At 42.0% G+C, this 62,500-nt stretch overlaps 2 protein-coding genes and 1 long non-coding RNA gene across 3 annotated transcripts in view; 2 read left to right on the top strand and 1 right to left on the bottom strand.

Moving 5' to 3' along the window:
- The window catches only part of akt1s1 (AKT1 substrate 1 (proline-rich)), a 20,323-nt gene extending 8,319 nt beyond the window's left edge, over positions 1 to 12,004 (bottom strand). Inside the window, 3 exon segments of the mRNA XM_020926049.2 lie at positions 320 to 446; positions 4,940 to 5,337; positions 11,896 to 12,004. Coding sequence (XP_020781708.1) covers positions 320 to 446; positions 4,940 to 5,184 — 372 coding nt within the window. The 5' untranslated portion in view covers positions 5,185 to 5,337; positions 11,896 to 12,004.
- Positions 12,005 to 14,722: 2,718 nt separating this feature from the next.
- On the top strand, positions 14,723 to 39,199 carry tbc1d17 (TBC1 domain family, member 17). The gene is made up of 14 exons (XM_055152468.1): positions 14,723 to 14,840; positions 19,176 to 19,271; positions 19,592 to 19,669; positions 22,307 to 22,418; positions 23,986 to 24,169; positions 25,767 to 25,875; positions 30,591 to 30,758; positions 31,389 to 31,514; positions 32,288 to 32,391; positions 32,852 to 32,946; positions 35,745 to 35,861; positions 37,653 to 37,753; positions 37,838 to 37,937; positions 39,046 to 39,199. Exons 1-14 carry the CDS (start codon positions 14,814 to 14,816, stop codon positions 39,177 to 39,179), a joined length of 1,551 nt encoding a protein of 516 aa, XP_055008443.1. The 5' UTR covers positions 14,723 to 14,813; the 3' UTR covers positions 39,180 to 39,199.
- A 283-nt stretch (positions 39,200 to 39,482) lies between these two features.
- On the top strand, positions 39,483 to 46,493 carry LOC129408597 (uncharacterized). Its single transcript, XR_008632026.1, has 3 exons — positions 39,483 to 39,540; positions 40,929 to 41,015; positions 45,979 to 46,493. It is a non-coding gene; the product is annotated as an uncharacterized LOC129408597 (long non-coding RNA).
- Positions 46,494 to 62,500: the final 16,007 nt, after the last annotated feature.

Raw genomic sequence — 62,500 nt, 5'->3', positions numbered from 1 at the left:
TTTATTTTATTGTAATTCATTCCTTGATTGTCAAAGAATCTAACGTTCAGGTAAAAACTAAACTTTAACATCAGTTTTGGTGAATAATTCTCAACATGAAACTTAAATACAACTTTTTCTCAAACAGAATTTGTATGAACAAACTGAACTGACGCCTACAGTCCAACAGGGGGCATCACACCTCCAGAAAAAGTTACACACTGAACCTTTAAATGTCAAAAAAAAAAAAAAAAAAAAAAAAAAAGTGCCTGATTCTAAGATGAAGTGATGAAAAACGCGTCGAGTCCTGAACAGCGACAGTTCGGACGCGGAGACTCACCGCCCTGTGCGCCGCCGCGGGGTCAGAGGTCAGCTCGATCTTGGCTCCGCCCCCTGCGCTGTGTCGCGTGTGTCTCTGCGCCGTCAGCATCGTGGTGGAGTGAAGAACGCCGATGTCCTCCATGTACCTGACACACACACACACACACGTTTACACACACAATTACACACATTTACAAACATTTACACACATTTTTACACACGTTTACACACATGTTTACACACATGTTTACACACGTTTACACACATGTTTACAGACACACTTGTAATTCGATATATTGCGATGTCCCATGATATTTCTGCGAGACCTTTGACGAAACAATGTCACGATATTTCTGTTATTGTCACATCCATCGTAATAACCGCTGAACATTCCACCACAGACAAACATGCAGAACTCCTCCAGAGCGATGTCACTGTAAACTATCAGTGACTCCAAAAACGTGATAAAATCTGATTCAGTTTGGGGATGTCGTTTCTCGAGATTAAAATGATTTTGCAATAATCGTTGGGACATTTTATAATCGTGAGAACAAAAAAACAAAGAATATTACCATTTTATCACCAGAAGTTGTTGGAAAAAAACAAAAAACTACTTATTCTTGAGGTTTTCTTCTAGTCCAGGGGTGTCAAATATACGGCCCGGGGGCCAGATCCGGCCCTCCAAGACCTTTAGTCTGGCCCTCGGCTGATTTTCTACTAAAATATTGTAATTATATTTTCTATTAAAATGTTGTTAATTTTCTGTGGTGTTTATCACAGCAGCGTCTCCAGCGTCTCTGTACGTGGCCCCTCCCACCAGAGCAGCACAAATGAAGACTTGTCTCTTTCCAAACGCTCTTAAAGGACGATCGTTTTGACTGTTGACCGTGACACCCTCATCAGAAAAATGTCCAACATGAGAAAAGTGGAGCCGAGTGCAGGATTTTACAACAAAAATTTACTTATTCCTGTTTACAGACAAGTTCATGTTCAAACTTTGTGTTGAAATTGTATTTTTCTTAAAGTTTCAGGTTGTTCATAATATTATAATATTTTGTAAAAGAAAAAGTTCATCAATTAAAAAAGATTTGTGTAATAGATTTGTGTTTCTCTGCACAAATATTTGAACTTATTGTTATTTTTGGGGTTTATATGACATGAGTTTTCTGATCCGGACACTTTGGGATCAGAGTCGGTTGGACACGACGCCCGGAACAAAATGAGTTTGACTCTCCTGATGTAGATGTTGTTTTCACTTATAACAAAGTACAATTCTTTTAAAGTTGTTTAAATATGGATCTTATTCATAATATTAAAAGTGTAATTAATCACATGTGTAACATTTAATCACCAGAATGTGCTGAAAAAAACAACAAAAAACTACTTATTGTTGATGTTTTCTTCTAGATGATTGTTGTTTTCACTTGAACAACTTTAATAGAATTGTACTTTGTTATAAATATGGATCTTGTTCATATTATTATCATATTATTAAAAGTGTAATTAATCACATGTACGACATTTTATCACCAGAATGTGCTGAAAAAAAAAAAAAAAAAAAAAAAAAAAACGACTTATAATTAGAATGTGCTGGAAAAAACAACAACAAAATAACTAATCGTTGATGTTTTCTTCTAGATCATGTTGTTTTTACTTATAACAAAGTACAATTCTATAACAGTTGTTTAAATATGGATCTTATGCATGTGATTCCACTTTTAACGTTATGAATAACATTTTATCATTAGAATGTGCTGAAAAAACTAAACAAAACTACTTATTATTGATGTTTTCTTGTAGATCACTGTTGTTTTCACTTAGAACAAAGTACAATTCTTATTCATAATATTAAAATGTTAAACATGTGATTAATCTGACTTTTATCACCAGAATGTGCTGGGAAAAAACAACTTATTCTTGATGTTTTCTTCTAGATCGTGTTGTTTTTACTTATAACAAAGTACAATTCTATAACATTTCTTTAAATATGGATCTTATTCATAACATTAAAAGTGTAATTAATCACATGTACGACATTTTATCACAGGAATGTGCAGGAGAGAAAAAAACAAAAAACAAATTATTATCATTAGAATGTGCTGGAAAGTTTACTTAATCACATGCATTACATTTTATCACCAGAATGTGCTAGAAAAAATGACTTATTCTTGATGTTTTCTTCTAGAGCAGCGATATAACCATATATATTAGAGCTGCCGCCGCACACAGATCGACTATAGAGACATGATTTATTTAACATGTTGTTATTATTTTATATTCTGTTTGTTCTGGATTCAGTGTTTAAGCAAAACTATTATTAAACATTTATTTAATAAGATAAAGTTTAACATTACAGATCTGGAAAGAAGAGAAAACATGCAGATGTTGAAATTTACCATTAAATATTTAAATATCCACGACTTTGTCCCAGTTTTTTATTTTTGCCTCTGTGAATTTGAGTTTGACTCTCCTGTTCTAGATCATGTTTTTACTTATAACAAAGTACAATTCTATAAAAGCTGTTGAAATATAGATCTTATTCATGACATTAAAAGTTTAGATGATGTGGTATTTGCATTTACATTTGTCTTGACTCTTTTCGGGCTCTTTTGGTCGTGTGGCGCCCTCTTGTGGTGATCTGCAGTGAAGTGACCCTGGTGCTGTGAGTCTGGTGAGTTCATGGGAGTTGGACATGAGGTGAGTCACTGATTTTAACTGTCATTATAAATCGTGTATTTCTGTTTATTATTCATTATATAATTACTGTCTAAATGTACACTTTGTTTATTTTCATTTGGGACATTTATGAGCTCGTATTTGTACAATGTTTGAGTTATTACAGAGTAAGAAGAGTCGTAACAGAAGTGAACTTTTAGATGCTAAAGTGACTTCATCTCCTTGTAGATCTGCTCTCCGTGTTGAGTCGAGGTTTCCCAACCAGAACATTTTTGTTTCATGAAGATTAAAACCGCAAAAGGCACAACGCTGAAAAACTACGACAATCAAGACAAACACAGACACCAAGATGGGTTTGTGTCCAAGTCCAGCTCAGTTACACACGTGTAACATTTTATCACCAGAATGTTCTGAAAAAAAATCTACTTTCTTCTAGATTATTGTCGTTTTCACTTAAAACAAAGTACAATGTTCTGTAATTTAAATGTTATCAAATGTGAAACTGGCTCAAAACCGCAGAAAATTAAACCAAATGTTTGTATTTGGTTTGTGCTCTGACTGTTTTCATTTGTGTGAGTTTATTTCTAAAATGATTAATTATTATTTTTGTGTAAATTATATTTTGGTCATTTCTGCTCAGCTGACGACAGCGACTTTAACAAAACTCCACAAAGAGAGTGAAGAGAAACAACATGTTTGATAAAATAACACAGACTTTTCCACAGCCTCAGGTCGTTTCTCGTCACTTGTTTTATGGAGTTTTGTTAAAGCCGCTGTCGTCATCTGAACAGAAATGACCTCATATCATTTATGCAAAAATAATAATTGATATTTTAGAAATAAACTCGCACAAATGAAAACAGTCACACACAAAACAGCACAAACCAAATACAAACGTTTGGTTAAATTTTCTGCTGTTTTGAGCCAGTTTCTCATTTTGAGGAGCTGGACGACGTCATCGACCCAAAACAAAACAAATGATTGACATTTTGTGTTGTTTTATTTCATTATGAAGTTTCCTGGAGGCCGCTGACCCCAATTTGACCTTTAAAAGAATCATTAACATCTCCAAAACTGTGTGGACGCCTGAAAACACTGATACTCCTGAAGAACCCGTATGTCGTTCGTTCATTCATTTTTCTAAATAAAACCAAAAATAACAACAAAAAAAAAAACAATTTTCTTCATTATTTGTCTCCAAAACCAAAATGAAAAAACAGATAGTAATACATTTTTTTCAGTTTTTGATTTTGAGTTTAAATGAAAAATGGAAAAAATGGATAACGGACTGAACCAGGACTAAACCAGATCTGGAACCAGACCGGGACTGAGTCTGGGACTGAGACCACGACTTAGAACGGGACCGAGGCTTGGGACTGAGGCCGGGAACCAGGACCGGGGCCAGGACTGAGACCGGGACTGAGACTCAGTCCCGGTCTGGTCCCGGACCTGGAGTTTAAGTCACAGAAACGGGGAAAAGGCCGTTCGCTGTTTTTTTGTTTTTTTTTTTTTCAATTTTTCTTTTAAACACAAAATCGAAAACTGAAAAAAAACAAATCTTAATCCTTTTTTTTTTTTTTTCATTTTGGTTTTAGAGACAAATAATGAAGATAATAGTTGTTTTTTTCCGTTTTATTATTTTTGGTTTTATTTTGAAAAACAAATGATCCACGAATTCACAGGGAGCTGTTTTTTGAGCGCTCAGTTTATGCAAATGAGTCATGCGGTTTTAAGTTTTGTTTCTGTAAAATGTAAACAAATGTGCTCAAAGCTGTGAGGAGAATGAAACCTCACAGACACAGAAACGACGTGTCTGGACGCAGATCGTTTCCTATACGGTGATTTGTTTCAGTGTAAACATAACCACAGTTTTCGTGCAGGTTTGTGTTTCGTGGGGCGACTTCGCGCAGGTGAGTTTTGCTCCGTTGTGGTTTCGGTGGCGTGATCTCGGCGCTGGACTCACCTGCGCGCCGACTCGGCCAGGAACCCCGGGCCCCACACGCCGTAGGAGAAGTCGCACTCTCGGGGGTAGGGGGCGCCCTCTCGCTTCTTCTCCGTCTGCTCGCCCGACCGGAACTTCTTGCAGGCCGTGAGGATGGCCACGTCGCAGCCGGACTTCTGACTGTACGCCTCCGCCGCGGAAAGCAGAGCCAGCCAGCTTTCCCTGTGGTTGTCGGGGATGTCCATGTCGGTCTGCTGGGAGGCCATGTCGGTGCGATGTGACGACGAAGAGTTCTGCTGGTGAACGGGACGAGGCGCTCAGACCAAAAGGAGAAATAATAAATATGAAATAGGCACGATGGGTTTTGTGAAATGTGGAGACGTGGAGCCGGGGAGAGACGCCGCTGATGCTGGTGAAACCTGCGAGAAACAAAAAACACACAACAGATTTAACTTTACTCCTCTGACTTTGGCTCGATTTAGTTTTCCTCATAAAAAAAAAAAAAACACAAATATTTATTACGAAATCATAGTTCACACGAGTCCACGCTCATAACTCTGCTCCAAACCTCATACTTCTGGATTTTGGCTTTTACAGAAGTGAAGTTTTGTTCTGTTTGAATCTTCACTCTAAAATCTGCACAATTAATCTGGTTAATTAAATTTATTTGTGTTTTTATTGTCATTATTGTCATTATTATTATTATTGTCATTATTATTATTATTGTCATTATTATTATTATTATTGTCATTATTATTATTATTATTAGTCATTATTGTCATTATTATTATTATTATTATTATTGTCATATTATTATTATTATTTGTCATTATTATTATTATTATTATTATTGTCATTATTATTATTATTGTCATTATTATTATTTTTTTTCATTATTATTTTATTTTTATTATTATTAGTGTTATTATTTTTTTTTTTTTTATATATAATATATATATATATGTATTTGTGTTTTTAATTTATTTGTGGATATCATTAAGAAGTCGCCGATACGATACACAGGCCACGATACGATGCATATCTCTACACAGTGTATTTTTGATTTGATACGATACATTTCAAAACGATTCGATACGGTTCACTTGAAAATTAAGCCTCAATCATGTTTGTGACACTGAAAGTCTTTGTTAAAACACTTCTTCTTGTGCAAAGTTCAAATGAAACACAAACAGTTTAATCCTCAAACAGTGAAAATGTACCGTATTTTCCGGGCTATTAGACGCGCTCTTAAGCCTCTAACCGCATCAAAAAGCGACCACGTGCCACAATCCAGAGCGCCCCATACACGAATCCACTCGGGTGTCCCAGCACGACTTCAGTAAACTACAACGCCGCAAACACACACGGAGCAGACAGCGACCGCACAGCGAAACACACCCACAGACACACTCATCACTCCACGCTGACAAAGAACGCAACGGAGGAACGAAGAGAAAAAAGCGACGAGCGCAACGTGCCGCTTCTAGACACGACTGAACAACTGAGTCACTGCGAACACGCCGACAATCCAGCGACAGCACCCTCCCTACACGCCACAACTGAACGAAGCCCAGAGTCACCGTGAACGAACAAACAAACAAAACCACTCACCCATCACACTGTTGTGTTTCCTTTAAAGTCCCACGCGGTTTATTTGTGAAAACAGTTCGAAAATAGACCATTTAATCACAGAGCGTCTTATAATCCAGAGCGACTAATAGCCTGGAAAATACGGTAATTTGGTTCCAGTTCCAGTTTTGTTGTTTGTTCAGAGGAAGGAAACTCATTTATGCGACACATTTGACATTTTCAGTGGACCGATTCATCAGACGGTTTCACTTCGTAGAAACCGTGTGACCTCACAGTGTTAGGATTCGTTCGCTCGACGGTCGGCGGGGACTTTTTATCATTTAACCAATCGCTGTCATTTGGTCGTGACGTTTGTAATGCGCCGCTAACGGGGATAACTGGTACATTAAGCTTTTCCCAAATCCCGTAGGAAGAAGGACAATAACATCTTTCCTCTTGATAAAATTCACCAAATATTCTCTTTTTTCCAGTGTGTGACCCCGGGGTGAACATTCCACTATAGTAAAGTGACCCCCCTGTAGGATTTTGACTCCTCTTACTTTTTCCCAGACAGCACCCTCCCTGCACGCCACAACTGAACGAAGCCCAGAGTCACCGTGAACGAACAAACAAAAACCACTCACCCATCACACGGTTGGGTTTCCTTTAAAGTCCCACGCGGTTTATTTGTGAAAAAAGTTCGAAAATAGACCATTTACTGACAGTGCGCCTTATAATCCAGAGCGACTAATAGTGCGGAAAATACGGTAGTCAGTCTGGCGCCACCTAGTGTCTCCGCTCAGTTTCATTTCTCTCCAGAGACTAGGTCAGGAATCAGAAAACACTTGACATTTCACAAAAACACCGAAGTGCGAGTTTGACCAGCCAGTCAGAGAAGAGACAGACATTCTGTGTTGTCGACGATTCCCGAGATCCCGAGGATTTAAAGCCGGTGTGGTGAAGCATTTTGACCCCGGGGTCAAAATCCTATTCTGGTATGTTGACCCCCCTATAAAAATCTATATTTTATTAATAAACAACTTGAATTCTATAGAAAAACTTTGAATACTAAAACTATATCTGCAAATTAAAACATATTGACATATTTAAAAGTGTTTTTGGAAGAACTCAGATGCATTTTTTATGTGGATTGTAACTTTAGAATGTTAAAAATGACTTAGTTGTTTAAACACATATTTTAGTAAGTCGTTAGTTAATCAAAGTGATGTAGAATGATTTGGAATCTTGTTCAAATAAACAGAGCTGATCAGTTTAGTTGTTAAACAGATGACAGGAGAAGATTTAATAACACAACATGACTAAATTCAAGGTGGTTATTCTTACAAATCGTCGCCTAAACTGACATTCTGATGAAGGATTATCTGAACATAACAAACTAAAAACCATATCAATGTAAAATACAAAGTAAAAAGTGACAAGATTGTTATGTATATGCAATTTTAACAACACGTTACATTTACACAAAGTCGTTCTCCAACAAAACATTCTTTAAAATACCTTAAAAGTTCGTGAATATGTAGAAATATATAATAAAAGTAAATGACATGAAAAATAATGATTAGATAAGTAACGACTAAAGAAAAAAGTAAGAGGAGTCAAAATCCTACAGGGGGGGGTCACTTTACTACAGCGGAATGTTCACCCCGGGAACAAAATACTATCACACACTGGAAAAAAAGAGAATGTTTGGTGAATGTTTGGTCTTCCTACGGGATTTGGTGCATTACATACGTCATGACCAAACAGCAGCGATTGGTTAAATTTTAAAAAGTACCGTATTTTCTGCACTATGGGACGCGCTCTTAATCCTCCAACCCCATCAAAAAACGACTGCGCGCCACAATCCAAAGCGCCTTAGAGTGCGGAAAATACGGTACCCGCCTACGGTCGAGCGAACGAATCCTAACACTGTGAGGTCAGACGGTTTCTACGAAGTGAAACCGGCTGATGAATCAGGCTAGAAAATGTCAAATGTGTCGCATAAACGAGTTTCCTTCCTCTGAACAAACAACAAAACTGGAGCTGGAACTAAATCATTTAGTAAAATAAACCTCCTTCCATCCTCTTGGTGATATATCGATACAGCAGCCCACGATATCGATACTGAATCATCACATTCAACGATACAATTACATTGATATTTTTGCACAGCCCTAGTTTTTAAATCATTGAGGTCCTGTTTATACGCGAACGCTTATGGGTAAAAACTAGAGCCCGACCGATATATCGGATGGCCGACATGAGCACCTGGAAGCATATCGGCTATCGGCCGATATACTTGCTGATAGGGGCCGATATTTCATGTGGGCATGTTATACATCCTTATAAAGCTTAGACTCTCTACATTATGTTCATTTAATCCAATTTACAAATATATAAATGTCCAAATATGTGGCTCCGCGAGTCATTTGTCTGCGTGTGTTCGTACTGCCCCTGAACACACCCCCAGAGTCACGTGCGTTTGTTTACATCCGCAGATATTGATCCAAACACTGAGATTATTTTCTTTTTACGGACAATCGGTTTGAGTCTGGATTAAAAGGACATTTATTAGTTCAGATTTGTGATGTGAGGAGGAGCCTGTGTGAGCGGTGAGTTTTGGAAATGCATCGACTTTGAAGATAGGTTTGGTTTTGTTAGCGATTAGCTGCTGTAGCTCCCGCACATAAACAGGCTGTTTTCTATTGGTCTATTGTAAAGTGTTTACATTGGCCGTATATTTGTTACTGGACCAGCATTGATATGTAAATGAGCTGTGAATAGACGTGTAAATGATGAAATTTGCGCATATAATTAATTACCGCGGCGCGCAGCATTTACGGCTAAAGGCTAATAGCTGTAGTTTCTTTACTAGCTAGTAGTTATGGGTCGGTCGCGAACGAAGCGGCTCTTAGATCCGGCTCTTTGAAGCGAACGACAGGAGCCTGCTTCCTCATTGGGAGCCGTGTTTTCTCTTTCTCTCACTTTTTTCTCTTCACGCCGTGTGCAGACTCTTGGTAGTTTGACAGCGGCAGCGGCTAAAAACGAAACTTTCAGAAATCTGCGTGTGCATAGGATAAAAAAAAAACATGCATAAGTATATTCAGCATAAAATAAATAAACCAGGACTAATCTTGGGGTCGAGAGAGGGAGAGACCGAGTCCCGACACTCAGTCCTGGTTAAGTTCTGGTTTAGTCCTGTTTTACACATAGTTTAGATCTGTTTTAGTCCTGATTAAGACCTGCCTTAGACCTGCTTTAGTCCTATGACATGTCATGTAAAGAGTCAGAATAACAATAAATGTTGCCTAAATAAACCCAGTTTAAAATCCACAAGAGCCAAACCTAAGTTTTTTTTTTTAATAATTCAAGATTTACAGTGAATTTTTACATCACTAAATATATCGGCGATTATATCGGCTATCGGCAGCTCCAACTCCCATTATATCGGTATCATATCGGCAAAAACAAAATCCATATCGGTCGGGCTCTAGTAAAAACGACAAAATATGTGATGGGAAGTGTCTTTTGTTTAGACGGTGACGGTGTTTTTGGGACTGAAAAACGCAAAAATCTGAACCCAGCCTCCAGAGTGTAAAAGTTGAATAGGCTCCACCATAATGTTTCCGTCTACACTGCCCAAGACGCAAAACTCTGGTCACATGTGCTCAGGTCGTGTACACGTTTACGTGACAAACATCACCACCGAGTCGACTGGCATCACACAGTCCAATTCCACACACTTTTGCCTCACCGACTGCAACAGATTTACTCCCGAAAAAACTTGTCTAAACGCGGAATAAAAAATGAAGACACGACGCCACTTTTACGTTTTCTGTTCTGTACAACTGTACAACAACTCACCCTTATGGAACAGATAATACTCCCTACAACTGTACAACAACTCACCCTTATGGAACAGATAATACTCCCTACAACTGTACAACAACTCACCTTTATGTAACAATAATACTCCCTACAACTGTACAACAACTCACCCTTATGGAACAGATAATACTCCCTACAACTGTACAACAACTCACCCTTATGGAACAGATAATACTCCCTACAACTGTACAACAACTCACCCTTATGGAACAGATAATACTCCCTACAACTGTACAACAACTCACCCTTATGGAACAGATAATACTCCCTACAACTGTAGAACAACTCACATTTATGGAACAGATAATACTCCCTACAACTGTACAACAACTCACCCTTATGAAACAGATAATACTCCCTACAACTGTACAACAACTCACCCTTATGGAACAGATAATACTCCCTACAACTGTACAACAACTCGTGATATCGTATCGTCAAAAGTCTCACAATAATATCGTGGACCATCACAATATATCGAATCACAAGTTTCTTTATTTAAATTCAGGTTTTACAGTAGTAACAGTTTATAACCACCGGAAACTACATTTCCCATGATTCATTTCAGCGCAGACAACATGAAGAAATATGTTTTTTACTTGAATTCTTGGAATTATGATGGAAATGATTCACACCAAAATCTTGTCAGGGTGTTTTAAAAGCAAAAAAAGTGTCCTGTCTGCAATTATATCAGCCTCTGCAAAATATCGCAATAAATATCGTAACATGCGATGCATATCGTGATAATATCGTACAGAGAGATTTGGATATCATTGCATCCGTAGTCGTTCTCTATGTTTATAAGCTGTTGCTACTATAAAACCTACATTTAAATAAAGAAACTTGTGATTCGATATGTTGCGACAGTCCACGATATTATTGTGAGACTTTCGACGATACAATATCACGATATTTCGGTTGTTGTTACATCCGTACATTTCTGTATAATGCACACATGGTTATTAATGTGCATTTTAACTAAACAATAACAGTAAGAGCCCCTCGAAGCGTCTGCACTGTCACATTTGAGAAACAAAAGATTCTCGTGTGCGTACAGTAGATTTACGTATGCGTCATGATATTACGGTCATTTACGCGTCATGAAACTCTCCAAAAACATTTCAAGCACGTTCTCAAATCTCGTTTCGTGCACGCTCGGTCCTTTTCGAACCCGTGCGTTGCTTTTCTTTGCAGGATGCACGTAAACACCGCAGCCTCTGACACCACCGTGAGCCTCGTTAGCTTCGGCCGCGTTAGCCGCGCCGCTGCGGGTCCATCCGCGGAGTGTCATGTCACCGGCGCTTTGTGACACGTTACCGAACGATCCACCGGCGCAAACCCGCGTGCCCCCGCTCCCCGCACCGTTAACGATCGTGTTTATTTCGAGCTCGCATGTGTCGCAACTGCCATCTGCACGCAGCTTCTCGCCTCGTCTCCGAGTTTTCGCCCGTTTGCAGACACTTAAACAAATCTTAAAACGCAAACATGGCGTGAGCGGCTTTGGCAGCGCGTGCACTCACCCTTGAACCTTCCGTGGCGACCGTAGCGCGGTGGTGTTCGCTCTAAAACGTGACTTTTTTCGGACCAAACGCAGTCTCTTTGCCCTCGTTTCTCTCCCCGAGGCTCGTCTGCAGCAGCGCGTCCGGTCCGACCCTTCACAATAAAAGCACGCAGCGTAAACAACACCATTTTCTGGACTTTATTTCACCCGTAAAACCATTAAACATAAATCATAATCTGCGTTTCAGATTAGGTGTTTGCTTTGCACTTTCGATTTTATATTAAAATCTTCAAAGTTTTATCTATTTAAATAATAATTTCCAAATAAAATCCAAATAAGTTCCCTTGTGGTACAATAAAGTTTGTCTGAGTCTAAGTTAAATGTCCCGTATGTCACATGCGAAGTGCTGATTTTAAAGTGAACCGCTCTTTTTAACTTCAGTTCAGCAGAGATTTGTAATTCAGGGCTGAAAAGATCCAAATGAATCTAGTGCAGGTGTGTGAAGTTTAAAACACAGTGGAGCACTTCCTGTATAGCACATGACATCACAAGGTGGAATAGAGTGTTTTGTGTTTGAGAGAAGAACTCAGAAACTCTCTCTTCAGGTTAAACACAATGACAAAATAAAAACTCACAAACAGATTTTATAATATTTTATTTTTTAAACACATTTCCGGCGGGTGTGCTCTGACGTCACATGTTTACACTCCAATCGAACGCGCGCTGTGCACGTGACCGGGGTTTGGGGTGGGCTCGTGCTCGCCTGTCCACGCACGCCGTGCACGTGCACAGCAACAGATGTGCAGAGAATCATACTGTAATACATTTATACTGTAGTACATTTATACTGCATACTGTAGTACATTTATACTGTGGTACATTTATACTGCATACTGTAGTACATTTATACTGTAGTACATTTATACTGTAGTACATTTATACTGCATACTGTAGTACATTTATACTGTAGTACATTTATACTGTATACTGTAGTACATTTATACTGTAGTACATTTATACTGCATACTGTAGTACATTTATACTGTATACATTTATACTGTAGTACATTTATACTGTATACTGTAGTACATTTATACTGTATACGTAGTACATTTATACTGTAGTACATTTATACTGCATACATTTATACTGTAGTACATTTATACTGTATACTGTAGTACATTTATACTGTAGTACATTTATACTGTATACTGTAGTACATTTATACTGTAGTACATTTATACTGCATACTCTAGTACTGTTATACTGCATACTGTAGTACATTTATACTGTAGTACATTTATAATGAATATTGTAGTACTGTAGTACATTTATACTGTAGTACATTTATAATGAATATTGTAGTACTATTTATACTGTAGTATTGTAGTACAGAGGGTCAGAGGAGCAGAGTATTTTTTCTCTGTGGTTGTTTCTTGACTCGTCATGTTACAAACTCTGACTCTGACTCTCGGTTTAAAAAGTTGAGGTGATGAGTCGTACTCAGTTACTTTTACTTGAGTAACTCTTTGATAGAAGAGTACTTATCTGAGTACTTTTCAGACTCTGTACTTTTACTCCTACTGGAAGCAGTATATAGTACAGTGTAATTATAAACCAGGGGGGTTATGTGTCTTGCTCAAGGACACAATGACCGCGTTCATGTTGAGATTGGGATTCCACCTGTCACCCTGAGCACCTGCCAGCAGAGCACCTGCCAACAGAGCACCTGTCGGCCCAGCAGCTCCAGACAGGTGCAAAACTATAAATTATATTAATAATATACTATATTATATTTATCTGAATAGAATCACATAAAAACACAATTTAAAGCTTTTTGGGTCCGTCACCTGCTTGTTTCTATGGATACGCCATTGCTCAGCCTGGAATATTCCACAGTGTGACTTTAAACACCTCTACTTTACATTTATTCAATTACAGGTGGTTTTATAGCTCAAAAAATCGAGACAAAAACAAACATTCTGACTGGGAGCGGATTCGCCTTCCACAGATCTGACCTGGAACTTGGTCCAGTTTGGTCTCTGCGAAGATCAAAAGGTTTAATGCCATACTGTGAAACATTCCAGACAAAGAAATAACATTTAACTAATACTTGTAGATATAATTTCTACACGTAGTTAGTTTGTGTTTTTTGTATTTCGCAGTTAGATAATTGTAGAGATAATTTTTATACGTAGTTTTTTTTTTCTCAGTCAGATATTTGTATATATAATTTCTAAATGTAGTTAGTTTTTTAAATTTATTTCTCAATTAGATATTTGTTTATATAATTTCCACACATAGTTAGTTTGTTTTTATTTATTTATTTTTTCTCAGTTAGATATTTCTATATATAATTTCTACACGTAATTAGTTCATGTTTTTTTTTTTTTTTTTTTTTTTTTTGTTAATTTCTCAATTAGATATTTGTTTATATTTTTTCTACACGTAGTTTGTGTGTGTGTTTTTTTATTTCTCAGTTAGATATTTGTATATAATTTATATAGTTAGTTGTTTATTTATTTATTATTTATTTTTCTCAGTTAGATATTTGTATATATAATTTCTATACGTAGTTAGTACATGTTTTTTTTTTTTTTTTTTTTTTGTTAATTTCTCAATTAGATATTTGTTTATATTTTTTCTACACGTAGTTTGTGCGTGTGTTTTTTTTATTTCTCAGTTAGATATTTGTATATAATTTCTATAGTTAGTTGTTTATTTATTTATTTTATTTTATTTATTTATTTTTTTTCTTTTTTGTTCTCAGTTAAATAATTGTCGTATTTGTTTTGAAATATAATAAAATAACGCTACTTTCTCGGCGGGCTCTGATTGGCTGCGGGGCGGCGCGTGACGTGGAGGGGGGCGTTCCTCGGAGTAGGAAGTATGACGTAACATTTGTTTTGGGAAAAAGCGGAGCCAGAAGCGACGAGAATGGCCGAAAAAACGCCGGATTTCAAGGTAAACGCGATGGTTTCCGCCGCGAACGAACCGCGGGCGGACGGTTCAACGCGTCCGCGACATTTGGACGCGAAAGTGAAGTTTGTGAGGAGAGAAAACGCGCGGGGAACGGGAGGATGTTAACGGGAGAAGCTAACGTCTGGAAACAGCTGGGGGGTTTAAAGCCATGGACGCAAATGACGTTTTATTTGACATTTATCATTAAAATAGAGAGTTATACCGTTCTGGCATTTTATTATCGCGTGTTTTGTGCTGGAAAAATGATTCACTTTCATTGTTTGTCCCTGATTTGCCTCGGGACAGTTCCGATCATGTGACTGGACACAGTAGATCTGATGATTAAAAACCGGCGTCCTGTCGATTTGAGCTCCCGAGGCAGAAGTGGAGTAACAAGTCGTGTTGTAAAAGTGTTTTTTTAAGTGTTTTATTGTCTGTTTGGACCAGTTAAACATCGACATGTGCGTGTTAGACTTGCGACAGAAAACCTACGTTGGATCATTGAACAGTTTGGATTTAATATCTGATTTGATCGTTGTCATTTTTATTACGTCATTTCCACGTGTAGAAAACGTTGTGATTTTGTTCAGAAAGACGTTGTTTAAATAAAAATATATCACTATATTATAAAAGGAAATTCACACTGTAGTAGGTCTGGGAATCAAAAAGAAGTTGCCGATACGATACGAGAAAATACGATGACGTCACATCAGGTATTTTGGTAGGCAAAAACCGTCCGTATCAATAAGCTAACGTCAACAGTTATCAGTGTATTACAACAACAGTCATCACACAACAACAACAATCGTCACACAACAGTACAACATCAACAATCGTCACACAGCATCAACAATCGTCACACAGCATCAACAATCGTCATACAACAGTACAACAACAACAGTTACACAACAGTACAACAACTATCGTCACAAAACAGTACAACAACAATCGTCACACAACAGTACAACAACAGTTACACAACAGTACAACAACAGTTACACAACAGTGCAACAACTATCGTCACAAAACAGTACAACAACAGTCGTCACACAACAGCACAACAACAACAATCGTCACACAACAACAACAATCGTCACACAACAGTACAACAACAACAATCATCACATACAACAGTACAACAACAACAATCATCATACAACAGTACAACAACAACAGTTACACAACAGTACAACAACACAACATCATCATACAACAGTACAACAAACAACATCATACAACAGTACAACAACAACAGTTACACAACAGTACAAAAACAACAACAGTTACACAACAGTACAACAACAACAATCGTCACAAAACATCTACAATCATCACACAACATCTACAATCGTCACACAACAGTACAACAATCGTCATACAACAGTACAACATCAACAATCGTCACACAACAGTACAACAACAATCGTCACGCAACATCCACAATCATCACACAACGACAATCGTCACACAACAGTACAACAACGACAATCGTCACACAACAGTACAACAACAACAATCGTCACACAACAGTATTGGCCGGTGCCCGAACTCGCACTTCTTGAGTTTTTGCAAATCATCTAGTGTTTTCTGATCCCTGAACTAGTCGCTGGAGAGAAATGAAATTGAGTCCATTTTGACGCCGGAAAGAATTTACTGAAAACATGGAAAATGTGAAAATGTAATCACAAAAACAAGCAAAATAACAATATATTAAACAACAAGTGCGTTTATTTTAATAAATGTAAAGTCACGTGGAGCGGAGACAGTGGATCTGATGATTAAAACCGGAAAGAATTCACTTAAAGAACATGGAATTTGTAAAGATTTAATCACAAAAACAAGCAAAACGACTAAACAAAAATGACTAAACAACAGCTACGTTTCTTTTAATAGGTGTGCCAAAAACTGTACTTAAGAGTAACGTTATTATCAATATAAATACTATAAAGTAGAAGTAAAAATAATAATATAATAAATAATAAATCGCTTTTAAAAACAAGGCTGTACAAGCTGCAAAGAACAATAAAAACAGCGTCCAGAAAGAACAAAAAAATCAGACAATGACGCGAACAATTCAATTAATTATAAGAAATAAGTTAATAAAATAGAATAAAAATGAAAAATAAGGAATAAAATCAAGCCAAAACCGGTAAAAAAAAAAGAGTTTTAAGATGTGATTTAAAATGATACTGATGGTGATACTTAAAATCTTAAAATCCAAAAAGTAGTGGACCAAGAAATGTGAAAAGTAAAAGCAAAATGGACCGAAAATACACATTCAGCGCAGTACTTTCTCATTTGTTATACAGAGGAGTGACTTTTCAAAATAAAAATATGTCAGGCTGTACTTTAATAATGTACGCAGGTTATTAAACATGAGATTAGTGAGGGTGTGTTTCCTTTTGTGACGGGATAAAAGTAAAAACACGTCAGCAGAAATTATTTTAAAATGATCTAACCTAGTTTATAACGCAGCTTTGTGTTAAAGTATTCGAAGTATTCACACGCAGTACTCTGATTGGTACATTTAATCCTTGTTTAGTTCTGGTTTGGTTCTGGCTTGGCTCATGTTTAGTGCAGGTTTTGGTCCTGATTTGGTCCTGGTTTAGTCCTGGTTTGGGTCATGTTTAGTCCAGGTTTTGGTCCAGGTTTAGTCCTGGTTTAGTCCTGATTTAGTCCTGATTTGGGTTATGTTTGTTCAGGTTTTGGTCTAGGTTTAGTCCTGGTTTAGTCCTGGTTTGAGTCCTGCTTAAGTCCTGGTTTGAGTCCTGCTTAAGTCCTGGTTTGAGTCATGTTTAGTCCTGGTTTATTCTTAGTTTGGTCCTGATTTGGGTCATATTTAGTCCTGGTTTAGTCCTGGTTTGAGTCATGTTTAGTTCTGGTTTAGTCCTGGTTTGGATCATGTTTAGTCCAGGTTTTGGTCTTGGTTTAATCCTGGTTTAGTTCAGAATTTGACCTAATTCAGTCCTGGATTAGTCCTGGTTTGGTCCTGGTTGGGTCATGTTTAGTCCTGATTTGGTCCTGGTTAAATCCAGGTATTGACCTGGTTTGGTCCTGATTCAGTCCAGTTTTGATCCTGGTTTAGTCTTGGTTTGGGTCATGTTTAGTCCAGGTTTTGGTCCTGGTTTAGTCCTGGTCCTGGTTTCAGTCTGGTCTGTCTGACAGAAGTGAAACCTTCTTATTTAACCTTTTTCAATCTAAACAGAACAGGAACAAAAGAAAAAATCCCCACCATAATTAGTTGGGGATTTTGTGTAAAAATATTTAAATATCGATATATTATTATTGTTTAATTTGCTGATACAGTATCGATATCGTGATCTGGTGTATCGATATATCACCAAAAGTATTTTTAGGTATATTTAATTTTGTGTAAGTGCTACAGTTGTGTCGATATTTTCACTGTTTTAAGTAAAATGAGTGATTTTCATTTGAACTTTGCACAAGTGTCACAGCCATGATTTTGTCTTTCGGTTCAGTTTTTCATTGAACGGTATCGAATCGATTTGAAATATAACACATTGAATCACACTGAATCGAAAGTGCACTGTATCGAAAAATGTATCGTATTGCCGCCTGTGTATCGAGGTATGTATCGTATCGGCAACTTCTGAATGATCCCAACTCTAATAAATACTCACGATAAATGGTTCTGGTTTGGGCCAGGTTCAGTCGTGGTTTAGTCCAGGTTTACTCCAGGTTTTGACCTGACTCAGTCCGGGTTTAGTCCTGGTTTGGTCCTGATTTAGGTCAAGTTTAGTCCAGGTTTTTGTCCTGGTTTAGTCCTGATTTGTTCCTGGTTTAGTCCTGGTTTGAGTCATGTTTAGTCCAGGTTTTGGTCTTGGTTTTGTCCTGGTTTTGACCAGATTCAGTCCTGGTTTAGTCCTGGTTTGGTCCTGATTTAGGTCATGTTTAGTCCAGGTTTTAGTTCTGGTTTAGTCCTGATTTGGTCCTGGTTTAGTCCTGGTTTAGTCCTGAATTGGGTCATGTTTAGTCCAGGTTTTGGTCCTGATTTATTCCTGGTTTGGTCCTGGTTTATTCCTGGTTTAGTCCTGGTTTAGTCTTGGTTTGGTCCTGATTTGGGTCCTGGTTTAGTCCAGGTTTTGGTCTTGGTTTAGTCCTGGTTTTGACCTGATTCAGTCCTAGTTTAGTCCTGGTTTAGTCCTGGTTTAGTCCTGGTTTAGTCCTGGTTTAGTCCTGGCTTAGTGCTGGTTTAGTTCCCGGTCTGGTCCCAGTTTAGTCCCAGTTCTGATGCTACACACAGGCTCCGTTTACATTTATACATTTAAACATTGACATGCTTTTTAAAAATGTTCCGTACTGTTGTTTTTTCCTCAGCTCGTATTCGAGAAGGAGGGAGTTTATCTTCACACAAACGCCAAGAAGAGCAACCTGGACACGAGCATCCCGGGCTTCATCAGGATCGTCGAGCGCGTGAGTCTCAAACACCTCTGGAGGCTGAAATATTTACAATTTAATTCAAAATATGACACTTTATTTACAGCTGAAAGTCTTTGTGAAAGTTTTTTGCATTAACATAAATCGGAAAATTAAGTTACTAAAATTTATCCCATTGAAAACTTTGGAAATCAGTGAGTAATTTTAGCTGAATATTGTGATTTAAAGATAGAGTAAAATGACTTTGACTTCCTTTGTTAGTAAAAGTTTAGAGACGTGAGTAAACCAGATTAAATACAATAAACCTGATGGTGATCTTAAAGTCGTCGTCGTTGTTGTTGTTGTTGTGTGTTCAGGCCGGGATCCCTGCGTTGGAGTGGAGTCCGGTGGAAGACGAAGGACGCAACGCTCCAACTGTTCTCTTCAGCAAGAAGGTCAGACACGTCACGGCTCAGGCTGCGTTTACACCGAAACAAATCACCGGAGCGGAAACGATTTGTGTCCAGACACGTCGTTTATGTGTCCGAAATCAAAGCGTTCCTTATCCACACAGCTTTGAGTTTGTTTGTTTACGTTTTACAGAAACAAAACTTAAAACCACATGACTCATTTACATAAACTAAGATTTAAAAAAAAAACTGCTCTTTCCTTGTGCGCTGATGCGGTTCAGCTTCTGTCGGACTAAAGGACACGACTCAGTGGAATATGGCGACGTTCAGACTGCAGCCTGAAGTGACCCAAATCAGATTTTTTGTCAGAAGAATTAACGATCGATTATCGATTAATCATTAACGTTTTTGTATTAAAATGATCATCATTATTATTACTATCTGCACTAATCTGCATAAATAAATTCAACTTTACGACATATAAACCGTAAACACTCTAGAGCAGGGGTTGGCAACCCGCGGCTCCAGAGCCACATGTGGCTCTTTAGCTCTCCCCTAGTGGCTCCCTGGAGCTTTTTCAAAAATGAGTGAAAATGGAAAAGGAATGATTTTTGTGGTTGTTGTTTTAATCTGGTTTGTTTAGGGGTAAAACCCTCGTTCATCTGCTCATGGATCTGATCCTTCAGCTGTGTGCAAATGAAACACATGAAAAGTGTTTCAGCAGAACAAATAGATGAGCTGAAGCTGAAGCAGGGGGTGGTGTCCACCTCCACCTGAGAAGAACTTTCCCCGAAAAAAACAACAACAAAAAAACACGTGCGCAGACGGACGCTCAGAACAACATATAACGAACCAAACGGGATTCACGCTTCTGTCCGGACGCTGCTCCACCTCAGAACCAGACCAGAGCACCCGGACCTGTGGTCCACAGAACATTCTCACTTTTCCCACACAGAACCAGCGCACAGACGACGGCACTGAAGCACTCGGACCCAGTTCTTTGTGCTGGTCTTACTCGTCCCCGTCTGGAACCAGGACATGGAGGACGAAGCCTCCGGACCATCTGACCAACACTGGACCCCCAGCCCCGTCTTGAGGAGCTGCACTGACTCCTCCAGTGTGTTTGGTGCTGCTGCTGAGCTCAGAGCTTCTGTTCCGGGTTTGTTTTCTGAGTGCTCCTCTGCACGATCAGAAGAAATGCGACTGCTGCTCTGAATACTTCCATCATCGTCGTCATAGCAACAGGTAAACGTCGGTCGCACTTTCAGCGCGTCAGCTCCTAAAACTCAGTTTATCTCAGTTTACACACAAACGTTTCCAAAATCTCCACTCTAACCAGAGTTTTTAAAAAGATTTGTTTTCAGAGGCGAATTATCCAATTGTGTGTAAACGATGTGAACAAACGAAGGGAAATGTCTCCGTTTTTAAAAATACCCGTGTACGTGTAAACGGGGCCTAAATGACAAAGGAATAAACACGAACCACCTGATTTCAGTGGCTACAGACGGAGCAGCGAGTGTGAGAGGGTCACAGAGGGTTTGTGTATCATGATGATCATTTTGTATTTGTACTTAGTCATTTTTATAGTCGGTTTATACAGTTAATACTGACAGTCTGTGTTGTCTTCATATTACACTTATATAAGACTTTTCATTTTGTGCGGCTCCAGGCAGGTTTGGTTTTTGTTTTTTTGGGCCAATATGGCTCTTTGAACGTTCTGGGTTGCCGACCCCTGAGCTAGAGCCACATCAGCTGTTTGACATTATAATGTGTTTAATTCAGTTTTGTTCAAATCTCACAGAAACAAAACTTAAATCCACATCACTAATTTACATAAACTAAGTGAAGATAAAACTCCAGCTCTTGTGTCGCTGATGTGGTTCAACTTGTGTTGGATTAAAAGACATGACTCAGGTGAATACAGGTCAGTGTGACCAGATTTGTGTTTGTCAAAACCAGGACAGCGTACGGGGGGAGGGGGGCGGGGCCTCGTCATCCACATTGAGCGACTCTCACCTGGAAAAACTTTTTCCCACTGGACACAGAAACATATGTGCTGCTTTATCCACTGTGCACATGGACTCACACTTGTCCCAACGCAACGGAAAGTGTGGAATTTCTTCTACAAATCCTGGTTAAATCCACATTTGTGCTTCGGTTCGTTACAGACTGACCCACTGTTTGTGTCTCGCTCCTTCTGATGCAGAGACACATGTACACGATACACACAGCAACCTACATTCGGTTTGTCGATTAAAATGAACGTAATCGATGAAATTCTTAATGATCAATTATCGATTAATCGACTAATCATGCCCATCCCTATTCTAAAGTATTTAAAAGTGAATCTTTTTGTAGTTCTCTTTAGGTCTGTGAACGTCAAATACAAAGTGAGTAAAGATCAACCCTCCTCTGTTAGAATATTTCATCTGTGAGTCTCTGTGGAGCTGATTTCTGTTTCTGCGACAAGAAAACTGAACAAACTTTGGCCAAAACAAACGACACACAGAGACCTGGAGCGACACGACTGGATCGAACAAACCGAATCGAATCGTGACACCAGTATCGAACGATTCAATATTATATCGAATATCGTTGCACCCCAAGGTCTAGTGTGAGGAAATGTCCCGCAGTGGGGCTTTAACTGTTGTAACGTGATGAAATGTCGGGTGTGTTTTTCAGGAGGGGGAGGGGGACGGGGAGGACACGCAGTTCGAGCCCGGGTACGAGCCGGACTGGGCCGTGATCAGCACCGTGAAGAGGAGCAGAGCGCCGACGCCCGCCAAGGCCTCAGGTCAGTTTACCAACAATGTGAACGAGTCTCTCGCCCGGACGCGGTCTCAGGATCAGACCCAACGATCTGACCTGTGGTTTAGTAAAATGACCTGGTTTAGTCCTGTTTTAGTCCTGGTTTAGACCTGGTTTGAGTCATGTTTAGTCCTGGTTTAGTCCTGGTTAGTCCTGGTTTAGTCCTAGTTTAGTTCTGGTTTAGTCTGGTTTAGACCTGGTTTAGACCTGGTTTAGTCCTAGTTCAGACCTGGTTCAGTCCTGGTTTAGTCCTGGTTTAGTTCTGGTTTAGTTCTGGTTTAGACCTGATTTGAGTCATGTTTAGTCCTGGTTTAGTCCTGGTTAATCCTGGTTTAGTCCTAGTTTAGTTCTGGTTTAGACCTGGTTTAGACCTGGTTTAGTCCTAGTTCAGACCTGGTTCAGTCCTGGTTTAGTCCTGGTTTAGTCCTGGTTTAGTTCTGGTTTAGACCTGATTTGAGTCATGTTTAGTCCTGGTTTAGTCCTGGTTAATCCTGGTTTAGTCCTAGTTTAGACCTAGTTTAGACCTGGTTTAGTCCTAGTTTAGACCTGGTTTAGACCTGGTTTAGTCCTGGTTTAGTCCTGGTTTAGTTCAGGTTTAGACCTGATTTAGACCTTATTTAGTCCTGGATTAGTCCTAGTTTAGACCTGGTTTAGTCCTAGTTTAGACCTGGTTTAGACCTGGTTTAGTCCTGGTTTAGACCTGGTTTAGACCTGGTTTAGACCTGGTTTAGTCCTGGTTTAGTCCTGGTTTAGTTCAGGTTTAGACCTGATTTAGACCTGATTTAGTCCTAGTTTAGTCCTGGTTTAGACCTGGTTTAGACCTGGTTTAGTCCTGGATTAGTCCTGGTTTAGACCTGGTTTAGACCTGGTTTAGACCTGATTTAGACCTGATTTAGTCCTAGTTTAGTCCTGGTTTAGACCTGGTTTAGACCTGGTTTAGACCTGGTTTATTCCTAGTTTAGACCTGGTTTAGTCCTGGTTTAGTCCTGGTTTAGTCCTGGTTTAGTTCAGGTTTAGACCTGATTTAGACCTTATTTAGTCCTGGATTAGTCCTAGTTTAGTCCTGGATTAGTCCTAGTTTAGACCTGGTTTAGACCTGGTTTAGTCCTGGTTTAGACCTGGTTTAGACCTGGTTTAGTCCTGGATTAGTCCTAGTTTAGTCCTGGTTTAGACCTGGTTTAGACCTGGTTTAGTCCTGGATTAGTCCTGGTTTAGACCTGGTTTAGACCTGATTTAGACCTTATTTAGTCCTGGATTAGTCCTAGTTTAGTCCTGGTTTAGACCTGGTTTAGACCTGGTTTAGACCTGGTTTAGACCTGGTTTAGACCTGATTTAGACCTTATTTAGTCCTGGATTAGTCCCTAGTTTAGTCCATGGTTTAGACCTGGTTTAGACCTGGTTTAGTCCTGGTTTAGACCTGGTTTAGACCTGGTTTAGTCCTGGTTTAGTTTTAGTAAAATGTGAGGTCATTCGTGTCATAAACACTTTTTAAGAGTTTCTGTTTGTGTCTCTTCCTCCTGAGCTCGGTTAAACGTGGTCTCTGTGTGTTTCAGGAGAGTGGGCTTTCTCTCTCCCTCTGTCGGAGCTTTACTCCCTGCGTCGCGCTCGCTTCTCTTTGGGCAGAAACTTCTTGGTCCTGACCAGCAGGGGGGGCCATCCTCTGCCCCCGCTGCACTTCCACAGAGGAGGCACCAGAGAGCTGCTGAGAGCCATGCACCGCTACGTCATCCTCGACCCGTGAGTCCCGCCCCGCCTCACGCTTCATGTTTAGTCCTGGTTTAGTCTTGGTTTGAGATTTGGGTCATGTTTAGTCCTGGTTTGGGTCATGTTTAGTCCTGGTTTGGGTCATATTTAGTCCTGGTTTGGGTCATGTTTAGTCCTGGTTTGGGTCATGTTTAGTCCTGGTTTGGGTTTGTTTAGTCCTGGTTTGGGTCATATTTAGTCCTGGTTTGGTTCTTGTTTGGGTCATATTTAGTCCTGGTTTGGGTCATGTTTGGGTCATATTTAGTCCTGGTTTGGTTATTTGTTGGGTCATGTTTTAGTCCTGGTTTGGGTCATATTTTTGGGTCATGTTTAGTCCTGGTTTGGGTCATGTTTAGTCCTGGTTTGGTTCTTGTTTGGGTCATGTTTAGTCCTGGTTTGGGTCATTTTAGTTTGGGTCATATTTAGTCCTGGTTTGGGTCATGTTTGGGTCATATTTAGTCCTGGTTTGGGTCATATTTAGTCCTGGTTTGGGTCATATTTAGTCCTGGTTTGGGTCATGTTTAGTCCTGGTTTGGGTCATATTTAGTCCTGGTTTGGGTCATGTTTAGTCCTGGTTTGGGTCATAGTTTAGTCCTGGTTTGGGTCATATTTAGTCCTGGTTTGGTTCTTGTTTGGTCATATTTAGGGTTTGGGTCATATTTAGTCCTGGTTTGGGTCATGTTTAGTCCTGGTTTGGGTATTTAGTCCTGGTTTGGGTCATGTTTAGTCCCGGTTTGGGTCATGTTTAGTCCTGGTTTGGTTCTTGTTTGGGTCATGTTTAGTCCTGGTTTGGGTCATGTTTGGGTCATATTTAGTCCTGGTTTGGTTCTTGTTTGGGTCATGTTTAGTCCTGGTTTGGGTCATGTTTGGGTCATATTTAGTCCTGGTTTGGGTCATATTTAGTCCTGGTTTGGTTCTTGTTTGGGTCATATTTAGTCCTGGTTTGGTTCTTGTTTGGGTCATATTTAGTCCTGGTTTGGGTGTTTGGGTCATATTTAGTCCTGGTTTGGTTCTTGTTTGGGTCATGTTTAGTCCTGGTTTGGGTCATGTTTAGTCCTGGTTTGGGTCATATTTAGTCCTGGTTTGGGTCATGTTTAGTCCCTGGTTTGGGTCATAGTTTAGTCCTGGTTTGGGTCATATTTAGTCCTGGTTTGGTTCTTGTTTGGGTCATATTTAGCCCCGGTTTGGGTCATATTTAGTCCTGGTTTGGGTCATGTTTAGTCCTGGTTTGGGTCATGTTTAGTCCCGGTTTGGGTCATGTTTAGTCCCGGTTTGGGTCATGTTTAGTCCTGGTTTGGGTCATATTTAGAACTCCAATGACATGGAGATGAAGAAAACTGGGACATTTTCTCAGTTTTCCTAGATTTTGTCAGACTTATGACCACGAACAGAACCTCAAGGAAGTTTCATCGCACGTTTCCAAAAATCTTTCTGGTTTGCGACGCAAGCGTGAATCGAGACCGTGAAAAAACATTCTTGTCAATCTCAGATAACACGCAAAAAAACGAGGGCACTCATTGTTTTTTGCTCGGTCAGATATTTTAACATGTCCCGTCTCTGCGTTTGCTCTGCTCTCTGTCGCCCCCCTCAGGTCTCCGGTGGACGCGCGGCTCTTTTTGGCTTTCCCCAACGACTCCGGCGACGTCTCCCCTTCGTTCGATCGACTCCAGCTCCTCGACGACGGCTCCGATCTCGTCCAGGTGAGTGACTCCTGCTCTGGGGACAGAAAGAAATACACAATAAAATACAACTTCACAAATATATCGCTGCTGATACTTTAAGACGCGACAAAACACGAGAATCACCGTGAACCAGTTTGAACAGACATGAACATGAAAGGATTTTCCAAGGAGAGAAAGAGAAATACAGTGACGGTTTTCCTGCGTGAAGTTCACCCCCCATCAAACACAAACCTACACAAAAACTGTCAGTCGTTTGTGTTTCGTTTCTGCTGTAAAAGTTTTGACATTTGACGACCCCCCTTGTTTCCTTAACGACGTGTTTTGACTCCTCCGCTGTTTCACTAAAGACGTGATTTGACGACCATTAGAAACGGCTCGGTTTTTCACATTTAAACAGAGACTGCGATCGGTCGGGGCCACTACAACCCACACTAGACTGACCAATAGGATTCAAGGATATGTTTTCGCCGTTTTTTTCCGAAGTTAATCGAAGTAGTGACGATGGAGCTTCCGGAAAAAACACAACACGAAACACGAGCAATGGAAAGATCGCGGCCCACAGTTTTAGAAATAATGAGGAGCGGACGTATTTTATGGATCAAGTTTAGAGAAAGTGACTTTTATAGATTTCAAAGTGATGATGAAGTTGATTATAAAGTGGAAAACAGCGACAGCGACGGACTTACAGAGAGTGAAACTTATGAAAGTGAGAATGTGGCTGATGCGTCTGTGTGGAGTCCTGCGATGTCCAAACAAACTATCAGGGCTTTATACTCGATTATGAACCAAAACTGCCCTGAAATCTGGATGTTTTTCAGGCGAGTCCTTTGAAATGTTTCAGTCTTTTTTTCCAAGATGCGACGTATAACAGAATCACTACAGAAACAAACGAGAAAGTGACCAAGATGACAAATACTGAACAACCACTGACACTGAAGAGTTTTATTATTATATTATTATTATAATAAGATGAAGTAGTTGAATAAATTAAATAAGATGAATAAGTTAAATGAGTTGAATAAGTTAAATGAAAAAAATGAATTAGGTCCACACAGGTGAACAACAGGTAAAAACAGGTGCACACTTGGCTCTACTGTATCTGGTGAAATGAAATCTGTTTAAATACTTTGACAAAGTATATTTAATTTTTTTTTATGAATATAGTACTCAGAACATGCAGATATCAGATGCTGAATGTAGTTTTTTGTTTTTGATTTTGCACCTGACCAGGTAAACTCTCATTTTCAGTGAGCTGTTATACACCTGTAAATGAGTTGAATCACATTTAAACATCCAGAAATGAAGAGTTCAGAGTCTAAAGTTTCCAGAGATACAAATATGTCTGTGTTACAATGAAGTTCATGAGTGTAAAAATCATTTACAATCACTGGTGGAAGTTTGTTTTCTTTTATGCAGTGATGCTCTAAGGGTAGAACTAGTAACATATATGTACAGTGTTGGGAAGGTGACTTTTAAAATGTAATCCCCTACAGATTACAGATTACACACACCAAAATGTAGTTTGTAACAGAATCCATGAAATTACTTAAAGTGAGTAACGTAATCTGATTACTTTGGATTACTTGGTTTGCTGCAGTTTTGTCTGATAAAAGACAATAAAAAAGCCCAGTCTTTACTTAACCAAATTAAAAATATTATTGATAGAAGAAGAGACACGTCCACACAGCAGGATTTAGTCCTGTTAAATCCTGGTTTAGACCTGGTTTAGTCCTGGTTTTAGTCCTGGTTTTAGTCCTGGTTTTAGTCCTGGTTTTAGTCCTGGTTTTAGTCCTGGTTTAGTCCTGGTTTAGTCCTGGTTGAGACCTGGTTGAGACCTGGTTTAGACCTGGTTTAGACCTGGTTTAGTTCTGGTTTAGTCCTGGTTTAGTCCTGGTTTAGTCCTGGTTTAGACCTGGTTTAGACCTGGTTTAGTTCCTGGTTTAGTCCTGGTTTAGTCCTGGTTTAGTCCTGGTTTAGTCCTGGTTTAGTCCTGGTTTAGTTCTGGTTTAGTCCTGGTTTAGACCTGGTTTAGACCTGGTTTAGACCTGGTTTAGACCTGGTTTAGACCTGGTTTAGTCCTGGTTTAGTTCCTGGTTTAGTCCTGGTTTAGTCCTGGTTTAGTTCCTGGTTTAGTTTCTGGTTTAGTCCTGGTTTAGTCCTGGTTTAGTCCTGGTTTAGTCCTGGTTTAGTCCTGGTTTAGTCCTGGTTTAGTCCTGGTTTAGTCCTGGTTTAGTTCCTGGTTTAGTCCTGGTTTAGTCCTGGTTTAGTCCTGGTTTAGTCCTGGTTTAGTTCCTGGTTTAGACCTGGTTTAGACCTGGTTTAGTCCTGGTTTAGACCTGGTTTAGTCCTGGTTTAGAGTCCTGGTTTAGTCCTGGTTTAGTCCTGGTTTAGTTCTGGTTGAGACCTGGTTTAGTCCTGGTTTAGTCCTGGTTTAGTCCTGGTTTAGTCCTGGTTTAGTCCTGGTTTAGTGTCCAGCAATGAGTGGAATTACCGAAAAAGAAAAAAAAAAAGGGATTTAGCCCAAAATGTGAAAACACAAAAATATCACCATGTAATCCATTTCAACAAAGTAACTGTAATCCAATTACCACTCACTGAAACAGTAACTGTAACTGAATACAGTTACTCTGATTACATAATTCCGGTACATGTAATCTGTTACTCCCCAACACTGTGTGTGTGTGGGTTGTTCCTCGTCGGCGTCCGGGGGGAAAAGAGTTAAAATATGAACAGTTTTATTTTGGGTCGGTGACATCGTCCAGCTCCTCAAACTGTGAAACGGCCTCAGAACAACAGAAAATAAAACCAAACGTTTGTATTTGGTTTGTGCTGTTTTGTGTGTGACAGTTTTCATTTGTGTGAGTTTATTTGAGAGAAGATTTGTGTCGGTGTGTGTTTGTGTAAATGATGTGATTTCATAAACATGTGTAAAGGTTCAGCAGAAACGACGTCTCCTCCCTCAGGAAATCCTGTGTGAACCGACCTGCCCTCGAGTCTCAAACACAAACATCTCTCTGCTTTCATATGTAACTTGTACCGAAATGTCCCGCAGCGGGGCTTTAATCCTGTTCTAATGTGAGGAAATGTCCCGCAGCGGGGCTTTAATCCTGTTCTAATGTGAGGAAATGTCCCGCAGCGGGGCTTTAATCCTGTTCTAATGTGAGGAAATGTCCCGCAGCGGGGCTTTAATCCTGTTCTAATGTGAGGAAATGTCCCGCAGCGGGGCTTTAATCCTGTTCTAATGTGTGGAAATGTCCCGCAGCGGGGCTTTAAATCCTGTTCTAATGTGAGTCCGAAATTGTCCCGCAGCGGGGCTTTAATCCTGTTCTAATGTGAGGAAATGTCCCGCAGCGGGGCTTTAATCCTGTTCTAATGTGTGGAAATGTCCCGCAGCGGGGCTTTAATCCTGTTCTAATGTGTGGAAATGTCCCGCAGCGGGGCTTTAACCCTGTTCTAATGTGAGGAAATGTCCCGCAGCGGGGCTTTAATCCTGTTCTAATGTGTGGAAATGTCCCGCAGCGGGGCTTTAACCCTGTTCTAATGTGAGGAAATGTCCCGCAGCGGGGCTTTAATCCTGTTCTAATGTGTGGAAATGTCCCGCAGCGGGGCTTTAATCCTGTGCTACGGAATGTTCCGTGGAACTTTCCAGACAAAGCAGTAACGTTTCCGTGGAGACGAGCTGGAATCTGACAAGAAATGTTACACTTTTCCTGAATTTTTTGAATCAGAAGTGTCAAACTCATTTTGTTCCGGGCGTCGTGTCCAACCGACTTTGATCCCAAAGTGTCCGGATCAGAAAACTCATGTCATATAAACCCCAAAAATAACAATAAGTTCAAATATTTGTGCAGAGAAACACAAATCTATTACACAAATCTTTTTGAACTGATGAACTCTTTGTTTTACAAAATATTATAATATTATGAACAACCTGAAACTTTAAGAAAAATACAATTTCAACACAAAGTTTTAACATGAACTTGTCTGTAAACAGGAATAAGTCCATTTTTGTTGTAAAATCCTGCACTCGGCTCCACTTTTCTCATGTTGGACATTTTTCTGATGAGGGTGTCACGGTCAACAGTCAAAACGATCGTCCTTTAAGAGCGTTTGGAAAGAGACAAGTCTTCATTTGTGCTGCTCTGGTGGGAGGGGCCACGTACAGAGACGCTGGAGACGCTGCTGTGATAAACACCACAGAAAATTAACAACATTTTAATAGAAAATATAATTAAAATATTTTAGTAGAAAATCAGCCGAGGGCCACATTAAAGGCCTTGGAGGGCCGGATCTGGCCCCCGGGCCGTGTGTTTGACACCTGTGTTTTAAAATGTCAAACTCAAATTTGGCCCAGAATATAATTAAATTTGGCCCGCGAGATCATATCAAACATGATTTAGAGCTGCTCACGGCACAAAGATCGACTATAGAGACATGATTTATTTAAAATGTTGTTATTATTTTATATATTTTTTGTTCTGGATTCAATGTTTAAGCAAAACTGTTATTAAACATTTATTTGAATAAGAAAAGGTTTAATATTACAGATCTCAAAAGAAGAGAAAACATGCCGATGTTGTTGAAATTTTTAAATAAATATTTAGTTTGACCCACAATTTAGTTCCATTTTTAAATTTTGACTCTGTGAATTTGAGTTTGACTCTCCTGTTCTAAATCGAGTCAAAGTTTAAGTCGGACTAATCTCGTTGTTGTCGTTGTTTTTTTGTCCGCAGAGGTTCATCCACGATCCGTACGCCACCACGTTCGGGGGATTTTCCAAAGTCACAACCTTTTTCCGGGCGGCGCTCAAACCTCCGGAGACGCTGCACCACAGAAGAGCCCAGGACCCGGCGCACCCTGGTGGTCTGGAGGACGAGCCCGAGTTTGAGCTCATCACATGTGTAAGGAGCAGTGTCACCGCACTCAGAGGTCTAAACCCGATATCGATACTGAGGAACACACTCGATATCGATACTGAGGAACATGCTCGATACTGAGGAACGCGCTCGATACGATACTGAGGAACGCGCTCGATAACGATACTGAGGAACGCGCTCGATATCGATACTGAGGAACGCGCTCGATATCGATACTGAGGAACGCGCTCGATATCGATACTGAGGAACGCGCTCGATAACGATACTGAGGAACGCGCTCGATAACGATACTGAGGAACGCGCTCGATATCGATACTGAGGAACGCGCTCGATAACGATACTGAGGAACGCGCTCGATATCGATACTGAGGAACGCGCTCGATAACGATACTGAGGAACGCACTCGATAACGATACTGAGGAACGCACTCGATAACAATACTGAGGAACACACTCGATATCGATACTGAGGAACAGAGTCGATTATATCTGTGTGGTCCTCAGTGTGTGTACAGTTGTGTGTCAGGCTGATACTGTGTGTTTGTGTGTGTGTGTGTGTATGTGTGTGTGGGTGTGTGTGTGTGTGTGTGTGTGTGTGTGTGTGCGTGTGTGCGTGTGTGTGTGTGTGTATGCGTGTGTGTGTGTGTGTTTTCAGGGCGTGGAGCTGGGGCCTCGTCCTCAGGTGACCAGGGGCCGACCTCTGGAGCGTTGGGACGACCTGCTGGACTCTGAGGGTCGAGTGATGCAGCCAGACAGGATCAAAGAGGCGGTGTTTAGAGGGGTAAGACTCACCTGACAGGGACTCACCTGACAGGGACTCACCTGACAGGGACTCACCTGACAGGGACTCACCTGACAGGGTCTAACACTGACAGGGACTAACACTGACAGGGTGTAACACTGACAGGGACTAACTCTGACAGGGTCAGAGAGCTGGTGTTTAGGGTTTAGGTTTCAACCATAAACTGTATAAATGAAGTTTTCTAAGTGAGTTTGACGTCTCCACTCAAATGAAGCTCCCGTTGCCACGGTTACAGGAGTGAAGTTTTATGATATATATTTGTAAATCGAACACGAGTATCATAAAAACCACAAGAGCCAATCAGGACTGAGCTGGTTAAATGTTCTCGCCCTTCTCACCTGAAAGCACGAGCTGTCAATCAAACCTGTTGCTAAGGCTAGTGGGAGGGACCTCGGGGAATAAAGGCGTCCGATTGGTCCGTTATTTATGTTAGCGAAATGAAATCTTCAAGATCCTGTGTCGCAGGCCAATACAAACATTTAAGACCAAAATGCCGAGGCCACAGCAGCAGAGAGACGAGCCACAAGATCTCACTGCGACTCACCGGAGCCAGAGTCGGAAGGAGCCGGACGAGCCGCCTGGAGCACTTCCTGTTTGGAACGCGGCGGCTACAGCGTTAGATATGTCCATGTATATATACTCTGGACTCACCTGACGGGGTCTAACACGTTTACTGAAAGTCACTTAACATGACGGTGACAGGGACGCCCCCGTCACACTGTTTCTAACCCGTCTCTGCGTCTGTGTTCCAGGGCATCTCTCCGCCGCTGAGGAAGGAGCTGTGGAAGTTCCTGTTGGGTTTTTACCCCTGGAACAGCACGCGCTCGGAGAGAGAGGACATCCTCAGGGTCAAAACGTGAGGACGCCGTTTCGTTCTGACCGTAACTTTTCAGGCCTCGAGTTCGTCTCTTCGTCTCCGTGGAGATGTTAGAGCTTTGCCTGGAATGTTCCTTAGTGTGACATTAAAGACGGGGTGTTACGCAAAAAGATTTCTACCTTTTTAACGTTCTTCCCCCTTCAAAAACACGTCTGAAGAGGTTTTAGAGTCGTCCACGCATGTTTGAGTAATCTAGCGATCTCTCCTGGGCCCTCAACTCTCCCATTCTCCCACACGACAATTCTCCATAAATACACAAAAGCTTCTAAACCAACAATAAAAAAAAAAAAAACATCCTGATGTGTTTTGTGTTACTGTTACAGGCTTGAGGGCTCAGAACATGCCAGTCTTCACCTATCCCCTATCCCCGCCCACATTTTGTCCTCCATTTAGTTTTTTCTGTTTATTTTGGATGATTTTGGGCTTCGTTGTTTTTCAGAGACGAGTATTTCCGGATGAAGGTCCAGTGGAAGTCCGTGAGCGAGGAGCAGGAGATGAGGAACTCGCTGCTGCGCGGATACAGGAACCTGATTGGTCAGTGCAGCTGTCCGTCAAACGTTTGTTGGTACTTTGCGGCACATGTCGTCAACGCTCCCTGGGGGTGTGACGCTAACTGTAGGCACTGCTCTGTCTGAGGTTTGCTAGACTTTAATCTGAGCTTCGTTTTAACACAATCTGATCAGAAAAAGCTGCTTTAGAAACTCCAACACGGTCTTATCTGGGTCTTAAAATTTGTGCTGTACATAGTGTTTCCGTATTGCATTACTCCTCAAAAGTTTACCGTATTTTTCGGACTATAAGGCGCACTTAAAATCTTTTAATTTTCTATGTATTAATTCTGGTTGTGCTTACTGACCTCCAACTGATTTTATGTGGCACACGGCGCTCAAAAATCTGTCAAAATATTTACCGTATTTTCAGCACTATAGGCGCTCTGGATTATAAGGCGCGCTGTCATTGAATGGTCTATTTTTAAAAAAAAATTTGCATATAAACCGCACCAGACTATAAGGCGCATTAAACGAAACACAACAGTTCAATAAGTCAGTCAAACTTTATTTTACGCGTTCACAAAAATTCTCAACTTTGTTCAATTGTAACGTGTAAAAAAAATACTGTCTGAGACTCTAAATTGTTCATGTATTCACAATAAGTCATAATAGTTGAAACTAGAGCCCGACTGATATGGATTTTGTTGTGGCCGATATGAAACTGATATAATGGGAGTTGGAGCTGCCGATATAATCGCCGATATATTTAGTGATGGAAAAATTCACAGTAAATCTTGAATTGTTTAAAAAACTTAGGTTTGGCTCTAGTGGATTCTAAATTGGGTTTATTTAGACAACATTTATTGTTGTTCTGCCTCTTTACATCATATTTACAGACAGTAGTTTGGCCTAATGGCATTTTTGCATCACATTCTAGCTACTAGTGATGGGTATTCCAGGTTTTTTTTTTGGAGAACCGGCTCTTTTGGCTCGGCTCACTAAAGCAACTGGCTCTTTCGGCTCCCAAGCGACTCTTGAGATTGTTTTGTTGCAAGCAGGACTAAACCAGAACTGAACCAGGACTGAGTGTCGGGACTCGGTTTCTATCTCTCTCCTGCACTCGAGCCCAAGATTAGTCCTGGTTTATTCATTTTATGCTGAACTGCAGCCAAATATGCACTTTTTTTTATCCTATGCACATGCAGATTTCTGAAAGTTTCGTTTTCAGCCGCTGCTGCTGTCAAACTACGGGTCTACATGCGGCATGAAGAGAAAAAGTGAGAAAAAGAGAAAACACGGCTCCCAATAAGAAACATGCTCCTGTCATTCACTTCAAAGAGCCGGATCTAAGAGCCGCTTCGATCGCGACCGACCCATAACTCCTAGCTAGTAAATAAACTACCGCTATTAGCCTTTAGCCGTAAAAACGTGCGCACCGCGGTAATTAATTATATGCATAAATGTGGATCATTCACACGTCTATTCACAGCTCATTTACATATCAATACTGGTCCAGTAATAAATATACGGCCAATGTAAACACTTTACAATAGACCAATAGAAAACAGACTGTTTATGTGTGAGAGCTACAGCAGCTAATCGCTAACAAAACCTAAACTAGCTTCAAAGTCGATGTATTTCCAACACTCAGCCTCACACAGGCTCCTCCCACATCACAAGTCTGAACTAATAAATGTCCTTTTAATCCAGACTCAAACAGATTGTCCGTAAAAAGAAAATAATCTCAGTGTTGCGCACGGCTGCGAGTGTAAACAAACACACGTGAGTGAAGTGACTCTGGTGGTGTGTTCAAGGACAGTACGGACACAGACAAATTACACCGCAAATAAATACTGATGTGGAGCCACATATTTGGACATTTATCTGTCTGTAAATTGGATTAAATGAACATAATGTAGAGAGTCTAAGCTTTATAACGAGGTATAACATGCCCACGTGAAATATCGGCCCATATCAGCAAACATATCGGCCGATAGTCGATATGTCTCCAGGTGTCCATATTGACCGATAATATCGGCCAGCCAATATATCGGTTGGGCTCTAGTTGAAACAGCATCCCTCTCGTCATGATCCGAGTCAGTGTGGTTCCTGTTCCCAGGAGTTCAGTTCAGTGATGATTCGGGTCTTGGTGAAAGCTCGGACCTCAGTTGATCCTGATCCTTCGCCCGGGCGTCCACGATCCGTCGGCAGATCGTGGCGTAAGTGGCTCGGCGCTGTCTCTCTGTCTTGGTGAATGTTTGTTCTCCTTCTCTCATTCACTGCTCCCACGCAGCTAAACGCACTTTCACGTTAGAACAGCCTTGAGTTTAAAGTGGCCGTTGTGAGCGTGTCTCTTGACAGGTGCATTTTGATTTTAAAGGAATCCCTTTACTATTACTATTACTCCTGATGCTCCTGACTACGGGAGCCGGAATGCTGCAAGTGGAGCGGCTTTGTAGTTTACTAAAGTCACACAATTAAAGACACACAAATAAATTCATATATAAGGTGCTCTGGATTATAAGGCGCTCGTTTTTGGATGAAATTAAAGGCTTTTAAGTGCATCCTATAGTGCAGAAAATACAGTAAGTACGACTTTGGTAAACAACGGTAATTTTTTAGCCGCCATTATTTGATTAAATAACATCGCCTAAATAAAGAGCGGCGGAACCAATAATCGAGAACACAACGCAGTCCCAGGTAGCACAAGAAACGAGCTCAGCAGAAGAGCGTAAAATAAAAGAAACCCTCAGCGGAGTGTGAAGTGTAAAGTGTATAATGTGTGTTTTCAGATGTGTGATGTTTGTTTTGTGTTGTGCGTTGTGTGTTTTGTTTCCTCAGAGCGTGACGTGAGCCGCACAGACAGAAACAACACGTTTTTCTCGGGGAACGATAATCCGGGCCTCACTCTGCTGCACGACGTCCTCATGACCTACTGCATGTACAACTTCGACCTCGGTAACACAAACACCACACAAACACTCTTTACAAGTGTTTACAATGACCTATTTCTTTATTTATTTTATTGATTTTGCTTCATATAATTGCAGTGTCAGTATATATTTTTATATTTTCAAAACAAAATAATCAACTATGTGAGAAATAAATAATAATAAATAAATCCATGATCTTAAATGACTTGAAGGGAGGAAAGTTTTGACACGAGCTCCTTGAGGTCAGGTTCTGTTTTAGGGGACAGTTATGGTTGAAATGTAATATTTGTATATATTTATGTTCAGGTTTTGTCCAGGGCCCGAGTGACCTGCTGTTTATGTTGTAGTTTGGGTTTGGGTCATATTTGTGGTTATACCGTATTTTCTGGACTATAAGTCGCTCCGGAGTATAAGTTGCACTTTCTGGGGAAATGTATTTTATAAAATCAGAGACCAGGAATGACATTTCATCTTGAAAGGCAAGTTACAGTAAAAACAATAGAAGAGAAAACAACTGGCTGAACAGGCGTTAATATGTTAAAGCAGGAGAGTCAAACTCATTTTGTTCCGGGGGTCGTATCCCACCGACTTTGATCCCAAAGTGTCCGGATCAGAAAACTCATGTCATATAAACCCCAAAAATAACAATAAGTTCAAATATTTGTGCAGAGAAACACAAATCTATTACAGAAATCTTTTTTAATTGATGAACTCTTTCTTTTACAAAATATTATAATATTATGAACAACCTGAAACTTTAAGAAAAATACAATTTCAACACAAAGTTTTAACATGAACTTGTCTGTAAACAGGAATAAGTCAATTTTTGTTGTAAAATCCTGCACTCGGCTCCACTTTTCTCATGTTGGACATTTTTCTGATGAGGGTGTCACGGTCAACAGTCAAAACGATCGTCCTTTAAGAGCGTTTGGAAAGAGACAAGTCTTCATTTGTGCTGCTCTGGTGGGAGGGGCCACGTACAGAGACGCTGGAGACGCTGCTGTGATAAACACCACAGAAAATTAACAAGATTTTAATAGAAAATATCATTACAATATTTTAGTAGAAAATCAGCCGAGGACCAGATTAAAGGTCTTGGAGGGCCGGATCTGGCCCCCGGGCCATATGTTTGACACCTGTGTGTTAACGTTACATATGAACAGTTCTTCAGATATTTAAAGCATAAACAACAAAATATAAGTTTATCAAACTATCGATCTCACTCCAAATCACTAAATCCAGTGAATTCTTCATCCTCCGTGTCACTTCTGCGTGACCTCCGGAGAGAAATCATAGCTGTCGTCAGATTCAGCATCAGTTCAGTTAGAATTATTCTGGTCTTTCTGAATCTCGACAGGATGGTTTCAGTGTCACTGAAGTCCAGGCTTTGTCCATCCATCCAGTGACTTCAGGAAAGTTTCATGGTGCATCCTCCCGGTGTCACAAGTTTCTCTCTCACTCCAAACTTTCTTTCTGCTGCTCGATTTCTGTTTTCAGCTGAATATTTCAGGACTTGCAGCGAGACAGCGGCTTTTTCTACAGGAGACATGCGCAGTAGAGAGTGAAGTGAGAGTGGTACAGGAGGAACAGTACTAGATACTGACACACAAGACTAGAGCCTCTCACGACTTCAGTCTGACAATTTTAATATACAAGTCGCACCAGAGTATAAGTCACAGGAAACACCCAAACCATGAAAAAAAGTGGAACTTATAGTTATAGTTATAGTTATGGTTATGGTTGTAGTTGTATGGTTATAGTTATAGTTATGGTTATGGTTGTAGTTATGGTGTGGTGATGGTATCTGTGTGTTCAGGTTACGTCCAGGGCATGAGTGACCTCTTGGCTCCGCTGCTGTTTGTGACTCAGAACGAGGTGGAGTCGTTCTGGTGTCTGACCGGCTTCATGGACCTCGTGGTGAGTTTGGACTCCGTTTTTTAGATTCGTTTGTTTGTTTGTTTGTGACTGACTCGCTCCTCTTGGTCTCGTTGTGTTTTTCAGCACCTGAACTTTGAGGAGTCTCAGGAGGCCATGAAGAAGCAGCTGCTGCAGCTCAGTCTGCTGCTGAGAGCCCTCGACCCCGAACTCTGTGACTTCCTCGGTGAGAGAGAGAAGAGAGAGGGATGGAGAATCCGTGTATCATTCGTTCATTCGTTTTTCAATATAAAACCAAAAATAAGAAAACGAAAAAACAACAGTTTTCTTCGTTATTTGTCTCCAAAACCAAAATGAAAAAACGGATAACGATTCGTTTTTTCAGTTTTTGATTTTGTGTTAAAATGAAGAATGGAAAAAACGGATAACGGCCGTTTCCCGTTTACGTGACTTCCGTGACTGCGATGCCGAACTTTTGCACTGCATACGGACTGAACCGGGACTGATCCAGGTCCGAGACCAGACCGGGACCAGAGCGGGACTGAGACCGGGACCAGACCGGGACCAGACCGGGACCAGACCGGGACCAGGGCGGACTCCGAGCTTTGACTCCGAGCCTCCACGGGGTCCGAGCCTCAGCTTCGAGCTCCGGCCCTGCCGGGCTCTGAGCCGGTCTGGTCCTGGTCTTGTCTGGTCTCGGTCTCAGGCCCGGTCTGGTCCCAGTCTCACCGCATACGGACTGAATCAGGACGGATCCAGGTCCGAGACCAGAGCGCTACTGAGACTGGGACCAGACCGGGACCAGACCGGAGGCTCAGAGCCCGTGGCAGGGCCGGAGCTCGAAGCTGAGGCTCAGACCCCGTGGAGGCTCGGAGTCAAAGCTCGGAGTCCGCCCTGGTCCCGGTCTGGTCCCGGTCTCAGTCTCGCTCTGGTCTCGGACCTGGATCAGTCCTGGTTCAGTCCGTATGCGGTGCAAAAGTTCGGCATTACAGTCACGGAAATCACGTAAACGGGAAACGGCCGTTATCCGTTTTTTCCATTCTTCATTTAAACACAGAATCGAAAACTGAAAAAAGGAATCGTTATCCGTTTTTTCATTTTGGTTTTGGAGACAAATAACGAAGAAAACTGTTGTTTTTTTGTTTTCTTATTTTTGGTTTTATATTGAAAAACGAATGAACGAATGATACACGGATTATGGAGAGAGGAGTGTTTGATTTTAGAGTTTAAAAACACACTGAGAGAATAATAATGATAAGAGAATATAAAAATAATCACTCACAGCGCTCGTGTGTGTTTACCTGTGTGTTTGTGTGTTATTCTCTTGTCCTCAGACTCCCAGGACAGCGGCTCTCTGTGCTTCTGTTTCCGGTGGCTGCTCATCTGGTTTAAGAGAGAGTTTTCCTTCGAGGACATTCTGACGCTGTGGGAGGTGAGACACGGACAAACATTTAAAAACAACAAATAATATAATAATAATAATAATAATATTTAAATGCATTTAGTGAAGAGTGAATGTGCTGCTCCGTCAAACCTGCTTAAGACCCAAAGTTTAGGGCAACTGCCTTTTCCAGCTTCAGAAGAAAAAACAAGCGAGTAGTAGTAGTAGCAGTAGCAGTAGCAGTAGCAGTAGAGCAGTAGCAGTAGCAGTAGCAGTAGGTAGCATAGCAGTAGCAGTCCAGGTAGCAGGTGCTGTCCAGTTCTGGTCCAGCCTGTGGACCCTTCCACTGTAGAACTCCCAGAGAGGAGAACTGGCCTGTTCCATCTTCTCAGAGTCTCAGAGAGGAGAACTGATCGGCTCTGACCACGACTTCAACACCATCCTCAAAGTAACGCCACAAAACATGTTCAAAACACGCTTAAAACACACTTAAAACATGCTTAAAACATGCTTAAAACATGCTTAAAAAAATCACAGAACAAAACTGTATTTCCAACAGTCTTCCAACACCTAAAACACACTAAAACAACACTAAAACACAACTAAAACATTCACAAAATGTACACACCTCGGTGAAAACATGTTCCTCACCGTCCTCAAACCAATAACACTATAACACTGAGCTTAAACATGCTTAAAACACACTCAAAACACGCTTAAAACATGCTTAAAACACCCTTAAAACACGCTTAAAACACACTCAACACACACTCAAAACACACTTAAAACACGCTTAAAACACACTAAAAACACCCTTAAAACACAATAAAACACCCTTAAAACACGCTTAAAACACACTTAAAACACACTTAATAAAACACCCTTAAAACACGCTTAAAACACACACTTAAAACACACTAAAACACACTTAAAACACGCTTAAAACACACTCAAAACACACTTAAAACATGCTTAAAACATGAACAAATCTCATTGAAAACCTGTCCTTCCACACAGTCTGAAAGTAACACCTAAAACACATTAAAAACACACACTATAAACGTACTAAAACATTCACAAAATGTACACACCTCAGTGAAAACATGTTCCTCACCGTCCTCAAACCAATAACACTTTAACACCGAGCTAAAACATGCTTAAAACACACTCAAAACACGCTTAAAACATGCTTAAAACACCCTTAAAACACGCTTAAAACACACTCAAAACACACTTAAAACACGCTTAAAACACACTCAAAACACACTTAAAACACGCTTAAAACACACTTAAAACACAATAAAACACCCTTAAAACACGCTTAAAACACACTTAAAACACAATAAAACACCCTGCTTAAAACACACTTAAAACACGCTTAAAACACTTAAAACACACTTAAAACACGCTTAAAAACATGCTTAAAACACACTTAAAACACACTTAAAACACACTAAAACACACTTAAAACACGCTTAAAACACACTCAAAACACACTTAAAACACACTTAAAACACTTAAAACATTTAAAACAAAACACACTTAAAAACAAAAACACTTAAAAACACACTTAAAACACTAAAACACACTTAAAACACGCTTAAAACACACACTTAAAACATTGAAAACATGAACAAATCTCATTGAAAACCTGTCCTTCCACACAAAAGTAACACTACCTAAAACACATTAAAAACACACACTATAAACGTACTAACCCTTGAAAACATGTTCCTCACCCTCCTCAAACCAATAACACTTTAACACCGAGCTTAAACATGCTGTGTGTGGCATTAAACCTCTCTCTCTCTCTCTTGCGTTTGTTCTTGTTTTCAGCACATAAACGAGTTGACCATGAAGCTGGACCTCCAGTCGATTCTGCGTGGAGCTGAGGCCATCTACCTGCAGCTGCTCTCCTGCAAAGTACGTCCCACTTTCATTCTCTTTAAACGCGCAGACTCTTTTATATTTGGTTTATTTTCAAGTGCTCGGCCGTGAACTGTTTTTCCGTGAAAGCTCTTTAATGAATGTGCAGGAACATTTTGAGCTTTAGATTCTTTTGTTCACGATCATCTTAAAAAGGACCAACACAATAAAATCTGAATCACCGCTGACAAACCAAGTACCACTTAGAGATTTATTCATGTGGTTCCTCCAGTGTTTCCGGTTTAAAAGATCTCAAAGCTTTAGATTTCTGCAGTAAAATTTGAGGACATAGGGCCAGAAGCTCAGGGGCAGGGGCAGGTCTGTTCTGGTGTAGCTCTTTCTCTTTTTGTCGATCCTCTTTGGAGTTTCACGTTTCTCAAAGCAGAGAATCTCTTTGTTCTTGTTTAGTTTGACCCGTTTTTTTTCCTCGTGGCGTCGCCTCTGGGCTTCTGCACTCCGAGGACGTGTTCACACCTGTCCCTGTCGGGTCCTGGTGTGAGCCCGGTCTAGTCCTGATGATAGACTTAAGACGATTTCACACCGTTAGTTTGATTATTTGTTCCACTCCAGACAATAAAATAGTTCTTCTGACGTGTCTAGACTCCAGTGTGGACCTGTCACACCTGCAAACTCACCAAAACTGGTCCAATTGTCGTATGTCCAAGACGGACACGGACCACTTTTTTTTTTTTTTTTTTTGAGTCTCGGTTGTTTGATTTAGTGCAGATCCAAGAGCGAGTGAAGCTTTCACACCAAAGAAAACAAACCAGACTGAGAGCTTCTGGTTATAAAGGAACGTTTGGTGCAACAACTGCGTTTGGTGTGAAAGAACCCTCAGTTTGGTTCTGGTTTAGTCCTGGTTTAGTCCTGGTTTTGGTTCAGTTATGTCCTGATGTTGATGACATTTTCATTTGATTCATTTTGATCCAGTCTAAAGTAGGGACGAGCATTCGATGAAATTTTCTTAATAGATCGTCGGAAGCATTAACGATCGATTATCGATTATCGATTAATCATTAACGTTTTTATATAAAAATGATCATCATTATTATTACTATCTGCACTAATTTGCATAAATAAATTCAACTTTACGACATATAAACATAACGACTCTAGATCCACATCAGCTGTTTGACATTATAATGTGTTTAATTCAGTTTTGTTCAAATCTCACAGAAACAAAACTTAAAACCACATCACTAATTTACATAAACTAAGTGAAGATAAAACTCCAGCTCTTGTGTCGCTGATGTGGTTCAACTTGTGTTGGATTAAAAGACATGACTCAGGTGAATACAGGTCAGTGTGACCAGATTTGTGTTTTGTCAAAACCAGGACAGCGTACGGGGGGAGGGGGGCGGGGCCTCGTCATCCACATTGAGCGACTCTCACCTGGAAAAACTTTTTCCCACTGGACACAGAAACATATGTGCTGCTTTATCCACTGTGCACATGGACAAGTCATCGTTGCACATCGTTCGCATTTGCACTTCAGTACGTTGCAGACTGACCGACATGTACACACCTGTTAGGTCACGATACACACACCAACCTACATTCGGTTTGTCGATTAAAATGAACGTAATCGATGAAATTCTTAATGATTAATTATCGATTAATCGACTAATCATGCCCATCCCTAGTCTAAAGTCAGTATTTGTCCCAGTTTGTGGTTTAGTCCTGGTTTAAAACTCATGTGGGTCAGAACCGATGAATTCTTGTTGTTATTATTATTATTATTATTATTATGGCCATGATTGTGTCAAAGTCTGATCCTGTCAGATCTCAGAAGCTCAGAGCTCTGGGTCTTGGTCTGGGTCTTGGTCTGGGTCTTGGTCTGGGTGGTCTGGGTCGTGGTCTGGGTCTGGTCTGGTCTGGTCTGGTCTGGGTCTTGGTCTGGTCTTGGTCTGGTCTGGTCTGGGTCGTGGTCGGGTCGTGGTCTGGGTCTTGGTCTGGGTCGTGTCTGGTCTTGGGTCTGGTCTGGGTCTTGGTCTGGGTGGTCTGGTGGTCTGGGTCTTGGTCTGGTCTGGTCTGGGTTGTGGTCTGGGTCTTGGTCTGGGTCGTGGTCTGGGTCGTGGTCTGGGTCTTGGTCTGGGTCGTGGTCTGGGTCTGGGTCTGGGTCTGGTCTGGGTCTGGTCTGGTCTCTGGTCTGGGTCTGGGTCTGGGTCTGGTCTGGGTCTTGGTCTGGGTCTGGGTCTGGTCTGGTCTGGGTCTTGGTCTGGGTCGTCGGGTCTGGGTCTGGTCTTGGTCTGGTCGTGGTCTGGGTCTGGGTCTTGGTCTGGTCTGGGTCTGGGTCGGTCTGGGTCGTGGTCTGGGTCTTGGTCTGGGTCTTGGGTCTGGGTCGTGGGTCTGGGTCTTGGTCTGGGTCTTGGGTCGTGGTCTGGGTCTGGGTCTGGGTCTGGTCTGGGTCTTGGTCTGGGTCTGGTCTGGGTCGTGGGTCTGGGTCTGGGGGTCTGGGTCTGGGTCTGGGTCTGGGTCTGGGTCGTGGTCTGGGTCTTGGTCTGGGTCGTGGTCTGGGTCTTGGTCTGGGTCGTGTCTGGTCTGGTCGTGTCGTTGGTCTGGGTCTGGGTCTGGGTCTTGGGTCTTGGTCTGGGTCGTGGTCTGGTCTGGTCGTGGTCTCTGGGTCTGGTGGTCTGGGTCGTTGGTCGGGTCTGGGTCTTGGTCTGGGTCGTGGTCTGGGTCGTGGTCTGGGTCGTTGGTCTGGGTCTTGGTCTGGGTGTGGTCTGGGTCTGGTCTGGGTCTGGTCTGGGTCTGGGTCTGGGTCGTGTCTGGGTCTGGGTCTGGGTCTGGGGTCTTGGTCTGGGTCTGGGTCTGGTCTGGGTCTGGGTCTGGGTCTGGGTCTGGGGTCTGGTCGTGGTCTGGGTCTGGTGGTCTGGGTCTTGGTCTGGGTCTTGGTCTGGGTCGGGTCTGGGTCTGGGTCGTGGTCTGGGTCTGGTGGTCTGGTCTTGGTCTGGGTCGTGGGTCTGGTCTTGGTCTGGGTCTGGGGGTCTGGTCTGGTCTTGGTCTGGTCGTGGTCTGGTCTGTCTGGGTCTTGGTCTGGGTCGTGGTCTGGGTCTGGGTCGTGGTCGTGGTCTGGGTCTTGGTCTGGGTCTTGGTCTGGGTCTTGGTCTGGGCTGTGGTCTGGGTCGTGGTCTGGGTCTGGGTCTTGGTCTGGGTCGTGGTCGGTCGTGGTCTGGGTCTTGGTCTGGTCTGGTCTGGGTCTGGGTCTTGGTCTTGGGTCGTGGTCTGGGTCTGTGGTCTGTCTTGGTCTGGGTCGTGGTCTGGGTCTGGGTCTTGGTCTGGACTTCGATGGGAGACTCTGGGAAAATCAGGAGCCTTAGGAGGCGTCAGCGGCAAAAAACTGCCGTTGTGTTCTTAGGCAAAACACTTCACCCACACTGTGTAGTGTGAAAGTGGAGTGTGTGAGTGTTGGTCAGAGGGACCAATGGTGCAGATTGGCAGCCTCGCTGCTGTCAGTCTGCCCCAGGGCGGCTGTGGCTACAGTAAGAGTTTACCACCACTGAGTGGAGAGAAGGAACAGTGATCTGTAAAACACTTTGGGCATCTGGAAAAGTCCTGTATAAATGCAGTGATTAATTAATTTAAAATATATATCATCTAGAAGTCGATCTTTATTTCATTCAAATGTATTTGAAAAGTTTTACAGTTTACATCAGAAATGATCCTTTGACAAATCAGCTGCTGAAACTGTCACTGTCTGTTCTAAAACACTTCACTCTTCAAACGTCTTCATACTTGTTGATGTTGGCTTCTTCTGCAGCCACAGTCGCCCTGGGGCAGAACACACAGAACTCACAGAACACACAAACACACACACACAGAACACACAGAACACACAAAACACACAGAACCCACAGAACACACAGAACACACAGAACACACACAAAACACACAGAACCCACAGAACACACACAGAACACACAAAAACACACACAAACACACACAAAACACACACAGAACACACAAAACACACAAAACACACAGAACACACAGAACACACAGAACACACAGAACACACAAAACACACAGAACACACAGAACACACAGAACACACAGAACACACCGAACACACAGAACCCACAGAACACACAAAACACACAGAACACACAGAACACACAGAACACACACAGAACACACACACAAAACACACAAACACAGAACACAGAACACACAGAACACACAGAACACACACAGAACACACAGAACACACAGAACACACAAAACACACAGAACACACAAAACACACACACAGAACACACAGAACACACAGAACACACAAAACACACACAGAACACACAAACAAAACACACACAAAACACACAGAACACACAGAACACACAAAACACACCGAACACACCGAACACACAGAACACACAGAACACACACACAGAAACACAGAACCACACAGAAACACACAGAACACACAGAACACACAGAACACACAAAACACACAGAACACACAGAACACACAGAACACACACACAAAACACACAGAACACACAAAACACACAAGAACACACAAACACACACACACACAGAACACACAGAACACACAGAACACAGAACACAGAACACACAGAACACACAGAACACACAGAACACAAAAGAACAACCACAGAACACACAAAAACACACAGAACACACACAGAACACACAGAACACACAGAACTCAAAGAACCCACAGAACACATAGAACACAAAAACACACAACAAAAAACACACAAAACACACACAAAACACACAGAACCCACAGAACACACACAAAACACACAGAACCACACAGAACACACACTCACATGTGGCGGCCAAGATGAGAACTAAAACTGAAGAATTGTTTTGTACCTTCTAATGTTTCATTCTCTTCCTCTCTTTTACCCCTTTTCTCTCTCTCCCTCTTCTACACCTTCTTCTCCTCTTTTCTCCCCCCCTCCTTCTCTCTCTCTCTCTCTCTTTGTTTCAGGAGTTGCCGGTGAGAGTTCAGGAGGTGCTCGGTTTGTGTGTCCGTGCCCCGAGCTCCGACAGCAGCCCCGACTCCCAGAGCAGCGAGAGCGAGCGCCTCCTCCAACAACAATAACCCTCCATCCCGCCCCCGATACGGATACTCCGCAGTGAGAGGGGGGGTTCTACACGTGCCTCTACGGCGGAACGTTCAGCAGATACTACGCATCACAGAAACCCGTCAAAAACACGTGAAGAAGAGTCTGAAAACTGAAAAAAGCAGATACAAAACGGATTTAAACCACACATTTTCAGCTGCTGGACTTTCTGCCATAGACATACATGCGGAACACGTCACTGCGAAGCATCGAGATCAAAAAAACAAACAAAAAAACTCCCCGAACCCGAGACCTGAAGTGCAATCACTAATAATAAAAAAAAATTAATACTAACGGTTTGAAAAAAAAAAATAAACTGATTCAAAACGGTGGAAAAGAAACGAAAAGACGGTTTGAGTTCACGACATCGGAACATTCTAGAAACCACAGGTGCGGCAAGGTGCGGCAAAGCGGCAGGTGAGTCAACTGTTTAAAAGTTTACGCCCTCGTCGGAAAACGCCTCTTTGCTTTGGAACGTTACCTGACGAATTTCCATTCAATCGAATATTACACCGTTTGAAGTAGATCTTCGAAAAGTCGCTCAAATGGCGGCAGTCGACGGGAAGCGGAAACCCGTCGCCGTCGTTCTTTTTATTTATTTAATCGGGCACGTTTTACAGGTTTTTTTGTGATTTAAAGCTCTGTTCTGGAACTTTCCGGAGGTGAAACAGGAACTCTGTGATTCTGTGTAAATGAAGTGAAGTTAAAGCCGCACTCCGGAACATTCTCCACGGAGATGGACGCGTTTGAGCTTTTTATACTGTGGAATATTTCAGCCAAATGAACAAATGTATCGCCACGGAAACACGAAACTCTAAATGAAAACACTAAAGGACTAACCAGGACTAAACCAGGACTAAACCAGGACTAAACCAGGACTAAACCAGGACTAAACCAGGACTAAACCAGGTAAATAAAACCAGGTCTAAACCAGGTCTAAACTAAACCAGGACTCTAAATAAGGATCTAAACAGGACTAAATAAGGACTAAACCAGTACTAAAGGTCTAAAACCAGGTCTAAACCAGGACTAAACCAGGTCTAGGCCTAAAACCAGGACTAAACCAGGTCTTAAATTAGGTCTAAATTAGGCCAGGTCTAAACCAGGACTAAACCAGGACTAAACCAGGACTAAACCAGGACTTGAGAAGCAAAGTGAAGAAAAATATTTAAATTCAGATCAATTCATTTGTAATAAAAATAAATAAACTTGATGTTAAACGTGTCCAGTGAAGAAAAACTCTGAAAAACTCTAATTTGGCTCTAAACTCTGGGTGTGTTTTCTTAACGTGTCGCATTCGCAGATCGATGTCGCACTTTTCTCTTAACGACGTTTCAAATTTTTAAAAAATCAAAGGTTTTGTGCGTTTCAACTTTTGTGAAGACGATTCCAGACTCAGCGCGTAACGACGAGCGACGCCTCCGGGGGGCGCGCCCGTCGCCCGCCAGTCACCGCCGCCCATCCGCCGTCACCGTCGTTTCGTTTCTCCGTCCTGTCCCGGTCTCTTTCCTTTTTCAACTTTGTCTGGAGTTTTTTTTTTTCCTGAAGCCGCTGCTGCTCTTCTCGTCGTCCGCGTTACTTCAAGGGTTTTGTGCGTTTTATGGTTTTACTTTCACTTTCGGTTTAAAAAAATATAAATAAAGAAGAAGGGAAAACGGGACGTGTGCGCGGTCATTCCTATGCAAACGTGTGCATGCTTTATCACCATTATTATTATTATTATTATTATTATTCTGTTGTTGCCACGGCGATTTTAACCTTTGTGATGATCTCGTTTCGCCGATCGCACCAAATAAATAAATAAATAAACAGTGACTCCAAAACTTTTTTCTCTTTGTGTAAATGTGTAAAGTTTTTCAGGTGAAAGAAGCGTCAGATGTTTTTGCTTTGTCCAGAATGTTCCACAGTACGGCATTAAACCTTTCTGTCTTCACGGAGAAACCAGGACTAAACCAAGACTAAATAAGGACTAAACCAGGTCTAAACTAGGACTAAACCAGGTCTAAACCAGAACTAAACCAGGACTAAACTAGGACTTAACCAGGACTAAACCAGGTCTAAATAAAGAGTAAACCAGGACTAAACCAGGTCTAAACTAGGACTTAACCAGGACTGAACCAGGACTAAACCGAGACCGAACCAGAGTCAGTCCCGGGTCAGATCTGTGGAGAGGCTGTTTTTATCCAGGTGTTTTTGAGTAAATGTAAAGTGGAGTTGTTTAAAGTCACACTGCGGAACATTCCAGACAGAGCAGTGACGTCTCCATGGAAACGAGCAGCTGACGGAGAAAAGAAACAGAAAAGAAAAAGAAAAAGTGACGCTGGTACAAACAAAACAACATCAACACAAGAAGAAATCAGGATCAGACAAACATCTCTCTCCATCCCTCTTTTTCTCTCCCTCTCTCTCTTTCTCCTCTCTCTTTCTCTTTCCTCTCTTTCCTCACTCCTTCTCTCTCTCTCTCTCTCTCTCTCTCTCTCTTTCTCTCCTCTCTTTTCTCACTCCTTCTCTCTCTCTCTCTCTCTTTCTCTCTCTTTCCTCACTCCTTCTCTCTCTCTCTCCTCTCTCTCTTTCTCCTCTCTTTCCTCACTCCTTCTCTCTCTCTCTCTCTCTCTTTCTCTCTTCTCCTCTCCTCTCTCTCTCTCTCTCTCTCTCTCTTCTCCTCACTCCTTCTCTCTCTCTCTCTCTCTTCTCTCTCTTCTCTCTCCTCTCTCTCTCTCTCTCCTCTCTCTCTTCTTCTCTCTCTCTTTCTCTCTCTTTCTCTCTCTTCTCTCTCTCTCTCTTTCTTTCTCCTCTCTTTCCTCACTCCTTCTCTCTCTCTCTCTCTCTCTCTTCTCTCCTCTCTTTCCTCACTCCTTCTCTCTCTCTCTCTCTCCTCTCTTCTCCTCTCTTTCCTCACTCCTTCTCTCTCTCTCTCTCTCTCTTCTCCTCTCTTTCCTCACTCCTGCTCTCTCTCGCTCTCTCTGCAGCAGGTGTCTCTCTCTCGCTTTCCTTCCTTCTTTCTTTCTTTCACCCCCCCTCGCTCTCTCGCTATTTCTCCATCCCTCTCTCCCCTTTCTCTCTCTGTCCCTCCCTCCTTCACTCTCTCTCTCCACCAGCCACTCCACCCCCCTCCTCCTCTCCTCCTCCTGTCCTCCATCTCTCCTCTCCTCCTTTCCTTTTGTCCTCCTCCTCTCTCCTCCTCTCTTCTCCTCCTCCTCCCTCCTCTCCTCTCTCCTCCTCCTCCTCTCTCCTCTCCTCTCTCCTCCTCTCCTCTCCTCCTCCTCTCCTCCTCTCCTCCTCTCTCTCCTCCTCTCTCCTCCTCTTCTCCTCCTCTCCTCCTCCTCTCTTCCTCCTCTCCTATTCTTCTTCTCCTCCTCTGCTCATCTCCTCCTCCTCCTCTCCTCTCTCCTCTCCTGTCCTCCTCTCTTCCTCCTTTCCTCTTGTCCTCCTCCTCTCTCCTCCTCCTTTCTTCCTTCTCTCCTTCTCTTCTTGTTTTTTTTTTTTTTTCTTCACACAGATTCAGTGACGAGAGAAAAATCCAATGTTCAGCCAAACAAGACTTTTATTTTAAAAAAAACTCTCCTCTCTCTTTCTCTCTTTTTCTTTCTCTCTTTCTCTCGTGTCTGTGGTGTACTCGGGGTGACCTGAGTGACCTGAGTGACCCGGTTGACTGGAGGTAAAGGAGTGTGGACGTGTTGGTGTCGAGTCGTTGAATCGTGGGTGTGGTTTCCAGCTGGTGTCAAATGAATGTGACGAGCCTTTAAACAGGATGCCCTCCCGTCCTCCTCCCCTCCCTCCCTCCATCCCTCCGCCCCTCCTGTCCTCTGCCCCTCCCTTCCTCCCCCTCCATCCCTCCATCCCTCCCTCTCTCATTCAAACACAATCTGCTGGGGCTGTTCACAGGCAATAAAACCAAACCTCACTTCAACAAACACACAACAAACACACAACAAATACAACAAACACACAACAAACAAACACACACAAACACACGACAAACACACGACAAACACACAACAAACACAACAAACACACAACAAACACACAACACACAACAACAAACAACAACAACACACAAACAACACACACAAAACACACAACAAACACAACAAACACAACAAACACACAACAAACAACACAACAAACACACAACAAACACACGACAAACACACAACAAATACACAAACACACAACAAACACAACAAATACACAACAAACACACAACAAACACACGACAAACACACAACAAAACACACAACACAATACACAACACACACACACACACAATACAACAAAACACACAACACACACACAACAAACACAACAAACACACAAACAAAACACAACAACAACACACACACAACACAACAACACAACACACAACAACACAAACACACAACAAACACACACAAACACACAACAAACACACAAACATCAACAAACACTCACACACAAACACACACACAAACATAAACATACACACATAAACACACAAACATAAACACACACACACACAGACACACAAACTCATACACACACTCACACACAAACACACACACAAACATAAACACTCACACACACAGACACATAAACACACAACAAAGACACAACAAACACACAACAAAGACACAAACATACACACACATAAACACTCACACACACACACACAGACACACAAACACACACACAGACACACACAGACACATAAACACACACACAGACACACACAGACACATAAACACACACACACACACACAGACACACAAAACACACACACACACACACACACACTACACACACAACACACAACACACACAAGACACACAAAACACTCACACAAACACACAGACACATAAACACACACACAGACACACACAGACACACACACACCACACACACACACACACACACATCACACAAACAAACACACACACAGACACACACAGACACATAAACACACACACACACAGACACACAAACACACACACAGGCTTCAAAACACAACAAATGTCACACAAAAAACGTATGAAATCAAAATGTGAAATTAAATTGTTCTGAAAACCAACACTTTTTTAAAAATATACATATAATTTTATTTGTGCTTTTTTCCAAAAATAACCCCAGCAGATATAAAAATAAATAAATAAATTAAAAATACATAATGACAAAAAAAAAAAAAAAAAACACATAGTTAACAGGTTTATTTTGTTAAATTGTTGTTGTTGTTTTTTGTCAGTTTTTTTTTTTTTTTTTTTATCATTCTAACTCTAACTTTATAGAATTAAAGTTCCATGATTCTCAGAGTTTTTCCCGTCTCTTCTCAGTAAAACCTCTGGAGGTTGTGGGTTTGACTCCTGGTCTCTCTGGGGAGTGTGTTGCTGTGGCACAGGTTTAATCTGGTTTGAGTCCAGATTAAGTTGTAATCCTGGTGTAACCCGGACTGGTCCTGGTCCTGGTCCTGGTCCTGGTCCTGGTCCTGGTCCTGGTCCTGGTCCTGGTCCTGGTCCTGATCCTGGTCCTGGTCCTGGTCCTGGTCCTGATCCTGGTCCTGGTCCTGGTCCTGATCCTGATCCTGGTCCTGGTCCTGGTCCTGGTCCTGGTCCTGATCCTGGTCCTGGTCCTGGTCCTGGTCCTGGTCCTGGTCCTGGTCCTGGTCCTGATCCTGGTCCTGGTCCTGGTCCTGGTCCTGATCCTGGTCCTGGTCCTGGTCCTGGTCCTGGTCCTGGTCTGTGTGTGGTCTGGAGTTCATGATCCAGCCTCAGATTAGTTTTTCCATAGACCTGGTTTAGTCCTTTTTTCTTTTTCTTTTTTTTTAAAGACCTGGTTTAGTCTTGGCTTAATCTTGGTTTAGTCCTGTTTTAGTCCTGGTTTAGTCCTAGTTTAGTCCTAGTTTAGTCCTGTTTTAGACCTGGTTCAGTCCTGGTTTGGTCTCTGGTTTGGTCTTGGTTTAGTCCTAGTTTAGACCTGGTTTAGTCCTGGTTTAGTCTTGGTTTAGTCTTGGTTTAGTCCTGGTTTGGTCTTGGTTTAGTCCTAGTTTAGTCCTGGTTTAGTCCTAGTTTAGTCTTGGTTTAGTCCTGGTTTAGTCCTAGTTTATTCTTGGTTTAGTCTTGGTTTAGTCCTGGTTTAGTTTTGGTTTAGTCTTGGTTCAGTCCTGGTTTAGTCCTGTTTTTAGTCCTGGTTTAGTCCTGGTCTAGTCTTGGTTTAGTCCTGGTTTGGTCTTGGTTTAGTCTTGGTTTAGTCCTGGTTTAGTCCTGGTTTAGTCCTGGTTTAGTCCTGGTTTAGTCCTGGTTTGGTCTTGGTTTAGACCTGGTTTAGTCCTGGTTTCTTGGTTTAGGTTTAGTCTGGTTTAGGTTTAGTCCTGGTCTAGTCCTGGTTTAGTCCTGGTTTGGTCTTGGTTTAGTCCTGGTTTAGTCCTGGTTTAGTCCTGGTTTGGTTTAGTCTTGGTTTAGTCCTTTTGGTTTAGTCTTGGTTTAGTCCTGGTTTAGTCCTGGTTTAGTCTAGTCCTGGTTTAGTCCTGGTTTAGTCCTGGTTTAGGTCTTGGTTTAGTCTTGGTTTAGTCCTGGTTTAGTCCTGGTTTAGTCTTGGTTAGTCCTGGTTTAGTCCTTGGTTTAGGTTTAGTCCTGGTTTGGTTTAGTCCTGGTTTAGTCCTGGTTTAGGTTCTTGGTTGTTTAGTCCTTTGGTTTAGTCCCTGGTTTAGTCCTGGTTTAGTCCTTTTGGTTTAGTCCTGGTTTAGTCCTGGTTTAGTCCTGGTTTAGTCCTGGTTTAGTCCTGGTTTAGTCCTGACTGGAGGTTTGCGGGTTGATCTCTTTTGTGCCTTCGTGCCCTCGGGCCTGACACTCCCTGGCTCACACACACACACACACACACACACACACACACACACGGGCCACACGTCGCGGCTCAGGTGTGCAAAGGTTCACCTGCCGCTCGCTCTGCCTTCGTGCCCTCGGGCCCGACACTCCCTCCGCGCTTCAGATTTCAGGTGAAAAAAAATTGAAAAACGAGCGACACGTTTCCAGACAAAAACACGAGGAACTGAAAAAGAGACAAACAGCTGCTGCTCTTTAAATCTGAGCACGAGTCCCAGGAGACACCGGGGCGGCAGGGGCGGCAGGTGAGTCAGGGGCGGCAGGTGAGTCAGGGGCGACAGGTGAGTCAGGGGCGACAGGTGCAGGGTGGGGCCAAAGTCTGGTCTCATAAATAATAAATAAACGACAGGAAAGTCACTTCGCTCCAAATCTGCTGCTGCTCCAATGATCTGATTCTGGAGATTTGATTTAAGGTCTGTGAGACTTAAAGCTGCACGACGGAACTTTCCTGACGGGGGCTCGGACCTGCGCTCTGCTCCACCTCGTGATGTCATCGGGAGGTGATACAGGAAGTGCTCCGTTCCGTTTTTGGTTGTTGTTGTTTTTAACGCGACACAACTTCACAAACAAACCTGCAGTCAGTGTCAACGACTTCATCTGCAGGAACTAAACCAGGACTAAACCAGGACTAAACCAGGACTAAACCAGGTCTAAACCAGGACTAAACTAAACAGAAAACTAAACCAGGACTAAACCAGAAAAACCAGAACTAAACCAGGACTAAACCAGAACTAAACCAGAACTAAACCAGAACTAAACCAGGTCTAAACCAGAACTAAACCAGGACTAAACCAGAACTAAACCAGAACTAAACCAGAACTAAACCAGAACTAAACCAGAACTAAACCAGGTCTAAACCAGAACTAAACCAGGACTAAACCAGAACTAAACCAGAACTAAACCAGAACTAAACCAGGTCTAAACCAGGACTAAACCAGGACTAAACCAGAACTAAACCAGGTCTAAACCAGGACTAAACCAGGACTAAACCAGGTCTAAACCAGAACTAAACCAGGACTAAACCAGGAAACTAAACCAGGTAACCAGTCTAAACCAGGACTAAACCAGGACTAAACCAGGTCTAAACCAGGACTAAACCAGGACTAAACCAGGACTGAAACCAGGACTAAACCAGGACTAAACCAGGACTAAACCAGGACTAAACCAGGAACTAAAAAAAACCAGGACTAAACTAAACCAGGACTAAACCAGGACTAAACCAGGACTAACTAAACCAGAACTAAACCAGAACTAAACCAGGACTAAACCAGGAACTAAACCAGGACTAAACCAGGACTAAACCAGAACTAAACCAGGACTAAACCAGAACTAAACCAGGACTAAACCAGGACTAAACAAGGACTAAACCAGGACTAAACCAGGACTAAACCAGGACTAAACCAGAACTAAACCAGGACTAAACCAGGACTAAACCAGAACTAAACCAGAACTAAACCAGACTAAACCAGGACTAAACCAGAACTAAACCAGGACTAAACCAGGACTAAACCAGGACTGAACCAGGACTAAACCAGGACTAAACCAGGACTAAACCAGGTCTAAACCAGAACTAAACCAGGACTAAACCAGGACTAAACCAGGACTAAACCAGGACTAAACCTAAAACCAGGTCTAAAACAGGACTAAACCAGGACTAAACCAGATCTAAACCAGGTCTAAACCAGGACTAAACCAGGACTAAACCAAACTAAACAGGTCTAAACCAGGACTAAACCAGGTCTAAACCAGGGACTAAACCAGGACTAAACCAGGACTAAACCAGGTCTAAACCAGGACTAAACCAGGACCAGATTAAACCAGGTCTAAACCAGGACTAAACCAGGACTAAACCAGGTCTAAACCAGGACTAAACCAGGACTAAACCAGGACTAAACCAGGACTAAACCAGAAAAAACCAGGACTAAACCAGACTAAACCAGGACTAAACCAGGACTAAACCAGGACTAAACCAGAAAAACCAGGACTAAACCAGGACTAAACCAGGACTAAACCAGAACTAAACCAGGACTAAACCAGGACTAAACAAGGACTAAACCAGGACTAAACCAGGACTAAACCAGAACTAAACCAGGACTAAACCAGAACTAAACCAGGACTAAACCAGAACTAAACCAGGACTAAACCAGGACTAAACCAGAACTAAACCAGGACTAAACCAGAACTAAGAATCTCTGTTCTATCATCGTTTCCTGGTCACACACTGACCTGAAGTTGTGTTTTGTTTCATTCGCATGTTTAACTCACACAGTTCTTCTTTCAAACAGAAAACTTCTTTGTTCCACCTTGTGATGTCATCTTGTGGTGATACAGGAAGTGCTCCTCTGTGTTTTTAAACTCCACACACCTTCACTAGAATCATTTGGATCATTTTTCAGCTCTGGAATTTCTACCGATCTCGACTGAACTAAAGAGAAAAGGAGCTGCTCAAACTAGAAAAAACAAAATCAAGTCAAGTTAAAATGACTTGAATTAATAAAATTTGATCATGATCTGAGTAAATTTCACTTGACGTGTAAAATAAAATAAAAATCTGCCAGTGGAACAAGACTTTTTGTACTTAAAATATGAAAATACATCTTACTGCTACTTAAAATTAAGAAAAACAACAACTTTTTGGAGTTAAAATAAGAAACAAAATCAAATGTTTGAATTATTCCATTGGTGGAAAATTTGACTCGTTAAATTTAATCGACTCAAATAAAGTCAAAAGTTTTTCATTTAAGTCATTTTAATTTAACTAGAATATCACTTTTTGCAGTGCATTTGGAAACTGCACAGTAAAAACTGGAGGGTTCGAATTTCAGTGTAAAATATTTCAGAGTTGTTTTTAACACAAAACGTTTTATTTTAACCGTTTGAAAGTTAAATGTGGGTTGGAGTCGGGGTTATTTGTCAGAGTTGATTTGGTTGAAGTAAAATCAACTTCCAGTAGTGTTAATTCAACTTCCTTTAGTGTTAATTTAACTTCTCTTAGTGTTAATTCAACTTCCTCTAGTGTTAATTCAACTTCTCTTAGTGTTAATTCAACTTCGTGTTAATTCTTCCTCTTAGTGTTAATTCAACTTCTCTTAGTGTTAATTCAACTTAGTGTTAATTCAACTTCCATTCTTAGTGTTAATTCAACTTCTCTTAGTGTTAATTCAACTTCTTCTTAGTGTTAATTCAACTTCCTCAACTAGTGTTAATTCAATTCCTTAGTGTTATTCAACTTCTCTTAGTGTTAATTCAACTTCCACTTAGTGTTAATTCAACTCAGTGTTAATTTCAACTTCTCTTAGTGTTAATTTCAAGTGTTAATTCTTCTCTTAGTGTTAATTCAACTTCTCTAGTGTTAATTAACTTCCTTAGTGTTATTCAACTTCTCTTAGTGTTAATTCAACTTCTCTAGTGTTAATTCAACTTCTCTTAGTGTTAATTCAAACTTCCTCTAGTGTTAATTCAACTTCTCTTAGTGTTAATTCAACTTCACAACTTCCTTAGTGTTAATTCAACTTCTTCTCTAGTGTTAATTCAACTTCTCTTAGTGTTAATTCAACTTCATTCTCTAGTGTTAATTCAACTTCTCTTAGTGTTAATTCAACTTCTCTTAGTGTTAATTCAACTTCTCTTAGTGTTAATTCAGTGTAATTCTTTCCTTAGTGTTAATCAACTTCCTTAGTGTTAATTCAACTTCTTCTTAGTGTTAATTCAACTTTTCTTAGTGTTAATTCAACTTCTCTTAGTGTTAATTCAACTTCTCTTAGTGTTAATTCAACTTTCTTAGTGTTTAATTCAACTTCCTCTTAGTGTTAATTCAACTTTCTTAGTGTTAATTCAACTTCCCTCTAGTGTTAATTCAACTTCCTCTAGTGTTAATTCAAACTTCCTTAGTGTTAATTCAACTTCCTTAGTGTTAATTCAATTAGTTGTTAATTCAACTTCTTAGTGTTAATTCAACTTCTTCTCAGTGTTAATTCAACTTCTCTTAGTGTTAATTCAACTTCTCTAGTGTTAATTCAACTTCTCTAGTGTTAATTCAACTTCTCTTAGTGTTAATTCATTCTCTTAGTGTTAATTCACTTCCTCTAGTGTTAATTCAACTTCTCTTAATTCTTAGTGTTAATTCAACTTCCTTAGTGTTAATTCAACTTAATTCAACTTCAGTGTTAATTCAACTTCCTCTAGTGTTAATTCAACTTCCTCTAGTGTTAATTCAACTTCTCTTAGTGTTAATTCAACTTCTCTTAGTGTTAATTCAACTTCTCTTTGTGTTAATTCAACTTCTCTTAGTGTTAATTCAACTTCCTCTAGTGTTAATTCAACTTCCTCTAGTGTTAATTCAACTTCTCTTAGTGTTAATTCAACTTTTCTTAGTGTTAATTCAACTTCCACTAGTGTTAATTCAACTTCTCTTAGTGTTAATTCAACCTCCTTTAGTGTTAAATTTGTCTCCTCCCACCCACCAGTTTTGTTCATAATTTCATCTTAAATTAACTCAATTAAAGTGTAAAAATAAAACTCCTCTGTGAGTTGTTGAGTTAAATCAGAATAACTCTACAAAGTGTTAACTGTTTACTTTCTAAACTTTAACATAACTCTGGATTTCAGGTTAAACAGGAACTTTGGTCCAGTGTTACTTTTAATGAACATTTCCAAAAGTGTTAAATTAACTCTAGGACAGATTGGACTCAAATAAACTCTGAGAAAATGTTAAATTGATTCTGTCAGAGTTGATTTTAACTCTTTGGGGTTTTTTTCTGTGCACCACGTCGTGACATCACAAGTGGTTTGAGACGTTCACGGGCTCAGGCTGCTCCAGTTTGTGTTGGAGGAGCTCTTCAGTCCAACAAAACCAACTAAACATTTATCTGTTTGCCCCATTGTGTCGAGGGGCGGGTCCCGGGGGGGCAGGAGGGGGGGCAGGAGGGGGGGGGCAGGAGGGGGGGGCAGGGAGGGGGGGGGGGGGGGGGGGGGGGGGGGTCGGTCCCTCGGGTCGAGCGTGAAGTGTGAGCAACAGACATGTGACCAGAGCCGAGGTACCAATGTCAAAGAGAAGAACTGAACCAGGACTGAAACCAGGACTAAACCAGGACTGAAACCAGGACTGAACCAGGACTAAAACCAGGACTAAACCAGGACTGAACCAGGACTGAACCAGGGACTGAACCAGGACTGAACCAGGACTGAAACAGGACTAAACCAGGACTAAACCAGGACTGAAACCAGGACTGAACCAGGACTAAACCAGGACTGAACCAGGACTAAAAGGACTAAACAGGACTACCAGGACTAAACCAGGACTGAACCAGGACTAAACCAGGACTAAACCAGGACTGAACCAGGACTGAACCAGGACTAAACCAGGACTAAACCAGGACTAAACCAGGACTGAACCAGGACTGAACCAGGACTAAACCAGGACTAAACAGGACTGAACCAGGACTGAAACCAGACTAAACCAGGACTGAAACAACCAGGACTAAAACCAGGACTAACCAGGACTAAACCAGGACTAAACCAGGACTAAACCAGGACTGAACCAGGACTAACCAGGACTGAACCAGGACTAAACCAGGACTAAAACCAGGACTGGAACCAGGACTGAACCAGGACTAAACCAGGACTGAAACAGGACTAAAACCAGGACTAAACCAGGACTAAACCAGGACTGAAACCAGGACTTAAACCAGGACTAAACCAGGACTGAACCAGGACTGAACCAGGACTGAAAACCAGGACTAAACCAGGACTGAAACCAGGACTAAACCAGGACTAAACAGGACTAAACCAGGGACTAAAACCAGACTAAACCAGGACTGAACCAGGGACTAAACCAGGACTAAACCAGGACTAAACCAGGACCAGGACTGAAACCAGGACTAAACCAGGACTAAACCAGGACTAAACCAGGACTAAAATAGGACTGAAACTGAATAATTTGTCAGTGGAAAAATAAAAGTGATTATTTTTTATTTTTCTTGAGAAAAGTCGTTTTAAAGTCCAAACGTCTCGACTCAGTTACAGACGAATCAAACTCACGATAAACTAAACTTCTGGTCGTTTTCTCGTCTGAATCTGCAGAAAAACTCGGACTTAACCAAACTGCAGAGGAGGAGGGGGGGGGGGGGGTCAGAGGCTCCCGGGGGCCCCTCTGTGAGGACGAACTCTCGTCTGGGGCCCGGCTGGTGCCACATTGAGGTTTGTTTAAAAAGACAAAGGACCCGCTGCTCCCTGTCTGCTCCTGTCAAAGACGAACAGGTCCACACGACACCAGCCTCCCCCGGGACCAGAGGGACCTGAGAGACTAGAGACCTGAGGGACCTGAGAGACCTGAGGGACCTGAGGGACCTGAGAGGACCTGAGGACCAGAGGACCTGAGGGACCTGAGAGACCTGAGAGACCAGAGAGACTAGAGGACCAGAGGGACCTGAGGACCTGAGGGACCTGAGAGAGACTAGAGACCTGAGGGACCTGAGAGACCAGAGAACCAGAGACTAGAAGGACCAGAGGGACCTGAGGGACCTGAGAGACTAGAGGGACCTGAGAGACCAGAAACCAGAGACTAGAAGGACCAGAGGGACCTGAGAGACCAGAGAGACCAGAGACTAGAGGGACCTGAGGGACCTGAGAGACCAGAAACCAGAGACTAGAGGGACCAGAGGGACTAGAGGGACCTGAGAGACCAGAGACCAGAGGGACCTGAGGGACCAGAGAGACCAGAGACCTGAGGGACCTGAGGGACCAGAGGGACCAGAGGGACCAGAGGGACCAGAGACCAGAGACCTGAGGGACCAGAGGGACCAGAGAGACCAGAGGGAATTGACCCAGAGGACCTGACACTAGAGGGACCTGAGAGAGACCAGAGAGACCAGAGAGACCAGAGGGACCTGAGGGACCTGAGGGACCAGAGAGACCAGAGAGAGACCAGAGAGGACCAGTGAGAGGGACCTGAGACCAGAGACCTGAGGGACCAGAGGGACCAGAGGACCAGAGACTAGAGGGACCTAGAGAGACCAGAGAGACCAGAGAGACCAGAGGGACCTGAGGGACCTGAGAGACCTGAGACCTGAGAGACCAGAGAGACTAGAGGGACCTGAGGGACCAGAGGGACCAGAGAGACTAGAGAGACCTAGAGAGACCAGAGAGACTAGAGGGACCTGAGGACCTGAGGGACCAGAGGGACCTGAGGGACCAGAGAGAGGACCTGAGAGACTAGAGGGACCAGAGAGACCAGAGACCTGAGGGACCTGAGGAGACCAGAGAGACCAGAGAGACCTGAGGGACCAGAGGGACCAGAGAGACCAGAGAGACTAGAGAGACCAGAGAGACTAGAGGGACCAGAGACCTGAGGGACCAGAGAGACCAGAGGGACCAGAGAGACTAGAGAGACCAGAGAGACCAGAGACCTGAGGACCTGAGGGACCAGAGGGACCAGAGGGACAAATGAGTGACACCAGAAACAGAGGGACAGTAAACAGGATCAGAACGACCAACTCAGAGTCTGAAGAATCTGTGGAATCACCTGAAACATCTGAAACAGTGAAACAGTGAAACGCCAAAAGAGAGAAACATTCGTCCTTGAAGCGTCACCTTCACCTGGTCGAGGGTTTAGAGCCTGAATGATCTCGGAGGTTCTGTTGTCACGTGTTTCATGCTCCTGGTCACTCAAGACAAACAAACAGCTCCTGGGCGTCGGGTCGGACAGAAACACACCGAGTCCGGACACAACCCAAAAGAGCGACGACGTTCTCCTCTGGACCCACCAACCACAGGACCATCTGTAGGAGGCCAGAGCAAAGATCTGATCTGTTTACTTTATTTATGTAGAAAATGAGTCTCAGTGTGCAGAAAACAAACACAAAACAAACACAAAACACAAAACAAAACACAGAACACAGAACACAAACACAAAACACACACAAACACACAACAACACACAAACACAAAACACAAAACACAAAACACAAAAACACAAAACACAAAACACAACTCCACAATCTGTGTGTCGTTCGTTCATTCATTTTTCAATATAAAACCAAAAATAAGAAAATGAAAAAACAACTGTTTTCTTCATTATTTGTCTCCAAAACCAAAATGAAAAAACAGATAACGATTTGTTTTTTCAGGTTTCGATTTTGTGTTTAAATGAAGAATGGAAAAAACTGATAACGGCCGTTTCCCGTTTACGTGACTGTGATGTCGAACTTTTGTGCCGCGTACGGACTGAACCAGGACTGATCCAGGTCCGGGACCAGACCGGGACTGAGACCGGGACCAGCTGTCCGAGTGGTTCCGTCACATCCTTTACGCTGGTTCCGTTCGGGAAAAGTGAGAATGTTCTGTGGACTACAGGTCCGGACGGGCTCTGGTCCTCTGCGCTCAAGAACCACAGCTGCTTCTGAGGTGGAGCAGCGTCCGGACAGAAGCGTGAGTCCAGTTTGGTTGTTTATAGTTTTGATCATTCGTCCTCCGGGCTCTTGGTTCTTCCCCGGGTAAAGTTCTTCTCAGGTCGAGGCTCCTGACACTGCTCCCCGCTCCAGCTCCTCTGAGCCCGGACAGAACCGGAGCTGCTCCCGCTGGTTGGAATAGTTCATTTAGACCTGCTGTCCGTTTAGACCTGCTGTCCGTTTAGACCTGCTGTCCGTTTGGACCTGCTGTCCGTTTAGACCTGCTGTCCGTTTAGACCTGCTGTCCGTTTGGACCTGCTGTCCGTTTAGACCTGCTGTCCGTTTAGACCTGCTGTCCGTTTGGACCTGCTGTCCGTTTAGACCTGCTGTCCGTTTGGACCGTTTGGTGCGAGACCGGAGGCTCAGAGCCCACGGCAGGAACGGAGCTCAAAACTGAGGCTCGGACCCTGCAGAGGCTCAGAGTCAAAGCTCGGAGTCCAGTCTGGTCCCGGCCTGATCTCGGTCTCAGTTCCGGTCTGGTCCCGGTCTGGTCCCGGTCTGGTCCCAGTCTGGTCTAGGTCTCAGTCTCCGGTCTCAGTCCCGGTCTGGTCCCGGACCTGGATCAGTCCTGGTTCAGTCCGTACGCGGTGCAAAAGTCCAACATCACAGTCACAGACGTCACGTAAACGGGAAACGGCCGTTATCCGTTTTTTCCATTTTTCATTTAAACACAAAATCGAAAACTGAAAAAACGAATCATTATCTGTTTTTTTATTTTGGTTTTGGAGACAAATAATGAAGAAAATAGTTGTTTTTTTGTTTTCTTAATTTTGGTTTTATATTGAAAAACGAATGAACAAATGAGACACAGGATTCTCCAGGTCTGTGTGTGATGAAGAAATGATATTAGACCAGGACTAAACCAGGACTAAACCAGGACTAAACCAGACTAAACCAGGACTAAACCAGGACTAAACCAGGACTAAACCAGGACTAAACCAGGACTAAACCAGGACTAAACCAGAAATCTCCAGTAGAACATCAGGAACAGTGTGATCAGGTCTTTTCACTCAGAACACACAGAGAGTTCTTTTGTGTTTTCGCAGAGGTCCCAAGGTCAGTCCCAGTCCTGGTCCTGGTCTGGTCCT

This window comes from Boleophthalmus pectinirostris, unplaced genomic scaffold (genome assembly GCF_026225935.1).
Source record: "Boleophthalmus pectinirostris isolate CB_2022bp ecotype Guang Dong unplaced genomic scaffold, ASM2622593v1 HiC_scaffold_17, whole genome shotgun sequence".
NCBI lineage: Eukaryota > Metazoa > Chordata > Actinopteri > Gobiiformes > Gobiidae > Boleophthalmus > Boleophthalmus pectinirostris.
This window is presented reverse-complemented; position numbering and strand designations above follow the sequence as displayed.

Bases quoted from the DNA above. Each gene is read 5' to 3' on its own strand.
- tbc1d17 (XM_055152468.1), top strand. From the start codon at position 14,814: ATGGCCGAAAAAACGCCGGATTTCAAG. The intron at 19,670-22,306 runs GTCAGACACGTC...TGTGTTTTTCAG, and splicing joins CTGTTCTCTTCAGCAAGAAG to GAGGGGGAGGGGGACGGGGA. The intron at 24,170-25,766 runs GTGAGTCCCGCC...CGCCCCCCTCAG, and splicing joins CGCTACGTCATCCTCGACCC to GTCTCCGGTGGACGCGCGGC.